Source organism: Apium graveolens, chromosome 2 (assembly GCF_009905375.1).
Source record: "Apium graveolens cultivar Ventura chromosome 2, ASM990537v1, whole genome shotgun sequence".
Classification (NCBI taxonomy): Eukaryota; Viridiplantae; Streptophyta; class Magnoliopsida; order Apiales; family Apiaceae; genus Apium; species Apium graveolens.
Genome location: NC_133648.1, coordinates 294651728 through 294723816, shown reverse-complemented (window position 1 = coordinate 294723816; position 72089 = coordinate 294651728). Strand labels below are relative to the sequence as shown.

The 72089-nt window shown below is 37.0% G+C and overlaps 1 protein-coding gene and 1 non-coding gene across 2 annotated transcripts; both read right to left on the bottom strand.

The window, feature by feature from the left end:
* Positions 1 to 50855: 50855 nt before the first annotated feature.
* Positions 50856 to 50962, bottom strand: LOC141710296 (small nucleolar RNA R71). The gene has a single exon (XR_012570823.1). It is a non-coding gene; the product is annotated as a small nucleolar RNA R71 (small nucleolar RNA).
* Positions 50963 to 55865: 4903 nt separating this feature from the next.
* Positions 55866 to 56294, bottom strand: LOC141702182 (uncharacterized). The gene has a single exon (XM_074505882.1). The coding sequence runs from the start codon at positions 56292 to 56294 to the stop codon at positions 55866 to 55868; it is 429 nt and encodes a 142-aa protein (XP_074361983.1).
* Positions 56295 to 72089: the final 15795 nt, after the last annotated feature.

The window sequence follows — 72089 nt, the reverse complement described above, 5'->3', positions numbered from 1 at the left end:
CCTAGCTTCATCCCATTTCTCACCAATCTTCAGTCTGACATTTCTTCTCCTTTCTTGAGCCTTAATGTCATGAAGACGTTGCTTTTGAAGAGTTTCTGTTCTTTGTATGTCTTTCCTCATGTCAATGATCTAGGAGACCTTTTTGAGTTCAGCTTCTTTTCTTTTCATCTCTAACTGCTGCTGCTGAAACTCTTTCTCAAAGATAGGATCCACTGTAGCTTCCTCTTCCCAATCTCCAAAATCACTTTCCTCTTCAGCTTCAAATAAACCATCTTTATCTTCCAAGACTGGTTCAGTGGGAATGTCAAAAATGTCAAAGTCATCATGTTCTCCACTGTAATAGACATCATCAGCCTTTCCTTTGTCCCCAGCAGAGGTATCTTTTTCTTTCCCCTTTCCACTACTCCCTTTCTTCTCCCCCTTAGTTGAGGGATCCTCTACTGACTTTCCCTTAGATCCTCCATGACCTCCATCACCTCCCGAGCCTGAGCCTCCACCAGACGGCCCTTCAAAGTAAGTCCTTTGTTCTTCATTGGGACAGTGAGAATTTTTGATCATGTAGTACAGGTGCTTCATCCCTTCATTCAGATGTTCCATACCTGTCTCTATCTTCAGAAATCTAGAGGAATCCAGTGAATGATTCATTTCAACCAAATCTTCAATAGAAGTCATCCTTGTATGTAGAGAGCAGAAGTCAGAAATGTCATCAGCTGATAAAGTTGGAGTTTCCTGAATGGAATTGAGCTTTGGTGTGACAGTGTTCTTGAGATCTGAGATATCATTCCGTATGAGTGCCAGCTGATTGTTGACAGAGGTGGAAGAAGAAGACCGTTCAACCACTTGTGCTTTGAATGCTTGAGCTTCAGCTTGGCTTTTAGCAAGTTCTTCTTTTAGAGTAGCAATTTGAGCTAACAGGTTTACAGTATCAGTGTCAGTGTGTGCTCTCACCTGAATTTCACTCGTGTTTGGTTCACTCACCTCACGTGCTTGTGTTTCTCTCAATATAATTGCACGTGAGGAGTCTTCCTGTTGCTGTTCTTCTATACCTTCAGTTAAAATCACCCTAGCCTCTTCAAGAGAGGTCAGTGGTGGTGCAATGGGAATTCGCGAGTCCCGATCCTCAGTCAAACCTATCATTCCATGTGAAATAGATGTCTGAATTGCTTCAGGGATAGATTGACCGAGTTGCCCTCCACTTTCTCCAGATAAATCTGCGAGTGGAGAATCCCGTGAGGGAGCCAGAGGTGTTTGATCTGGGAGGGAAGAAAATGACTCTATTAAGGGTGGCTGAGAGTCAGATTTTCCCTCAGAAGCATGTGACTGCTCTTCTGCCGTAACTATGGCAGGCACTGTAACAACTCTATGTGCACTCCTCGCTCTGTGTCCTGAGTATCATCTGTGGGTATGTATGGTTCCATTGTGAGTAATGGAATTGTGCTTGACTCAGTACAAGATGCCATGGCCCTATGGCGAATTTCAATAGATTCATCCTGTTGAGAGAATGTCTCTAGTAACTGTTCATCGGCCATTTCAAAGTCCATGTCCTGTTGGGAGGACAAGGATGGGCTTTCAGATGCCTCAGTATAAGTTCTTCTTTTCTTTGGAGGAGGCAGAGCTGAGGGTTCACTCACATTTAACAATGCACTACTTCCTATTAACCTTCTGGGTAACATTTTAGACAGTGGGGGAGAGGTTGAGATAGAATATGACTCTGTGTTTGGCTCTATGACCTGGGATTGAAGCTGTGGTTCTACAACTTCATGGTCAGCCCTATCAACCACTGGGGGTCTTTCAACAGAAGTAGGAATGGAGTGAGAGTGAGGAATTACTACCTGTAAAGGAAGAGCATCTGATGTTGGAGGAGCCTGGGTGGCTTGAACCACCGGAGGTTGAGGTTGCTGTTCATGACCGGGAAGATTGAAAATAGGTAAAGGAATATAAGTGGCCATGAAAGCAGATACAAGTACTGGAACTTGCATGAATTTAAAGGTTGTGTCTTGGCAGGTGTAAATCTTTTTGCTTACTGGAGGGGGTTCGGTTACTGCAGAGTTAGCAAAAAGGGCTTTGTGTTCAGGTGTGAGAAGATGATCTGCTATAAGCATGAGAAAACGAGCATAGTAACATGATACCCTACGATTTGTAGAATGATCACGTAAAGCAGTAGTGAGACGTCTCAAGAGAATGGGAAAAAGTAGTTTGCCAAAATTGATCCTTTGATTGAAAACAACCGCAAGACCAATATACTGCAGAGTGGAAGTGATGTTGTGAAAGTTGGATTTAGTGCAGTTGGCAAACACTTTAGAAAGTGTATCGAAGAAAATATCCCATTCAGACACCAAATTGGATTTTGAAAGTTTGGTTAAATTGATCACCCCCTGATAGTGAATAGCATGGAAAAAGTTTGTGATATCATTTTCAGAGGGTAAATTACAGAAATTGTCCAATGGAAAATTTAACGCTTGATTGACTACTGTTTCATCAACCACATACTGTGTGTTTGCCACGATGAATGAAAAAGATTTTGAATCATCGGCCACAGTAGAAGTTGTGCAAATCAGTCTAAGCAGATCGACATTTAAAATCACATTTGATTTAATAGCAGAGCTAATAATCGAATGGTCATTTAAAAATCTAATCCAAGGCTTAAATTTTTCCACATCACATTTTTCCGGATTAAAATAACCAACCTGATTATGCGCGACAATTTGGAAATTGAGAGCCATTTAAAATAATAATAAGACACACACTTTCAGAATTTTAAGAATAATATTAAGAAAATTCAAATTAATTAAATTAATTTAATAATTCGAATTAAATTAATTATAATCGAAAAATTTAGACAGGAATGTATCTCGTTAAAATTCCTAACTCACAAACACAGATTTGAAAAACCAAAAGACACAAAACAGAAATTGAAATTAAAATTAAAAATACCCAAATTCAACAAACACAAAAACAAACAGATTGTTTTGGGAGGAAAAAAAGTTTGAGAGAAATAACTGAAATAAAAAAAATGGGCAGCACTTCACTCCTGTATGTATACAAGTGTATGTATATATCAGAAGAGTGTGCTGAGTAAAAACTCGAGCAAGAAAAATAACAATGGCAGTTGAATTTGATCGAATATAGAGAGAGAGAGAAATAAGAAGAAGACTGTTGAAATTTTGAAAGAAAATGAACTGATGAAGATTAAAATAGCCACTAAAATGATTAAGTAGTATAACTGGTATGACAATCCGGGATTGTCATACCAGCTTAAAATAAAAGAAAAAATATATATATAATGTTTATAACTGGCAAGACAATTGATAGTCATACCGATTATCTTGCCAGTATAAAACTATACTGAAAAACACTAAAATAACAATTATATACTGAAATGACTTTCAGCAAGACAATTTCAATTGTCTTGCCGATTGTCATTCTGGAAATAAAACGTTTACAAACAGAATTAATAAGTATATATGTAAGTACTAAAATGATTTTCAGCAAGACAATTTTAATTGTCTTGCCGATTGTCATTTCAGTAGAAAGACAATCAAATTTGTACAAAAAATAAGGAAAACTGAAATAAAGTCTTATATAAATAGTAGAAATTCAGAAAATATTTACAAAAACAAAGACAATATTTCAGAATTAATTATTTTTATTTCAAAAATAGATTTCTGTTGAATTTTAGCAAATAAAATTCATAGAAAAATATTTTTTAGAGAAAATAAAATATTCTTAGATATTTGAAGTTAACAAGTCGAGTAAATAAAACAGATAAGATAATAAAAATTCCATAGAAATAAGCAAGTAATATGATAGAATGATAAAACAAATTTGCAAATGAATTTTTCATTTATGAAAAATTCATTTGTAAATTCATTCAAGAACAGATCTCAGATATTAACTAAATTAATCACTAAAACTATTCAACATGCCCAATTTACCAACTAATCTGGTAAATGTGGATTCATCAAGTGGTTTATTGAAAATATCTGCTATTTGTTCTTCTGTTGGAACAAAAAATAGTTCAACAGTACCACTCATGACGTGCTCTCTAATAAAATGATACCTGATGTCAATGTGCTTTGTCCTCGAGTGCTGCACAGGGTTGTTGGTGATGGCTATTGCACTTGTATTGTCACATAAAATAGGAATTTTATTTAATACAGAGCCATAGTCTCGCAGCTGGTTCCTAATCCACAAGATCTGAGCACAGCAGCTTCCAGCAGCAATATATTCAGCCTCGGCCGTTGAGTTGGAAACTGTTTGTTGTTTCTTGCTGAACCATGAGACTAGCCTGCTTCCTAGGAATTGACAACTCCCTGAGGTACTTTTCCTATCAACAACACTTCCTGCGTAATCTGAATCTGTATATCCAACAAGGTTAAAACCAGATTCTTTAGGGTACCAAATACCTAGATTTGGTGTTCCCTTAAGATATCTTAAGATTCGTTTAACAGCAACGAGATGAATATCTCTAGGATACGCTTGGAATCTTGCACATAAGCATGTAGCATACATAATGTCTGGTCTACTTGCAGTAAGATAGAGTAATGAGCCAATCATACCTCTGTAGCTTGTGACATCTACCTTAATGGAGTTTTCACTTGGTCCAAGCTTGACAGCTGTAGTTGATGGAGTCCTTGCTGATGCAGAATCCTCTAGATTGTACTTTTTGAGGAGTTCCTTGAGATACTTGGATTGACAAATAAATATTCCATCTAACCTTTGATTTACTTATAATCCAAGAAAGAACTTCAGCTCTCCCATCATGCTCATTTCAAACTTGCTATGCATTAACTTAGCAAATCTCTTACAGAGATTATCATTAGTAGACCCAAATATTATATCATCCACATAGACTTGGACTAATATAGTATCATTCTTATGTTTTTTAGAAAAGAGAGTTTTGTCTATGACACCTCTAATAAAGCTGTTTTCAATAAGAAATTCAGAGAGAGTGTCATACCATTTTCTTGGAGACTATTTGAGCCCATAGATAGCCTTGAAAAGAAAGAAGACAAAATCCAAATGATCTGGATCTTCAAAACCAGGAGGTTGCTCTACATATACCTCTTCATCCAACTTTCCATTCAGAAAGGCGCTCTTGACATCCATTTGATAAACTTTAAAGTTTGAGAATGCTGCGAATGCCAGAAATATCATGATGGCCTCAAGTCTAGCCACTGGAGCATAGGTTTCATCATAATCAATGCCTTCAGCTTGAGAATACCCTTTTGCTACCAGTCTTGCCTTGTTTCTTGTAACTACACCATCTTCATCTAGTTTATTTCTGAATACCCACCTAGTACCAACAGCTTTCTTGTGTGTAGGTCTAGGTACAAGTTTCCAGACTTGTTGACTTTCAAACTGATTGAGTTCATCTTGCATTGCAATCACCCAATCTGGATCAGTTAGTGCTTCTTCAATCTTCTTAGGTTCCATCTCAGAAAGAAATCCTGAGAACAGACACTCATTTTGAGTAGCACGTCTAGTTCTGACTCCAACATCTGGATCACCAATAATCAACTCAAAAGGATGAGCTTTATTCCAGACAGTCTGTCTTGGAAGATTTGATCTTGATGATTCGCCTTGAAACTCATTTGGATGTTGTGTCCTACTAGATGATCCTTCAGCATCTCCCCCTGAGTTGTTGCCATGTTTACTTGAAGATTCTCCATCAGTAGCAGTGGTATTTCCATTGTTGCCAAAGTTTCCATCACTATTACCTTGAGTATCATCAAGATTAACAGGTTCTTCACCAGCAACAACCTCAGGTTCTTGACCATGTTCTGATTCTGAATCTGACATATCATCAAACTTCAGTTTCTCATAAGGATCTTCAGTTTGGATACTAGGGAGTTTAGTGTCATCAAATGTAACATTGACACTTTCAGTTACTTTGTGTTGATCAATGATATACACTCTGTATGATCTTCTTCCATATCCAACAAAAATACCCTCATATGCCTTTGCCTCGAATTTACCACGACGCTTATCTCCATCCTTGAGCACGAAGCATCTGGCACCAAATACATGAAAGTATTTGATAGAAGGTTTCTGTTCATTCAAAATCTCATAAGGAGTTTTCATGAAGTCTTTGTTGATTAGAGTTCGATTCTGAGTATAACATGCAGTATTGACAGCTTCAGCCCAAAAGTACATTGGAAGACCTGATTCACTTAACATCGTTCTTGCAGCTTCAATCAATGTACGATTCTTCCTTTCTACCACTCCATTTTGCTGAGGGGTTCTAGGAGCTGAAAATTGTCTGGTAATCCCTTTGTCTGTACAGAATCCATTGAGAAGTGAATTCTTGAATTCTGTTCCATTATCTGACCTTATTGCTCTAACAGGGACGTTAGAATCTAACTCAATCATTTTGATATGATCAATCACAACTTGTGGTGTTTCATCCTTAGAGTGAAGAAATAAAACCCACGTATACTTGGAATAGTCATCAACTATCACAAGACAGTAACACTTCTTTGACATCGAAAGGACATTAACTGGTCCAAATAAATCCATGTGCAATAATTGCAGAACACCAGTTATGGAAGATGTGTCAGTGCCTCTGTGACTTGCTTTCTTTGACTTTCCTTTCTGGCAAGCCTCACATAGTCCTTCTGGAGAGAATTCCAGCTGAGGCAGACCTCTTACCAATTCTCTTTTTACAAGAGAATTCATTGTTTTGAAATTTAGATGAGAAAGTCTCTTGTGCCATAGCCAACTCTCATCTGACGATGCCTTTGCATAGAAGCAATTGACTTCAGGATTGCTTCCAGAGTTCATGTCAGCTACGAACAGATTTCCTTTCCGGATTCCCATTAAGGAGGGTTTTTCACTTTTCTTGTGCAGAATCTGACACTTCAGCTTGTCGAATAAAACATTGTAGCCGTTGTCACAGAACTGACTAATGCTAAGCAGATTGTGTTCAAGTCCTTGCACAACATACACATTTTCAATGATAACATTTCCAGCTAGCAAACAACCATATCCCTCCGTTAAACCTTTGCTGTTATCTCCAAAGGTAACCACTGGGCCAGCTTTCTCAACCACATTTGATAGCAGGGCTCTATCTCCGATCATATGTCTTGACGATCCGCTGTCAAGAATCCACACTACCGGTTGTACCTGTTTAATGCCCTGGAATACAAATGGATTAGACCTTCTTCGGAACCCAAGCCTGGCTGGGTCCGGTATACTTGTAAAATTGGCCTTTATCAGGAAAAACAACATTCTTAATTTTAATATTCTCAACGTTCACAATGACTGAACATTTGACCTTGTGAACAGCCTTGACAAATTTCTGTTTAGGCTTAGGCACAAATGTCTCCTTTCTAGCTTTAGGAGGACTAGCAGTCTTAGACCTATCATTCTTTCTATTATTCACATGCTGACGAGGAGTAGTCTTATCATTAGAAACATGCTTACCATTAAAATAAGCAAACTTCAGATTAAAAGCACAAGACATACAATCAGGAACACCACATGCTTTATGAGAAGGATTAACAATAGGCAACTTATGCATGGTAGACATGGCATTTGTGGTAATAACCCCAAAATTTTAAACTTTTTGTAACCCTTGTGAATAGTGTTTTAGCTGAATGAAGAAACTTTTCATGCCACACTATGTAGGGGTTCTGTTATGGATATTCTGGGATATTATTAGTACTCTATGAAGTATATAAGTGTATGTAAAGATCGTCAGAATCCAATTCCGAACACTTTGGTTTTTCCCGGAAATCCACAAGATACGGAGAGAATTGAGTATAAGGTAACAGGATAAAAAGGATTTAAATTAAAGGATTATAATAGAGGATCATAAAAAGGAATATAATGTATTGAGAAAGTTTAAGGGAACCTAAGTAATAAGATCCCGGGTATGATCCTTCAAACGATAAACGAGAACGGAAGTTAAGCAAACCGTATAACAGATCAGCGGTCATTAGGCAAACGATTAGGAAGTTAATCAAAGGGATTAGGGGGAATGATGTCATCCAACCAATAGAAAGAGGACAAGGAAGGGAGGATGACATCATGAGGATGACATAAGCATGACATGGGAAGGAAGGAGGTGTGGTAGCTTTGTAACCACACAATTTCAAGGGTAAGAAAGTAATTGACTAAATCAAATACAAAACAAGTCAACCAAGCCAAGTAAAAATCATTCTCATCAAAAATCAAAAGTAACCAAGGCATGAGTTCTTCATTTGCTCTCGGCTTTTAGCATTTTTAAAGGCATAGAATTTCAAAACTCAAGATCCAAGCCTCCTAAATTGGTAAGATAATTCCCTAATCATCTTCATGCTTAGTTAGGACTATATCATGAGTTTAAGCCATTAATTCTTTCTCAATCTTCTTCATTTAATCAAAGAAGAAGACAATGAATAGTGTTTTCAAGTTTTTAACTTGAACTTTTTCTTGTTTTTCTTGAAGATCCAAGCATTCTTAAGACTTCTCAAAGCTTCTTAAGGCTTCCTAGCTCCACCCACCACTTCAAGGAAGGTATACCATCTCCAAACCCTAGATTCCTATATATTATAAGATGATTTTGATTAGTGGGTTGATATTGTAGTTTGTTGTTATGATTTAGAGTTTGGGATTTGGAATGGTAGTGAAATGGAATGGTAATTGTTGTGGTTTTGATTTAAAGGAACTTAAGTATGATTAAAGTTAAGTTTAAGCATAAGTATGAATGATTAAATTGAATTGGTTGGGGTTGTTATGATGTGATAAGGATGGATGTTTGTTGTGTGTTGGATTTGAGGTGGGTTTGTGGTTGGTTTTGTATGGTTTAAAATTGGGAAATCGCGTAAACATAGCCGTCGTAACGTCCGATTTTCTTTGGACTGTTTTTGTTCATAGAATTAGGACCCGAGAACCCCCTGCTAGATTATGACCACTGCCATGTTTAGATAGCTCATGTTACGAGCTTCGTTTTGATATGTAGTTCGTTCGATTCCGATGCACGGTTTAGGAGAAACGACCGTTTCAAGTAACGGCGTTTCGCGAACGAAACTTTTTCCCTCGCCTTACTTTGAAACATAGGTTAAAGACCAAAAAGGGTTAATTAATGTATGAAACATTTATGGTAAGTGTGTTAGGCAGTTGGTAAGACACTCACGAAGGAATCTCTTTAAAACTCGTAAAGGTTAAATTATTAAAAATGGTGGAGCCGAGGGTACCCGAGTGACTTAAGCGAATCGGTGAGCGCAAAACAAGCGTTAGAGTCTAAGTTAGTTAAAGTATAGATTTACAAGTGATTTTGGTTTAATTCCAACTTACTTGTTGTTTATAGGTTACCAGACTCGTCCCGAGCCATTCTCACCCCCAAGTCGCTCAGGCAAGTATTCTATCCGTTATACTGTTGTTGTGATGTATACATTTGTATATGCATGATCTTGCGATAAATGCATATTGGTTATTTAGTAAATTCTTGCGATATATTGTAGCATGTGATATGGTATATATGCATGCCTGTTTCATATTCTTGAAATATATATCTGTTGGTTCAGTTGATAATACCTATGCTAGAGGATAGCGGTAACTTGCATATACCCTTAGTATAGGGACCCAAAGGTGAAAATATTTTCTAAAACCGGGAGTCGAGGATCCCGAGTAGATTTTGTATATATGGATATAAATATATATATATATACTTATATATATATATATGGTCATAGTTTTCAAAACTATTAATCGAATAAGGTTTATTCGATAACTTTAACTTTATTTTATTATTGAATATTATTTCGAATATTATTCGAAGGCGTATGACTCCTTTATATTAAATGAATATAATTTTGAATATTCATTCGAGGACTTATGACTCCTTTTATTTTATTAATGAATATTATTTTGAATATTCATTCGGGGACTTATGACCCTTTTATTTATTTATCTGAATATTATTTGAATATTCATTCGAGGGCTTATGACTCTTTTATATTATTTATTGAATATTATTTGAATATTCATTCGAGGGCTTATGACTCAGCTTATATTATTTAATGAATATTATTTGAATATTCATTTGAGGATCTATGACTCCGATTATTTGCTGAGGTATATTCTTTATTTTATTAAAGAATAAGGTGTCAATAATCAAACTTATTTTCGATTATTCAAATAAAGATAGTACTTTCATATAAGTATATCTTTGGTTATTTAATATTCATTTCAAGTATAAGTTTCAAAACTTCTACTTCAATTATTTTTATAAAGATTATTCCTTATGGAAATATTATTTAAATAATAATATTTAGATATTTTCTAATATATTGGGACTGATTTATTTTGTTAAATCAGCATCACTCCAAACATTCTTAAAAATGTTTTGCGAGTCTTCAAAATGATTTTTAAAAGTTAGAGCGGATCCCAAAACTCATTTTTATATTTAAGATCCTCCTTTCGAAGGGGATTTAAATACTCGCTCAAAACCTGAGGGATCCGGCTCTGTGGTGTGTTTTATATTCGCAACAAGGTTGCTGTTTTGTTAAATGAATCGATTACTTACCCAACACTCGGGAAGTAAAATTCTTGGAACAAGTTAATCCATTAACAGGCATCGCCTGGGAAATATCGGTTAGTTCTCCTTTCCAACTAGATACGACTTCTTGGTGGAGCCGTATCAACAAGTTTCTACTTGGGGAAAGGGGGAACGAGCTTTACGTTTCAGAGTCATGGATTTCATCTGAACTAGGAGTGGCGTAAGTGGTCGAGTAGCGCCGGCCCAGCCTTATTATATTGGCCCAAATGGCCTGGAAGTTCCGCTAAGGCGGTCCATTCCTTAGGATTTCAGTGTTCGGTTGACAAGTAAATCCGACAGGTTCTCCTCTACATGTAGAAAATGGTGGGGTTGTACTACTACGACTGATCATCGTAAGTGGTCTTCCTGGCGCGGTAAACTCCCGTAATGAGTTCATCATCCATTTGGATAATTCTGCAACACTACCCGTAGCATTTCGATCGAAAGGCTACTAATGGGTGGTTGCCGAAGCATTGACAGGGTCAAACATTTTTATTGGTGTATCCATTGAATGAAGTATCTCGTAACTTCATCTCTTTTCAAAATATTTCAAAGATCAAATATTTTCAAGTTTTATTTGTGGTCTCATCTATGGGATGACCTCGTGAATCTTATAATACTTTGAACGGTGATAGTTCAAGTAGCTTTATAAATGATATAAGTGTGGGGAAGTATTGGTAACTTCATTCCTTGTTTTTACTTATATCTAGTAAGTAATTATCTTACACACGATAAAGATTCTAGTAAGTATCCATTTAGATACTTGTATTATTGTTATCACTACATATTATCTTGCGAGCTGTAAGGCTCACTCTTGCTTTATTTCTTCATCACACAACAACAGTTAGGAGAGATGGCCAGACTCCAGCAGACCCAGCGCAAGCGCGTGGGAAGCGTCCCGCGTCTTCCCGATGATGTTGTAGCTGCTATAGCTGCAGAGGTAGATCCATTGTAGTTCAGACCATCTACTTTTGAGAATCAAAATATGTATAATTATAACTTGTGGCAGATAATGGCAATTAACTGTAAATTATCAAGTAATCATTTTGGGTTGTAATAATTTTAAATTATGGATTCAAAGACTTGTACTTATTTCAATTTCATCTCTGAGACTATAACGGGTTGTGGTGTGTGTTAGTGTGGGGTCACAGCATGAGGTTATTTTTTATTAATTAAGTGAAGTGATATTGTGGAAAGAAAGACCGTGACAACCCGGATCCCCGACCCCGGATCTGGGGGTGTTACAGAAATGGTATCAGAGCTAAGCGTTATAAACCTCAGAGATGATGCGACGATATAATAATAAACTCACAAAGATAATAAGAACTCTTGCCAAGTTCATGGTCGGACTACTTAAAGTAGTGCTGACAGTTAAAACCCTTACGGGAACCCTTATAAGTATCATGATAGTAACTTAGCTCGTTTAATGTGTAGGCGCCTGAGATAGAGGACCCTGAGATGTTCGAGCGTGAGCATGATGAGGCATTGCTAGATGTTGAGGATCAGGAGGAGCCTGAGATGGAGGAGGATGAGAAGGACCCCTCAGAGGAGCCTGAGATGGAGGTCATTGCTGTTTCAGATGAGGAGGACCCCTCAGAGGAGTCAGAGACAGAGGTTATTGCTATTCCAGATGAGGAGGACCCGGATGAGGTCCCAGTAGCTGAGGAGCGTGTTGGACCTATGGTAGTGTATGCTGGTATCCCTTTACCCACACTTCCGGTGGTCAGAGCCCCTACCCCTCCACCACTATCTTGGATTCCTGATGATGACAGCTCAGAGACCCATACTTCCGAGCCTAGGCAGACCGAGGAGGCACCCTCAGCGGCTCCGGATTCACCACCTCTTGACCCTGCCCACAGGCAGTCTTCGTTAGCTCATGGATATGTTCAGGATGTATTGAGGACCCGAGTGGCTGTTGCCGAGGGCCGACTAGATGAGGCCAGGAGGGAGTTGGATGCAGAGAGGGCGGGTAGGCGTACCCGAGCTTATGAGACCAGGGCTTCTATACCCCGATCCTTGAGGAGGGAGCTTACGGGGATAGAGCTCACATCCCGAGCGAGGCTCAGATCGCTCCAGGGGGACAGGCATGGTAGGATCTCCAGGCGGCAGGCCGACTATATCTTCCGTCGTGCGATGGAAAGGGTTTGGGAGCTGACCCGCTCCGGTGTGTGATTCAGGATTGACGATGGAATAGTCTAGTTGTCTAGTTAGCCGAGGCCTTAGTAAGAGCCAATTTTCCGGGATAGTTGACTTGTATATAGCATCCCTTTTTCTGACTAGACAGATAGACTCTTGTGTATCACTTTTGGGACAGATGACTGTAGTACTGTTATACTTTTGACCAGATTAAACTATGTATTCTCGCATTATGTATATATTTGTTTCCTTTCGGTTCAGTTCCATAGTGACGGGATCACTGTTTTTATCATTATTATTACTGCACTTCGTATTAGAACTTTCTTAAAATAATAGAATTGCGATATACGTTCTCCCCATTATAAGAGCTGTGCAAGGCACAATGTTGTATATGATTGTGACCTAACGTTGAATTTTCCCAATGATTGTTTTTATTATTATCAGAATCATGCCGCCAAGAAAGATTGGAACTAGGGCGAACCCTGGATCTGAGGACCAGGGAAGCCATAATCAGGACAATAGAAACCAAGAACACAGTGAAGAGGAAGATGAGGATTATGTGGAACAGGATGACTCCCTGTATGAAGAGGAAGAGGAAACATATGATGTTGAGGGATTTGAGATAGAGGCTGAAGAAGGAGAAACCGAGGTTGAGCAACCAGTACCAAACTCAGGCATGGATCCCATGAGCCAGTTCATGCAACTCCTAAGACAGAATTTGGAACGTCAACCCAACCCACCCCCTCAAGGAAGTAACAATGCTGTGGCAAACTCTTTCAGGGCTTTTAAGTCCCTTAAGCCCCCTAAGTTCCACGGATCAGCCGACCCAGTTGAGGCAAGGGCATGGTTAAAGGAGATGGAGAAATCTTTTGAGATTTTGAGTATCGATGAGGCACAGAAAACTGTATTTGCTACCTACCTTCTGAAATGAGAAGCTAACTACTGGTGGGAGGCCAAGAAAAACATGGAGACAGATGCTATTATAACCTGGGAGAGATTTAGTCAGTTGTTTCTGGGAAAGTATTTCCCGAGGTTTATGGAAAACCAGATGGAGCTCAAGTTCTTGGAGCTAAAGCAGAATAACTTGTCTGTAGCAGAGTACGAAGCGAAATTTACTGAGTTATCAAGGTTTGTGCCGGAGTTTGTGAGCACCGAGGAAAAGAAAGCTAGGAGGTTTCAGCAGGGACTGAAATCATGGATTCAGAATAGGGTGGCAATCCTTGAGCTTACGGACTATGCCACTCTGGTGCAAAAGGCAACGATTGTAGAAGTCGGAAGTGAACAGATGCAGAAGGAAAGAGAGAAGAAAGGAATAAAGAGGAAAAGTATGAGCATGGGTGGAGGTTCCGCAGGAAGGAGCTTCCCAACTAGATTTAATCGAGGAGCAGTGTCCCTGCCAGGAAGGAACACTGGGTTTAAGCGACCAATGAGTGTGAGTGTGAGCCAGGGCGGCCAGAAGTCAAGAATGTCCTATTCCAACCAGTCTCGACCCCCATTGCCAGCCTGTAACATATGTGGAAGGAATCACACTGGGGAGTGTAAAGGAAAGCCAGTAACCTGCTTTAAGTGTGGGCAAGTGGGCCACTATTCTCACAAATGCCCTTCGTCAGCCCCTGCCGTCATTCCAACCACCACTTGTCATCAGTGCGGACGCCCAGGTCATTGGAAGAGAGAATGCCCCATGAACAAACCAGCAGCTTCGGGAGCAAGCAGGGCTGCTTCTAATAAGCCACCTACTGCGAGGACTTTCAACATGACAGTCCAGGATGCTATGAAAGATTCAGATGTGATAGCAGGTACCCTTTCTCTAAATTCAGTCAGTGCAAATGTTTTATTTGATTCGGGAGCAACTAAATCTTTTATATCAAGGGACTTTGCGCGTAAGTTAAGACTTAAGGCTAAACCCTTGATAGAACCCTTACAAGTAGAAATAGCCAATCATGAAATTATTCCTGTTAACCAGATTCACCCCGCCTGTGAGATAGGCATAGGGGAGCAATCTTTCAGTGTTGATCTGATTCCTTTTAAATTAGGGGAGTTTGATGTGATTTTGGGAATGGACTGGCTATCTAGCAACGATGCTCAGATAGACTGTAAAGGGAAGAAAGTTAAGTTAAATGTCCCAGGGAAGAAAGAAGTTATATTTATAGGAAAGAGGCAGACGCAGAAATTTTTGACTATGGCCCAGGCCAAAAGGATGCTACGAAAAGGAAGTGAGGCTTACCTAGCCTATGTGGTGGACACGCAGAAGGAGGTGCCCAACTTACAAGATATTCCAGTAGTCAACGAATTTGAAGATGTATTCCCACAAGACCTTCCGGGATTACCACCCGATAGAGTGATTGAATTTGCTATTGAGTTGGCCCCAGGGACGGCGCCAGTTTCAAAAGCACCTTACCGGTTAGCCCCGTTAGAAATGAAGGAATTAGCTATCCAATTGCAGGAACTCTTGGATAAGGGTATGATAAGACCCAGTGTGTCTCCGTGGGGAGCACCAGTTTTATTTGTTAAGAAGAAAGATGGGAGCATGAGGTTGTGCATCGACTATAGAGAGTTGAACAAGCTAACCATAAAGAACAGGTACCCATTACCTAGAATAGACGATCTGTTCGACCAGCTAAAGGATGCTGTTTATTTTTCCAAGATCGACCTGAGAACTGGATATCACCAACTAAAGATTAAACCCGAAGATATTTCCAAGACAGCGTTCCGTACCAGGTATGGGCATTATGAGTTCTTGGTAATGTCCTTTGGATTAACCAACGCCCCAGCGGCTTTCATGGATTTAATGAATAGAGTATTTAAGAAGTACTTGGACAAGTGTGTGATAGTTTTTATCGATGATATTTTGATCTACTCAAGGACTGAGGCAGAACATGCAGAGCATTTGAGGATAGCTCTAGGAATACTCAGAGAGGAGCAGTTATATGCCAAATTCTCGAAGTGTGAATTCTGGCGGAATGAAGTACAGTTTTTAGGACATGTGATCAATAAAGAAGGAGTATTGGTCGACCCCTCCAAGATAGAGGCGGTCTCAAATTGGGAAAGGCCAACCACACCCACAGAGGTAAGGAGTTTCATAGGATTGGCCGGCTACTATCGTAGATTCGTACAGGACTTTGCGAAGATCGCAGCCCCTTTGACACGACTTACTCGTAAGACAGAGAAGTTTGAATGGACGGAGGAATGCGAGAACAGTTTTCAGGAATTAAAGAAAAGGTTGATAACGGCTCCGGTATTGGCATTGCTGGACGGAAAAGGAGATTTTGTGATATATAGTGACGCATCGCACAAAGGATTAGGATGTGTGCTTATGCAGCACGGTAAAGTTATTGCGTATGCGTCGAGACAACTGAAGGAATACGAGGTTAGATATCCTACTCATGACCTTGAGCTCGCGGCAATAGTATTTGCTTTAAAAATTTGGAGGCACTACTTGTATGGAGAGAAGTGCGAGATTTTCACAGACCATAAGAGCCTCAAGTACATATTTACGCAGAAAGAGCTCAACATGCGCCAGAGGAGATGGTTAGAACTAATCAAGGACTATGATTGTGAGATTCTCTATCATCCAGGGAAAGCCAATGTGGTGGCTGATGCCCTTAGTAGAAAGGAAAGACTCAGAATGATAACGACTTCGGAAGAGTTGATAAGGGATTTTGAGAAAATGGAAATAGAAGTAAAGGTAACCGGAACCGGAACTGAAAAGCTTTTTGAGATCTCAATGCAGCCAGAGTTATTGGAAAAGATCAGATTGTGCCAGGAGAAAATAATGAATGAAGGCAGAGAGTCAATGACTGGAGAGGAGATCCATACTGAGAAAGATGATAAAGGGATAATGAGGTACTCCTACCGAATTTGGGTTCCGAATGTTCAAGAACTTAAAGATGAGATTTTGGATGAAAGCCATAATTCAAGGTATTCCATTCACCCAGGAAGTACCAAGATGTATAGGGATTTGAAGGAATATTACTGGTGGCCCAACATGAAGAGGGACGTAGCAGAATGGGTAAGCAAGTGTTTGACTTGCCAAAGAGTAAAGGCGGAGCACCAGAGACCCAGTGGACTTTTACGACCCCTGGAGATTCCCGAATGGAAATGGGAACAGATAGCGATGGATTTTGTTGTAGGCTTGCCAAGGACGAAAGCCAATCACGACGCCATTTGGGTAATTATAGACCGACTGACAAAGTCAGCTCATTTCATTCCTATCAATGAGAGATACACAGTCGATAGACTGGTGGACATTTACCTTAAGGAAATAGTGACGCGACATGGAGTCCCAGCGTCCATTGTCTCAGACCGAGACCCCAGGTTCAACTCCAGATTTTGGAGGAGCTTTCAGGAATGTGCGGGGACCAAGTTAAATATGAGTACCGCATACCATCCCCAAACGGATGGACAGAGTGAAAGGACCATCCAGACACTAGAGGATATGTTGAGAGTCTGTGCAATAGACTTTAAAGGAAGTTGGGATGATCACTTGCCGTTGATCGAGTTTTCTTATAATAATAGCTTTCATGCTAGCATCGGAATGCCGCCTTATGAGGCTCTGTACGGAAGAAGGTGTCGATCTCCCTTATACTGGGATGAAGTAGGAGAGCGGAAGATGCTCGGACCCGAAGTGGTCCAAAGGACCAAAGATATAGTGGATCTTATCAGAGGGCGACTTGTAGCAGCCCAAGACAGACAAAAGAAATACGCAGACCTAGCACGAAAGGACAAGGAATATGAAGTAGGGGACTTAGTACTGTTGAAAGTATCCCCTTGGAAGGGATTAATGAGGTTCGGAAAGAAAGGAAAACTAAGCCCAAGATACATTGGACCTTTTGAGATATTAAGACGGATTGGAAAGTTAGCTTACGAGCTAGCCCTACCCCCTAATTTGCAACAAGTTCATAATGTGTTCCATGTGTCAATGCTAAGGAGGTATCATCGGGATGCCAGACACATAGTGGAGTACGAGCAGGTGGATATGCAGCCAGATCTAACTTACGTGGAGAAGCCAGTAAGGATTATGGATAAGAAGGAGCAGGTGCTTCGGAACAAAGTGATCAAGCTAGTCAGAGTACTATGGCAGAATCATAATGTGGAAGAATCAACTTGGGAACTAGAGAGCACAATGCTAGAAAAGTACCCCCATTTATTTTCTGTTTGATTCCGGGACGGAATCCTTTTAAGGAGGGGAGACTGTAATAACCCCAAAATTTTCAACTTTTTGTAACCCTTGTGAATAGTGTTTTAGCTGAATGAAGAAACTTTTCATGCCACACTATGTAGGGGTTCTGTTATGGATATTCTGGGATATTATTAGTACTCTATGAAGTATATAAGTGTATGTAAAGATCGTCAGAATCCAATTCCGAATACTTTGGTTTTTCCCGGAAATCCACAAGATACGGAGAGAATTGAGTATAAGGTAACAGGATAAAAAGGATTTAAATTAAAGGATTATAATAGAGGATCATAAAAAGGAATATAATGTATTGAGAAAGTTTAAGGGAACCTAAGTAATAAGATCCCGGGTATGATCCTTCAAACGATAAACGAGAACGGAAGTTAAGCAAACCGTATAACAGATCAGCGGTCATTAGGCAAACGATTAGGAAGTTAATCAAAGGGATTAGGGGGAATGATGTCATCCAACCAATAGAAAGAGGACAAGGAAGGGAGGATGACATCATGAGGATGACATAAGCATGACATGGGAAGGAAGGAGGTGTGGTAGCTTTGTAACCACACAATTTCAAGGGTAAGAAAGTAATTGACTAAATCAAATACAAAACAAGTCAACCAAGCCAAGTAAAAATCATTCTCATCAAAAATCAAAAGTAACCAAGGCATGAGTTCTTCATTTGCTCTCGGCTTTTAGCATTTTTAAAGGCATAGAATTTCAAAACTCAAGATCCAAGCCTCCTAAATTGGTAAGATAATTCCCTAATCATCTTCATGCTTAGTTAGGACTATATCATGAGTTTAAGCCATTAATTCTTTCTCAATCTTCTTCATTTAATCAAAGAAGAAGACAATGAATAGTGTTTTCAAGTTTTTAACTTGAACTTTTTCTTGTTTTTCTTGAAGATCCAAGCATTCTTAAGACTTCTCAAAGCTTCTTAAGGCTTCCTAGCTCCACCCACCACTTCAAGGAAGGTATACCATCTCCAAACCCTAGATTCCTATATATTATAAGATGATTTTGATTAGTGGGTTGATATTGTAGTTTGTTGTTATGATTTAGAGTTTGGGATTTGGAATGGTAGTGAAATGGAATGGTAATTGTTGTGGTTTTGATTTAAAGGAACTTAAGTATGATTAAAGTTAAGTTTAAGCATAAGTATGAATGATTAAATTGAATTGGTTGGGGTTGTTATGATGTGATAAGGATGGATGTTTGTTGTGTGTTGGATTTGAGGTGGGTTTGTGGTTGGTTTTGTATGGTTTAAAATTGGGAAATCGCGTAAACATAGCCGTCGTAACGTCCGATTTTCTTTGGACTGTTTTTGTTCATAGAATTAGGACCCGAGAACCCCCTGCTAGATTATGACCACTGCCATGTTTAGATAGCTCATGTTACGAGCTTCGTTTTGATATGTAGTTCGTTCGATTCCGATGCACGGTTTAGGAGAAACGACCGTTTCAAGTAACGGCGTTTCGCGAACGAAACTTTTTCCCTCGCCTTACTTTGAAACATAGGTTAAAGACCAAAAAGGGTTAATTAATGTATGAAACATTTATGGTAAGTGTGTTAGGCAGTTGGTAAGACACTCACGAAGGAATCGCTTTAAAACTCGTAAAGGTTAAATTATTAAAAATGGTAAGTGTGTTTGTATATGCATGATCTTGCGATAAATGCATATTGGTTATTTAGTAAATTCTTGCGATATATTGTAGCATGTGATATGGTATATATGCATGCCTGTTTCATATTCTTGAAATATATATCTGTTGGTTCAGTTGATAATACCTATGCTAGAGGATAGCGGTAACTTGCATATACCCTTAGTATAGGGACCCAAAGGTGAAAATATTTTCTAAAACCGGGAGTCGAGGATCCCGAGTAGATTTTGTATATATGGATATAAATATATATATATATACACTTATATATATATATATGGTCATAGTTTTCAAAACTATTAATCGAATAAGGTTTATTCGATAACTTTAACTTTATTTTATTATTGAATATTATTTCGAATATTATTCGAAGGCGTATGACTCCTTTATATTAAATGAATATTATTTTGAATATTCATTCGAGGACTTATGACTCCTTTTATTTTATTAATGAATATTATTTTGAATATTCATTCGGGGACTTATGACCCTTTTATTTATTTATCTGAATATTATTTGAATATTCATTCGAGGGCTTATGACTCTTTTATATTATTTATTGAATATTATTTGAATATTCATTCGAGGGCTTATGACTCAGCTTATATTATTTAATGAATATTATTTGAATATTCATTTGAGGATCTATGACTCCGATTATTTGCTGAGGTATATTCTTTATTTTATTAAAGAATAAGGTGTCAATAATCAAACTTATTTTCGATTATTCAAATAAAGATAGTACTTTCATATAAGTATATCTTTGGTTATTTAATATTCATTTCAAGTATAAGTTTCAAAACTTCTACTTCAATTATTTTTATAAAGATTATTCCTTATGGAAATATTATTTAAATAATAATATTCAGATATTTTCTAATATATTGGGACTGATTTATTTTGTTAAATCAGCATCACTCCAAACATTCTTAAAAATGTTTTGCGAGTCTTCAAAATGATTTTTAAAAGTTAGAGCGGATCCCAAAACTCATTTTTATATTTAAGATCCTCCTTTCGAAGGGGATTTAAATACTCGCTCAAAACCTGAGGGATCCGGCTCTGTGGTGTGTTTTATATTCGCAACAAGGTTGCTGTTTTGTTAAATGAATCGATTACTTACCCAACACTCGGGAAGTAAAATTCTTGGAATAAGTTAATCCATTAACAGGCATCGCCTGGGAAATATCGGTGAGTTCTCCTTTCCAACTAGATACGACTTCTTGGTGGAGCCGTATCAACAAGTTTCTACTTGGGGAAAGGGGGAACGAGCTTTACGTTTCAGAGTCATGGATTTCATCTGAACTAGGAGTGGCGTAAGTGGTCGAGTAGCGCCGGCCCAGCCTTATTATATTGGCCCAAATGGCCTGGAAGTTCCGCTAAGGCGGTCCATTCCTTAGGAGTTCAGTGTTCGGTTGACAAGTAAATCCGACAGGTTCTCCTCTACATGTAGAAAATGGTGGGGTTGTACTACTACGACTGATCATCGTAAGTGGTCTTCCTGGCGCGGTAAACTCCCGTAATGAGTTCATCATCCATTTGGATAATTCTGCAACACTACCCGTAGCATTTCGATCGAAAGGCTACTAATGGGTGGTTGCCGAAGCATTGACAGGGTCAAACATTTTTATTGGTGTATCCATTGAATGAAGTATCTCGTAACTTCATCTCTTTTCAAAATATTTCAAAGATCAAATATTTTCAAGTTTTATTTGTGGTCTCATCTATGGGATGACCTCGTGAATCTTATAATACTTTGAACGGTGATAGTTCAAGTAGCTTTATAAATGATATAAGTGTGGGGAAGTATTGGTAACTTTATTCCTTGTTTTTACTTATATCTAGTAAGTAATTATCTTACACACGATAAAGATTCTAGTAAGTATCCATTTAGATACTTGTATTATTGTTATCACTACATATTATCTTGCGAGCTGTAAGGCTCACTCTTGCTTTATTTCTTCATCACACAACAACAGTTAGGAGAGATGGCCAGACTCCAGCAGACCCAGCGCAAGCGCGTGGGAAGCGTCCCGCGTCTTCCCGATGATGTTGTAGCTGCTATAGCTGCAGAGGTAGATCCATTGTAGTTCAGACCATCTACTTTTGAGAATCAAAATATGTATAATTATAACTTGTGGCAGATAATGGCAATTAACTGTAAATTATCAAGTAATCATTTTGGGTTGTAATAATTTTAAATTGTGGATTCAAAGACTTGTACTTATTTCAATTTCATCTCTGAGACTATAACGGGTTGTGGTGTGTGTTAGTGTGGGGTCACAGCATGAGGTTATTTTTTATTAATTAAGTGAAGTGATATTGTGGAAAGAAAGACCGTGACAACCCGGATCCCCGACCCCGGATCTGGGGGTGTTACATTTGTGTTATCCAACTCATGTGTGTCTGAGTTAGTCTCAGTTGCTTTCACAACCTTGACTGGAACTTTTGACACACTTGACTTGGAGACAGCTTTCTCATTAGCATTATCTTCAGCACGGATTTCTTCTTGAATAATAAAAGAGGTCTCATCAAATGGTTCAGCAATTGATTCTTTATAGAGGGGTTCATCAACACCCTTAAGCACATGTGGTACTTCCCTGCCTTTAGCACAGACACGAGGAGGGGAGTTTATGCCTAATTTTCCAATAGCAGCATTGTAATCATAACCTATACCAGATGTTTGATTAACAGCTTGCTTATTGTAAAACTCTTTGGACTTCGAACAAGAATTAAAGTAAGCTTTAACCTTAGCCTCAAGACCGGTGATCTTGTCTTTGAGAATAGTTTCAAGTTGTCTATAACAGTCAACTCTATTCTCTAGAAAATATACTTGTTCTTTTAATTTATCTTGATTAATGTGCACAAGTCTTAATTCATTGACCTCTTTCTCAAGGTCTTTGATTTGTTGATTTAACAATTCATTATCACGACGAGCACAATCTAAGGAACCTCCTAGATGATAAACTAATTCAGCATCAGTAAATTTTACCTCTTTTCTTGACAATGAGGTGTTTGCATCACTAGCCATGAGAGCAAGATTCCCAACTTCTTCATCTTCACTGTCAGTATCATCCCAGCTTCTTCCCTTTGCCAGGTAAGCCCTTTCAGATTTACTCTTTTGATTAGAATCGTAAGAGTTCTTCCTTGCTTGTTTTGGCTTCCTGCATTCTGTGGCAAAGTGTCCCAACTCATTGCAGTTGAAGCATCGAATGGTGCTTCGATCAACCATCCCTGTTTTATACCCACCACTGCTGGTGTTAGAGGATGAAGATACACCTTTCTGGAATATGTTGTAGTTGGACTTGTACTTGAACTTGGGATTCCTTTTGAATCTGACATTTGAGAATCTCTTGACAATTAGGGCCATTGACTCATCCTCCAATTGCTCCAGTTCTTCCAAGGAATAATAATCATCTCCTGATTGATTTGTAGTAGGAGGATCAAATTCTGCTACTATCACATTATCTTCAACCTTGGAAGACTGTACCATTCTTTCTGACTGTTGAGATTGTTGTTGATATTGTGGTTGTTGTTGTTGTTCATCAGCTACTAGAGCAGTAGACGTGCTGACCACTCTTCCTTTCCCGTAAACTTCCTTCTGCTGAATCTGCTCCAACTCATAAGTCTTTAACACACCATAGAGCCTTTCCAAAGAAATCTCACTCAGATCTCTAGCTTCTCTTATGGCAGTGATTCTATGTTCGAGATGAGTTGGCAGTGTTAAAAGGAACTTTTTGTTGACCTCCCTAATGGAATAGTATTTACCATTAATGTTCAGGTTGTTGATCAATGCATTGTACCTCTCAAACACTTCAGTGATTCCTTCCCCTGGATTGGATTTAAAGTATTCATACTCAGAGGTTAGGATTTCTAGCTTGTTCTCCCTAACTTCCTCTGTGCCTTCATTAATAATCTCAATAGTTTCCCAGATATGTTTGGAATCTTTACAATTCATCACATGTCTATTCATCAAGGGATTAAGGGAATCTACTAATATTAATTGAAGGCTAGCATCCAGGGAGGCTTCTTCTATTTCAGCAGGAGAGAAATCCTCAGGATCTTTCACATAAGTTCTCGCTTTGGTGATCACCACATCATTTTCTATTACCTCTGGTTCAATAACCATAGGAATTTTTGGACCCTTCTTTAACACTTGCAAATATTTGGGATTAGCCACTTGTAAAAACAGTAGCATCTTCTTCTTCCACATAACATAATTTTCTTTATCGAAAAGTGGAATTTTAACGGTTCCAACTTTTTGTGTAGTCATTATGAATTTTTTGAGTGAATAAAAAATTCAATAAGTGAAAGAAACACAAAAGTCTAGGATCTAGATTTGTACGTTAATCAGAAGGCTCTGATACCAATTGTTAGGTCCCAATTTGTTTGTAGAAGGGGGGGGTTGAATGCAAATAATATCGTTTAATCGAATAAAATGCGGAATAAAAATGTGAAACAAAATTCAAGTTAGATAAAACTTTTATTAAACTTGAAAGGTGTTACAACTACGGTATCGGTTACAAGGAATTAATCTCAAATCAATTATTACAAATCTAGAATAAATTCGACATGAACTTTTTCTATTTTTGCAATTAAAAGATCAAATGCTAAATGCGATTTGAGATTAAGTTCTAGGGATTTTAATCCGCTAGATTGATACACAAGAACAAGATAAAGATTTCTAGTTGATTGGATTTAACTTTACAATCTAGAAATTTAATCTTGAAGAAAGCAGATGAAAAATGAAAATGTTGTGCCTTTGTTTTCTGCTTCTTTTTCTCTTGACTTGTGTGTTCTGTATGTTTTTTTTTATCTTTTGAATGTCTTCTGCTGCTTTTATTTAATCCAACAGTCGAGTAGAGTGTATTGGCATGACAATCTCTTTGAGCTGGCAAGACAATCAGAATGAACTAGCAAGACTTTCGGTATGACTATCAATTGTCATACCGATTGTCATAGTAGTTCAAAATCAGATTGTCTTACTGAATTAAAAATAGATTTTAATGTAATAAAAAATCTGTTAAGACAATCCTTTTGAGTTAGCATGACTTTCGGTATGACTATTGATTGTGATACCGATTGTCATACTAATACAATCAGTTGTCTTTATGAATTAATAACAGATTTTAAATTAATTAAAAACCTGAAAAACCTTAATATTAATTCTGAATTAATTAATCAATTAATTCAATTAATAAAATAAATTAATCTTTGCAGATAGAATTTATTCTCTTAATTAAATTATATGACTTAATTAATTAATAGAGAATTAATACTAATCTTGAGCAGCATCCATTCTTCTACATATCTTCTGAAAATCACTAAAATATATGAATCAATTCCACCACTTCAACGTTGACACTCGATGTACTGTCTGGTTCATGAGTGACTAACTTCCGTGACGTTTCTTCATGTCTTGACTTTGATTTTCTTCAGACTAAATCCTTGTAATTAATTGATACCCTGACGAGATCTCTGTCACTTGATTAAATCCACAATCTTGATTTGTATCACTGAGGCTTGATCAATTTCTTGAGCTTCTTCCAGTGAATTAAGTCTTCAAGTCTGTAGATGAATAATGTTTCTTAACCCTTTGACAGATGTTACTCTGTGAGATCTCTCTGACGATAGATCCACTATTTACTTATTACATTCTTATTTGAGTTGAGTTAAATCCTCGAATAAACAAATAGGCTATGACATATGCCTTTCACCTAAATTTGACTCGGTTTAATAGTTTGCACTTTGTAGTTGGTGGCTGATATAGCTAGCCCAGTTGTGCGGTATATCAGATTAGTTCGTGTTCCACTTAAGTAGTGGTGAGAAGTTAATCAGTTGCTATTGTATTGAGAAGCTATACTCCGATGTTTAGTATCTTTATATTCCAGTTTTCTTGCACTGTTGTTGATTCTACCACTGTTATTGTTGTTATTGCTGCTAGTGTTGTTAATGTAGATATCTTTTATAAATGGACCCTGATAATAAAGACACGGGTATTTTTATTAGGAATCATTTTCCTGATATAGGTGCACCGTTTAAACGGTGATATTTCAGTCATACATTCTTGTTATGTTTTGAATAAATCCACTTCTATATTTCAGGAAAATGCCACCCAAGAAAGCTACCCAGTCTGAAGAAAATAGAATTAGTTATACTGAGGGCCCAGTTATAAAATAAATCCTAAATTTGTTACGCCGACAGCAACAACAATAACAACAGTTAATCCAACAGATTCAGCAGCAGCAACTTCTGTTGCAACAACAACATCAAGGAGTGAACTATACTGATAATTTTAAATCCTCCCAGAAATTAACCGCCGGGGAAAAAGGAAGTAAGAAACGAAAATTTGGTGTCATGTAAGAAAAACAAAATTAAAGGGGATCTAGTCTGAACTTTCAGAAAAAGTTTGGATGGAATAAGGATAAAGGACTTAGAAAATAAAGTTTTTCTCAGAGCAGACCTAGTAACACCTCATCCATTATTAACCAAGTCAAGTCGATCAGGTCACCAATAATGGTGTGTAAACAATGTGGTAAAAGGCATAGCGAAGTGTGCAAAAAGGATGTTCAATGTTTCAAATGTGGTCATAAGGGTCATTATGCATCGGAATGCAAGCCAGAAAATCCATGAGTTACTTGTTACAACGGTGGAAAGGTTGGGCATATTGTGAGGAGCTGTGGAATAGCTACTCAAGGTACTACATCCCAATCACCAGCGTCTAGCATAGCCAGGGCCAAAACCTTTAAAATGACCAAGAGATCCAACGCTTAGGACTCGGACGTAGTCGCATGTACGCTTTCTCTCAACTCCATACCTGTTGAAGTTTTATTTGATTCAGGAGTGTCTAAGTCCTTTATATCAAAGGAATATATGAATAGAATGAATTTAATTTTGGAAGACTTAGTTGAGCCCTTGACCATAGAGTGGCCAATAAGGATAGAGTTTCAGTGAGTCAATTTTGTCCTAAATACCAACTGGAAATTCACGGGCATTCTTTTCGGCTGACCTAATTCCCTTCGAGTTAGGAGAGTTCAATGTGATTCGAGGAATGGATTGGTTGTTCCACCATAAGAAAAATATTGACTGTAAGAAAAAGAAGATTGTGATGTTTACAGAGAATAATATCAGGGTAAATTATCAAGGACAGAAGCCTGAAAAGAAATTTCTCTCGATACTAAAAGCAAAGAGACTGTTGAGACAAGGATGCGAGGCTTACTTAGCCCATATTGTAGACACCAAGAAAGAGGCAATTAATCTGGAAGAGATTCCAGTAGTAAGGGAATTTCTGGATGTCTTCCAAGATGAGTTGTCAGGATTGCCACCAGACCGTGAGATTGAGTTTTCTATTGACCTAGTTCCTGGAGCAAAACCAGTGTCAAAGGCTTCATATTGTATGGCTCCAGGGGAAAGAAGTAATTAGCTAAGTAATTTCAGGAATTATTGGTCAAAAGAGTGTTTAGACCAGATGGGTCTCTGGGGGGCACCAGTGTTGATTAAAGAGGAGGAGAATGGAAAATCAGATTATGTATAGATATCGGGAGTTAAATAAGTTGACCATCAAGAATAAGTATCCTCTACCTAGGACTGATGATTTATTTGACCAGCTTAAAGGAGCGTGTTACCTCTTGAATATTGATTTAAGATTGGGCTATCATCAGTTGAAGATTAAGCCTAAAGACATACTAATGACTGCATTCAGAACAAGATATGGACATTATGAGTTTTTAGCGATGCTACTGGATTAACAAACCCACCAGTCGCCTTATAGGTTTAATGAACAAAGTGCGTAAGGAGTACTTGGATAAGTTGTAATTGTATTTATTGATATAACATCCTCATACAACTCAAGGACTAAGGAAGACCAGGACGAACACCTGGAGATTTCCCTACGAAGGTTGGAAGAGTAGCAATTGTATGCTAAGTTTTCATATTATGAATTCTGGTTGGAATTGATTAAGGATTACGATTGTTCTATCAATTACCACCCAGGCAAGGTCAATATAGTGACAGATGCCTTGAGTAGAAAAGAAAGATTGAATATCATTAAGATTGCTGAGGAGTTAGCAAAGGAATTGGAAAAGTTAGAAATTGAAGTTCGAGTGCCAGAAGGTAGTAAGGAGCAATTGTATGAGATCACTTTTCTACCAAAATTGATGAAAAGAATTAGAAAGTGTCAAGAAGAGGTCATGAATCAAGGATTGGATAGTTTGACTGAAGAAAAAATTTATACTCAAAAGGGATAGTAAAGGTATGTTTAGGTTTTCCTCGAGGATATGGATTCCCAATGTGACTGAGCTGAAGAATGAGATTTTGCGAGAAGCCCATAATTCTAGGTTTTCCGTTCACCCTGGGAGTACTAAGATGTAACATGATGTGAAGTAGAACTTTTGGTGGCCAGGAATAAAAAAGGAAATAGCTAACTGGGTTAGTAAATGCCGCACTAGACAAACAGTAAAAACAGAATATCAAAGACCAAGTGGATTGTTACAACCCTTAAAGATTCCATAGTGGAAATGGGAAGAAATTGCAATAGATTTTGTAGTAGGACTACCAAGAACAAAATTGAATTATGATGCTATTTGGGTAATTGTTGACAGGTTGACGAAGTCTGCATATTTCCTCCCAATTAACGAAAGATACCCTTTGGATAATCTAGTAAAGTTGTACTTGGATGAATTTGTGACCAAACATTGAGTTCCTGTTTCGATTGTGTCGGATCGAGACCCAAGGTTTAACTCAAGGTTTTCGGAAAAATTCCAGGAATGATTGGGAACTAAGTGAAGATGAATACTACCTATCATCCTCAGACTGATGGTCAAAATGGAAGCACAATTTAGAATATAACAAATATGTTGAGAGTATGTGCTTTAGATTTGGAAGGGAACCAGGATGATCATTTATCATTGATGAAGTTTCTTATAATAATAGTTATCATGCCAGTACAGCAATGTCACTCTACAAGGCCCTGTATGGAAGTAAGTGTAGATTCCTACTTTACTGAGATGAAGTGGGAGAAAAGAAGTGCCAGGTCCTGAGTAGGTTCAAGAAACTAAAGACGCAGCGATGTTGATTCGAAAAAGATTGGAAGCAGCTCAGGATAAATAGAGAAAGAACGCGGATTTACATCGAAGGGGCATGGATATAGAAATAGGAACGTTGGTATTGTTAGAAGTTTCACCTTGAAAATGATTGGTTATATTTGGATAGAAGGGCAAGCTCAGTCCTAAATATATCGAACCGTTCGAGGTATTGAGAAAGATAGGAAAGTTGCCTATGAGTTGGCGTTTCCACCGCAGTTGCAGCATATTCATAATGTGTTCCACATATCTATGTTGAAGCGATATATCCCTGATTCGAACTAAGTCATTGAGCATGAACCAATCGAGCTTCAGCCAGATTTGTCCTACGTCGAGCGACCAGTCCAGATCCTAAATCGTAAAGAGCGAGTCCTTAAAAATAAGTCTATTCCTATAGTTAAAGTACTTTGGAGAAATCCTCGAGTGGAACAGTCCATTTAGGAGTTAGAATCAAATATGTTTGACAAATATCCTCACTTGTTTAATTAGTTAAGATTCTGAAGACAGAATCTTTTTAAGGGGAACGATAAAATGACTCGTATTTTTGTATTATTATAAATGTAATTATTGAATTATTAAATAAATAAAATATGTTATGGTTCCGGAAGCAGTGTGTTGTATTTAATATTAGCTGGGTATGCCTCTGTGGTGTTCGAGGATTGATTATATTATTAAATGCTGAGTTGTGTTATTTTGTTTTCATTTTTAAAAGTGATTTTGTTGAAGATTTATTTTCATAAATATTTGAATGGTCTCTAAAATTATTTTCATTATTTTATAATATTAATAATTATTTTTGGGAATTTATAAAATTTAGAAATCAATATTTTATCAATTATTTAGCCCAAAATGATTTTATGATTGCAATTAAGTGTAAATTCAATATTAAATTCTAGAATGCTTCAAAAATTATGAAACTCATATTTTATTACGTTTGAAATATTTTGAGAATTTTGAAATTATTTCGGAAATTTTTTGGATTAAATTCACCCGCACGTTTGTTAGTTTTTAATTATTCCGAGAATTTTGAAATTTATTTGGTAATTTTTCGAGATAAGTTTACCCGTAAGTTGTTCATCAAATTAAGAAACACGGATCAAAGATCGGGCTGACAGTCATTAGGGGGACACATGTTTGATTTTCAGGATGAATATGGATGCATGGCAATTGCTAGTTTGGGAGAAATATCTCGAATAAAAAAAAGAAAGAAAAACACAACACAGATAAATACAATTATACTTATCCCGTCCCTCATTCAATATCTCCCATCTCTCTGTTATTTCCTCTTGGTTTCTCTTGCAATCGATCAATCCCTCTCTCCTCCTCCCTGTCCTTCCCTTCTCCATTGCTTCCTTGTAATTCTCCCATATTTCCCATCGTTTATGTTCCCTGTTGTTCTCGCCTCCGCCACCGCCTCATTCCGATTACTATTCCGGTAGCTATAGGTTTTGCTTTTCTTGTTGATATATATATACATGCTTAGCTGTGTGTATGTGTGTCAGTCGAGTGAGTGGTGCCGCTATTGCTATATGTTGTGCTATTTTCCGACAACCTATTACTGCTGTGTTGTTTTCCGGTTGCCTGTTTCATTTGGTGGTACACGCGTGTGCGTGTGCTCCTTTGCAATTGATTGTCCTTTTCTTCTTTTTTTTCTGAAATTTATGATGAAATTAATTAGTATTTGGTGCAGATTAATTATTTTAATATCGGTGAAATTTGTATGGAAACCCAAAATTTATCGGGCACCGACGAATTTTACCTCCGTCGACGATGAGCCTCGGCGAGTCGACGGTGGACTGTGATGAATATTTATGAGTCCTAAATTTATAAAAATATTAAATTAGTTCATAAAACTATTTTCAAAATGAAAGTAGTTAATCATTTTAAAAGTTGTATTGGCGTTCGGGTTATGAAATTGGTTTATATTGTGATTGTTGGTTGGGATTATGACGTCGATTATGTTTCGACGGGTAGGCCGATAAACAGAGGAGACGCTGTCCAATTTTTGGAAAATAAAATTCGAAAATACGGGGGCATATCCTGTGATTATCGGGATTACTAGTCGAACGTATATAAATATATAATTATAAATATTTTATGAAACGTACTTGCGTGTCGTGATAGAACATTTTATAAAATAGTTGGCAACCCTATTTTACGAAACGATGGGTATATGTGTTTTTCGAAAAAGATAATCGAACCGAGTTTTGAATACGTGAAACCTAGTTGTTATGTGTATTATAATAATACGTATACTTTCGAGTCGGGATTTAATATCGTTCAGGTAGAATTGATAGCGAGGATATGTCAAGCATAACTGGTTGTCTCACATAGGGTATTTCGATTTTGTAGGTTCTAGTCGGAAGACCCGAGAGTTGACGTCGGACTAAAGATAGCCTAGTGATCAGTCGACAAGCTCAACAGGGTTCCTATCGAAGGACCTGAGTATTGAAGTCGGATCCATGATAGTCTAATAGTTAGGCGATAAAGCCCGAGCATCCAAGTCAATCCAAGGTTAATCGGTAATAGTTGTAAAGCTCTGCAAGGCAAGTAGCCCTGACCATACTTTTATGGTTCAGTATATATGAATAAACTGTTGCTTTATTTTCGAACAGGAACATAAAAGTTTTTAGTTACGTATCCCCTATAGTTATAATTATTTGTTGAAATTTGTTTTGGGGAAAAGTAACTTCGAAAAGGTACCTATCTTGAAAGAAAAATGAATTTATGAACTAGAATTATGTGTGTTGTTGAATGAACTGTATTAAACTGAGATAGGTACAAATGATTTGAAAACTGGATAAAAATGATCAGATATTGGATAGATAGAGGCCAGAGTGGCCTATTGTGGTTGCGTAAGCGGCTAACTCGGTTGCGCATACTACTTAACCGATTAGTCCAGCAGGTCAGAGACCTAGCTAGTCTCTGAGTTCCGGAATAGGTTTATGGGATGGCAGATAGAGTCGTGTGGTGTTGATAGCCTGATCAGCTGTCTTCACATGTCCAAATACAAGTCTGATTTGATTTTTTGATTCCCGTAACGAAACAAGTGGTTTATACGGTTGAGTTATAAATGAAAATAGCATGCTAAAATTGGACTCTGGTATTTACACCCAGCACACGACTGATGTTATTATTTTACAGAGCATGCTAGTTATTGATATCCAGTTTATACATGTTTTACTTATTTTTATAACAAGTTATGAATTTTATTCCTATAACCGTTTTATAAATTGTTTACTTTTTATTCATATAGTGGTACTGCTGAGCAATTGATTGCTCACCCTTTCAGAATGTTTTGTATATATGTATTGCAGATGTCTAGGAGACTCTTCCACCGTAGACAAGGTAGAGTTCCAGTTCCTTCCGTACTAGACTCCTCTTAGGTAGTTGTGTCAGACCAGATGTGGTCTGTTGAGTTGCTGTATTAAGTTAATTGTGCCAGACTTGTTAAATAGGTTTGGTTGTAATATTTATGTAACCTAAGTCATATTTGAACCCGTTTTTATAAATTGTTTACTTGTTATTCATATAGTGGTACTGCTGAGCAATTGATTGCTCACCCTTTCAGAATGTTTTATATATATGTATTGCAGATGCCTAGGAGACTCTTCCATCGTAGTCAGGATAGAGCTCTAGTTCCTTCCGTACCAGGCTCCTCTGAGGTAGTTGTGTCAGTCCAGATGTGGTTTGTTCAGTTGCTAGGTTAAGTTAATTGTGCCAGACTTGTTAAATAGGTTTGGTTGTGAAAGGCATATGTCATAGCCTACTCGTTTATTCGAGTATTTAACTCAACTCAAATAAGAATGTAATAAGTAAATAGTGGATTAATCATCAGAGAGATCTCACAAAGTAACATCTGTCAAAGAATAAAGAAACATTGTTCATCTGCAGACTTGAAGATTCACTGGAAGAAGTTCAAGAATTTGATCATGCCTCAGTGATATAAATCAAGATCGTGGATTTAATCAAATGACAGAGATCTCGTCAAGGTATCATTTATTACAAGGATTCAATCATAACAACAAAGTCAAGACATGAAGAAACGTCACGAAAGTTAGTCACTCATGAACCAGACAGTACATCGAGTGTCAGCATTGAAGTGGCGGAATTGATTCATAAGTCTCAGTGACTTTCAGAAGATTGTCAGAAGAATGGATGCTGCTCAGGGTTAGTATTAATTCTCTATTAATTAATTAAGTCATATAATTTAATTATGAAAATAAATTATATCTGCAAAGATTAATTTATTTGATTAATTAAATTAATTGATTAATTAATTCTGAATTAATATTAAGGTTTTTCAGAATTTTAATTGATTAAAATCTGTTTTAATTCTAAAAAGACAACTGATTGTACTAGTATGACAATCGGTATGACAATTGATTGTCATACCAAAAGTCATGCTAATTCACTTGATTGTCTTGATAGAATTATTATTTAGATTAAAATCACTTATTAATTCAGTAAGACAATTTCATTTGAACTAATATGACAATCGGTATGACAATCAATAGTCATACCGAAAGTCTTGCTAGTTCATTTTAATTGTCTTGCTAGCTCTAAAAGATTGTCACACCGAAAGTATTATTGGACAAATGATTGTCATACCAGTTCATTTTGATCTCGGCTGTGTTGATTAAATAGAAGTAGAAGCATCCAATTTACTTAAATATACAGAGAGCAATCAAACAGAAGCCAAGAACAAAAAGAGAACAAGCAGCCAAATATTTCATCTTATCTGCTAATTCAAGATTACAATTTCTAGCTTGTAAAGTTAAATCCAATCAACTAGAAATCACTCTCTTGTTCTTGTGTATCAATCTAGCGGATTAAAATCCCTAGAACTTAATCTCAAATCGCTTTTAGCATTTGATCTTTTAATTACAAAAATAGAAAAAGTTCATGTCGAATTAATTCTAGATTTGTAATAATTGATTTGAGATTAATCCCTTGTAACCGATACCGTAGTTGTAACACCTTTCAAGTTTAATAAAAGTTTTATTTAACTTGAATTTTGTTTCACAATTTTATTCCGTATTTTATTCGACTAAACGGTATTGTTTGCATTCAACCCCCCCTTCTACAAACAAATTGGGACCTAACAATTGGTATCAGAGCCTTCTGATTAACGTACAAATCTAGATCCTAGACTTTTGTGTTTCTTTCACTTCTTGAATTTTTTATTCACTCAAAAAAATTCATAATGACTACACAAAAAGTTGGAACCGTTAAAATTCCACTTTTCGATAAAGAGAATTATGTTATGTGGAAGAAGAAGATGCTACTGTTTTTACAGGTTGCTAATCCCAAATATTTGCAAGTGTTGAAGAAGGGTCCAAAAATTCCTATGGTTATGGAACCAGAGGTAATAGAAAATGATGTGGTGATCACCAAAGCGAGAACTTATGTGAAGGATCCTGAGGATTTCTCTCCTGCTGAAATAGAAGAAGCTTCCCTGGATGCTAGCCTTCAATTAATCTTAGTAGATTCCCTTAATCCCCTGATGAATAGACATGTGATGAATTGTAAAGATTCCAAACATATCTGGGAAACTATTGAGATTATTAATGAAGGCACAGAGGAAGTTAGGGAGAACAAACTAGAAATCCTAACCTCTGAATATGAATATTTCAAATCAAATCCAGGAGAAGGAATCACTGAAGTGTTTGAGAGGTACAATGCATTGATCAACAACCTGAACATTAATGGTAAATACTATTCCATCAGGGAGGTCAACAAAAAGTTCCTTTTAACACTGCCAACTCATCTCGAACATAGAATCACTGCCATAAGAGAAGCAAGAGATCTGAGTGAGATTTCTTTGGAAAGGCTCTATGGTGTGTTGAAGACTTATGAGTTGGAGCAGATTCAGCAGAAGGAAGTTTACGGGAAAGGAAGAGTGGTCAGCACGTCTACTGCTCTAATAGCTGATGAACAACAACAACAACCACAATATCAACAACAATCTCAACAGTCAGAAAGAATGGTACAGTCTTCCAAGGTTGAAGATAATGTGATAGTAGCAGAATTTGATTCTCCTACTACAAATCAATCAGGAGATGATTATTATTCCTTGGAAGAACTGGAGCAATTGGAGGATGAGTCAATGGCCCTGATTGTCAAGAGATTCTCAAATGTCAGATTCAAAAGGAATCCCAAGTTCAAGTACAAGTCCAACTACAACAGATTCCAGAAAGGTGGATCTTCATCCTCTAACACCAGCAGTGGTGGGTATAAAACAGGGATGGTTGATCGAAGCACCATTCGATGCTTCAACTGTAATGAGTTGGGACACTTTGCCACAGAATGCAGGAAGCCAAAACAAGCTAGGAAGAACTCTTATGATTCTAATCAGAAGAGTAAATCTGAAAGGGCGTACCTGGCAAAGGGAAGAAGCTGGGATGATACTGACAGTGAAGATGAAAAAGTTGGGAATCTTGCTCTCATGGCTAGTAATGCAAGCACCTCATCATCAAGAAAAGAGGTAAAACTTTCTGATGCTGAAATGGTTTATCATCTAAGAGGTAACTTAGATTGTGCTCGTCGTGATAATGAATTGTTAAATCAACAAATCAAAGACCTTGAGAAAGAGGTCAATGAATTAAGACTTGTGCACATTAATCAAGATAAACTAAAAGAACAAGTATCTTTTCTAGAGAATAGAGTTGACTGTTATAGACAACTCGAAACTATTCTCAAAGACAAGATCACCGGTCTTGAGGCTAAGGTTAAAGCTTACTTTAATTCTTGTTCGAAGTCCAAAGAGTTTTACAATAAGCAAGCTGTTAATCAAACACATGGAATAGGTTATGATTACAATGCTGCTATTGGAAAATTAGGCATAAACTCCCCTCCTCATGTATGTGCTAAAGGCAGGGAAGTACCACATGTGCTTAAGGGTGTTGATGAACCCCTCTATAAAGAATCAATTGCTGAACCATTTGATGAGACCTCTTTTATTATTCAAGAAGAAATCCGTGCTGAAGATAATGCTAATGGGAAAGCTGTCTCCAAGTCAAGTGTGTCAAAGGTTCCAGTCAAGGTTGTGAAAGCAACTGAGACTAACTCAGACACACATGAGTTGGATAACACAAATGCCATGTCTACCATGCATAAGTTGCCTATTGTTAATCCTTCTCATAAAGCATGTGGTGTTCCTGATTGTATGTCTTGTGCTTTTAATCTGTTGTTTGCTTATTTTAATGGTAAGCATGTTTCTAATGATAAGACTACTCCTCGTCAGCATGTGAATAATAGAAAGCATGATAGGTCTAAGACTGCTACTCCTCCTAAAGCTAGAAAGGAGACATTTGTGCCTAAGCCTAAACAGAAATTTGATAAGGCTGTTTTAAAGGTCAAATGTTCAGTCATTGAGAATGTTGAGAATAGTGAAATTAAGAATGTTGTTTTGCCTGATAAAGGCCAATTTTACAAGTATGCCGGACCCAGCCAAGCTTGGGTTCCGAAGAAGTTCTAATCCATTTGTATTGCAGGGCATTAAACAGGTACAACCGGTAGTGTGGATTCTTGACAGCGGATCGTCAAGACATATGACCGGAGATAGAGCCCTGCTATCAAATGTGGTTGAGAAAGCTGGCCCAGTGGTTACCTTTGGAGATAACAGCAAAGGTTTAACGGAGGGATATGGCTGTTTGCAAGCTGGAAATGTTATCATTGAAAATGTATATGTTGTGCAAGGACTTGAACACAATCTGCTTAGCATTAGTCAGTTCTGTGACAACGGCTACAATGTTTTATTCGACAAGCTGAAGTGTCAGATTCTGCACAAGAAAAGTGAAAAACCCTCCTTAATGGGAATCCGGAAAGGAAATCTGTTCGTAGCTGACATGAACTCTGGAAGCAATCTTGAAGTCAATTGTTTCTATGCAAAGGCATCGTCAGATGAGAGTTGGCTATGGCACAAGAGACTTTCCCATCTCAATTTCAAAACAATGAATTCTCTTGTCAAAAGAGAATTGGTAAGAGGTCTGCCTCAGCTGGAATTCTCTCCAGAAGGACTATGTGAGGCTTGCCAGAAAGGAAAGTCAAAGAAAGCAAGTCACAAAGGCACTGACACATCTTCCATAACTGGTGTTCTGTAATTATTGCACATGGATTTATTTGGTCCAGTTAATATCCTTTCTATGTCAAAGAAGTGTTACTGTCTTGTGATAGTTGATGACTATTCCAAGTATACGTGGGTTTTATTTCTTCACTCTAAGGATGAAACACCACAAGTTGTGATTGATCATATCAAGATGATTGAGTTAGATTCTAACGTCCCTGTTAGAGCAATAAGGTCAGATAATGGGACAGAATTCAAGAATACACTTCTCAATGGATTCTGTACAGACAAAGGGATTACCAGACAATTTTCAGCTCCTAGAACCCCTCAGCAAAATGGAGTGGTAGAAAGGAAGAATCGTACATTGATTGAAGCTGCAAGAACGATGTTAAATGAATCAGGTCTTCCAATGTACTTTTGGGCTGAAGCTGTCAATACTGCATGTTATACTCAGAATCGAACTCTAATCAACAAAGACTTCATGAAAACTCCTTATGAGATTTTGAATGAACAGAAACCTTCTATCAAATACTTTCATGTATTTGGTGCCAGATGCTTCGTGCTCAAGGATGGAGATGATCGTCGTGGTAAGTTCGAGGCAAAGGCATATGAGGGTATTTTTGTTGGATATGGAAGAAGATCGTATAGAGTGTATATCATTGATCAACACAAAGTAACTGAAAGTGTCAATGTTACATTTGATGACACTAAACTCCCTAGTATCCAAACTGAAGATCCTTCTGAGAAACTGAAGTTTGATGATACGTCAGATTCAGAATCAGAACATGGTCAAGAACCTGAGGTTGTTGCTGGTGAAGAACCTGTTAATCCTGATGATACTCAAGGTAATAGTGATGGAAACTTTGGCAACAATGGAGATACCACTGCTACTAACGGAGAATCTTCAAGTCAACATGGCAACAACTCAGGGGGAGATGCTGAAGGATCATCTAGTAGGACACAACATCACAATGAATTTCAAGGCGAATCATCAAGATCACATCTTCCAAGACAGACAGTCTGGAATAAAGCTCACCCTTTTGAGTTGATTATTGGTGATCCAGATGTTGGAGTCAGAACTAGACGTGCTACTCAAAATGAGTGTCTGTTCTCAGGATTTCTTTCTGAGATGGAACCTAAGAAAATTGAAGAAGCACTGACTGATCCAGATTGGGTGATTGCTATGCAAGATGAACTCAATCAGTTTGAAAGTCAACAAGTCTGGAAACTGGTACCTAGGCCTGTACACAAGAAAGCTGTTGGTACTAGGTGGGTATTCAGGAATAAACTAGATGAAGATGGTGTGGTTACAAGAAACAAGGCAAGACTGGTAGCTAAAGGGTATTCTCAAGCTGAAGGCATTGATTATGATGAAACCTATGCTCCAGTGGCTAGACTTGAGGCCATCAGAATATTTCTGGCATTCGCAGCATTTTCAAACTTTAAAGTTTATCAAATGGATGTCAAGAGCGCCTTTCTGAATGGAAAGCTGGATGAAGAGGTATATGTAGAGCAACCTCCTGGTTTTGAAGATCCAGATCATTTGGATTTTGTCTTCTTTCTTTTCAAGGCTATCTATGGGCTAAAACAGTCTCCAAGAAAATGGTATGACACTCTCTCTGAATTTCTTATTGAAAATAGCTTTATTAGAGGTGTCATAGACAAAACTCTCTTTTCTAAAAAACATAAGAATGATACTATATTAGTCCAAGTCTATGTGGATGATATAATATTTGGGTCTACTAATGATAATCTCTGTAAGAGATTTGCTAAGTTAATGCACAGCAAGTTTGAAATGAGCATGATGGGAGAGCTGAAGTTCTTTCTTGGATTACAAGTAAATCAAAGGTTAGATGGAACATTTATTTGTCAATCCAAGTATCTCAAGGAACTCCTCAAAAAGTACAATCTAGAGGATTCTGCATCAGCAAGGACTCCATCAACTACAGCTGTCAAGCTTGGACCATGTGAAAACTCCATTAAGGTAGATGTCACAAGCTACAGAGGTATGATTGGCTCGTTACTCTATCTTACTGCAAGTAGACCAGATATTATGTATGCTACATGTTTATGTGCAAGGTTCCAAGCGGATCCTAGAGATATTCATCTCGTTGCTGTTAAACGAATCTTAAGATATCTTAAGGGAACACCAAATCTAGGTATTTGGTACCCTAAAGAATCTGGTTTTAACCTTGTCGGATATACAGATTCAGATTATGCAGGAAGTGTTGTTGATAGGAAAAGCACCTCAGGAAGTTGTCAATTCCTAGGAAGCAGGCTAGTCTCATGGTACAACAAGAAACAGCAAACAGTTTCCAACTCAACGGCCGAGGCTGAATATATTGCTGCTGGAAGCTGTTGTGCTCAGATCTTGTGGATTAGGAACCAACTACGAGACTATGGCTCTGTATTGAACAAGATTCCTATTTTATGTGACAACACAAGTGCAATAGCCATCACCAACAACCCTGTGCAGCACTCGAGGACAAAGCACATTGACATCAGGTATCATTTTATTAGAGAGCACGTCATGAATGGTATTGTTGAACTATTTTTTGTTCCAACAGAAGAACAAATAGCAGATATTTTCACTAAACCACTTGACGAATCCACATTTACCAGATTAGTTGGTAAATTGGGCATGTTGAATAGTTTTAGTGATTAATTTAGTTAATATCTGGGATCTGTTCTTGAATGAATTTACAAATGAATTTTTCATAAATGAAAAATTCATTTGCAAATTTATTTTATCATTTTATCATATTTCTTGCTTATTTCTATGTAATATATATTATCTTATCTATTTTTATTTTCCCTACTTGTTAATTTAAAATACCTCAGAATATTTTATTTCCTCTAAAAATATTTTTCTATGAATTTTATTTGATAAAATTCAATAGAAATCTATTTTTGGAATAAAAATAATAAATTCTGATATATTGTCTTTGTTTCTGTAAAAATTATAAGTTTTTATTTCAGTTTTACTATTTTGTAATATAGTTTCAGTACATATATAGTAGTCTGTTCCTTTTATTTTATTTTCTACTGCAATGACAATCGGCAAGACAATTGAATTGTCATGCTGAAAGTCATTTTAGTATATGTTTGTATATATTTGAATATGTCGGTATAGTTTATACTGGCAAGACAATCGATATGACTATCGATTGTCTTGCCAGTTATAACCATATATATAATTAGTTTCATTTTATTATTATACTGGTATGACAATCGGTATGACTATCAGATTGTCATACCAGTTATAATTTTAATACTTATTCTATTGTTTTTCTTTCTTTTTGCCTGGTATGACAATCGGTATGACAATCCCGGATTGTCATACCAGCTGTTATATAAAAGCGTGTGTGTGTATTGTTTTAAACCATTTCAACAGTTAATCACTTCTAAAAATTCGAACAGTTTGTTTTTCTCTCTTCACTTTCTCTCTTCTCTCTCTTCGAACCAAATCAATAGAACTGCTCTTTCCTTGCTCGAGTTTTTACTCAGCAAACTGATTCATCACTTTGTGATATATACATACAAGTATATATATACAGAGGTGTTGTTGAAATTTTATTAAAAAAAAAATTAATAAAAATCAGTTTGCCCCTTCAAATTCAATTTGTGTTTGTTGATTTTGAACTTTTTATTTTTATTTTCAATTTCTGATTTGTGTCTTTTGGTTTGTAAAAAAACTGTGTTTGTGAGTTAGGAATTTTAACGAGATACATTTCTGTCTAAATTTTTCGATTATAATTAATTTAATTCAAATTATTAAATTAATTTAATTAATTTGAATTTTCTTAATATTATTCTTAAAATTCTGAAAAGCGTGTGTCTTATTATTATTTTAAATAGCTCTCAATTTCCAAATTGTCGCGCATAATCAGGTTGGTTATTTTAATCCGGAAAAATGTGATGTTGAAAAATTTAAGCCATGGATTAGATTTTTAAATGACCATTCGATTGTTAGCTCTGCTATTAAATCAAATGTGATTTTAAACGTCGATCTACTTAGACTGATTTGCACAACTTCTACTGTGGCCGATGAGTCAAAATCTTTTTCATTCACCGTCGCAAACACACAGTATGTAGTTGATGAAACAGTCGTCAATCGTGCGTTAAATTTTCCACTAGACAATTTCTGTAATTTACCCTCTGAAAATGATATCACAAATTTTTTCAATGCTATTCACTATCAGGGGGTGATCAATTTAACCAAACTTTCTAAATCAAATTTGGTGTCTGAATGGGATATTTTCTTCGATACACTTTCCAAAGTGTTTGCCAACTGCACAAATTCCAATTTTCATAACATCACTTCCACTCTGCAGTATATTGGTCTTGCGGTTGTTTTCAATCAAAGGATCAATTTTGGCAAACTACTTTTTCCCATTCTCTTGAGACGTCTAACTTCTGCTTTACGTGATCATTCTACAAATCGTAGGGTATCATGTTACTATGCTCGTTTTCTCATGCTTATAGCAGATCATCTACTCACCCCTGAACACAAAGCCCTTTTTGCTAACTCTGCTGTAACTGAACCCCCTCCAGTTAGCAAAAAGATTTACACTCGCCAAGACACAACCTTCAAATTCATGCAAGTTCCAGCACTTGTATCTGCTTTCATGGCCAATTATATTCCCTTACCTATTTTCAATCTTCCCGGCCATGAACAGCAACCTCAACCTCCAGTGGTTCAAGCCACCCAGGCTCTTCCATTACAGGTAGTAATTCCTCACTCTCACTCTCTTCCTACTTCTGTTGACAGACCCCCAGTGGTTGATAGGGCTGACCATGAAGTTGTAGAACCACAGCTTCAATCCCAGGTCATAGAGCCAAACACAGAGTCTCATTCTATCTCAACCTCTCCCCCACTGTCTAAAATGTTACCCAGGAGATTACTAGGAAGTAGTACACTGTTAAATATGAGTGAACCCTCAGCTCTGCCTCCTCCTAAGAAAAGAAGAACATATTCTGAGGCATCTGAAAGCCCATCCTTGTCCTCTCAACAGGACATGGACTTTGAAATGGCCAATGAACAGTTACTAGAGGCATTCTCTCAACAGGATGCATCTATTGAAATTCGCCATAGGGCCATGGCATCTTGTACTGAGTCAAGCACAATTCCATTACTCATAATGGAACCATACACTTCCCCAGATCATACTCAGGACACACAGCGAGGAGTGCACGTAGAGTCGGTTACAGTGCCTGCCATAGTTACGGCAGAAGAGCAGTCACATGCTTCAGAGGGAAAATCTGACTCTCCGCCATCTTTAATAGAGTCATTTTCTCCCCTCCCAGATCCAACACCTCTGGCTCCCTTATGGGATTCTCCACTCGCAAATTTATCTGGAGAAAGTGGAGGGCAACTCGGTCAATCTATCCCTGAAGCAATTCAGACATCTATTCCAAAAGATTTGATAGGTTTGACTGAGGATCGGGACTCGCGAATTCCCATTGCACCACCACTGACCTCTCTTGAAGAGGCTAGGGTGATTTTTAATGCAGGTACACAAGAACAGCAACTGGAAGACTCCTCACGAGCAATTATATTGAGAGAAACACATGCACGTGAGATGAGTGAACCAAACACGAGTGAAATTCAGGTGAGAGCACACACAGACACTGATACTGTAAACCTGTTAGCTCAGATTGCTGCCCTAAAAGAAGAACTTGCTAAAAGCCAAGCTGAAGCTCAAGCATTCAAAGCACAAGTGGTTGAACGGTCTTCTTCTTCCACCTCTGTCAACAATCAGCTTGCAATCATAAGGAATGACATCTCAGATCTAAAGACCACTATAATACCAAAGCTCAATTCTATTCAGGACACTCCAAATTTATCAGCTGATGACATATCCAACTTCTGCTCTCTACATACAAGAATGACTTCTCTTGAAGACCTCGTTGAGATGAATCATTCACTGGACTCCTCAAGATTTCTAAAGATAGAGACGGGCATGGAACATCTCAATGAAGGGATGAAGCACCTATATTACATGATCAAGAATTCTCATTGTCCTAATGAAGAACAAAGAGCTTATTTTGAAGGACCGTCTGGTGGAGGATCAGGCTCTGGAGGTGATGGAGGTTCCAAAGGAAAGTCAGTAGAGGATCCCTCAACTAAGGGGGAGAAGAAAGGGAGTAGTGCCAAAGGGAAGGAAAAAGATACCTCTGCTGGAAACAAAGGAAAGGCTGATGATGTCTACTACAGTGGAGAACATGATGACTTTGACATTTTTGACATTCCCACTGAACCAGTTCAGGAAGATAAAGATGGGTTATTTGAAGCTGAAGAGGAAAGTGATTTTGAAGATTGGGAAGAGGAAGATACAGTGGATCCTAGGTTTGAGAAAGAATTTCAGAAAGAGCAGTCAGAGATGCTAAGAAAAGAAGCTGAACTCAAGAAGGTCTCTCAGATCATTGACAGGAGGAAAGACATACAAAGAACAGAAACTCTTCAAAAGCAACGTCTTCATGACATTAAGTCTCAAGAAAGGAGAAGAGATGTCAGACTAAAGATTGGTGAAAAATGGGATGAAGCTAGGAGAGTACTTGATATACCTCAGCTGAGCACTAACAATGATAGGCAGTTCTTACATCTTCTTGACAAGCTGGAAATCTCAAATCCTAACAATGACATGTACATGAATGCTATCAAGACTGAAGTCTCAAGGATCACAGCTGCTTTTGATAGATCCCTAAATGAGATGAGCATTTTTGTATATTGTCAGAGTGAAGGATCTTTCAAGGTGTCACTTCATCTATTTGAGAATCGTTCTTTGTCAGAGATTTGGGTTCTTTTAAACAAAGTCAAAAGAAGCTCAGAATTGAATGAAGTTCTTCGAGAAAGGCTTAAAGAGTTTGCCAGCAGGGCTAGTCCTCAAGTGGCCAACAATCCTCATCAGGTGAGATTCTTTAAGTCTAATTGTCTTCAAATCTGTCAGCTAGATGTACAATCTCTTAAAGACTACTCAGCTAAGCATCTGGTCTGGATGGAACATCATTTGAGAACTGCTGGATATTCATCCATGTTGAAGACTCAAGCTGCTGACTTGATTCAAGCTTATTGTGAAAAGAATGTTAAAAGGTACAATCAACTCAAGAATAAGCTGAAGTCAGTTGGAGTTCAACCAGTCAGACCTGCAAGCTTCACTTCAGAAAAGGATCGTGTCTTTGACAAGGAATTGCTTCAAGATTTAGAAGAAGGTGAAGTCAGAAGAGAAGACAACTGAAGTCAATTAGCTCAAAACTCAATGTAATATGATTAGAGCGTTATGAATCAAGATAGTCTAATGTAGTTATATGTTCAGGCTAGAGGAACATCTATCTTGTATTCACTTGTAAATTTCATTTGGAATCTGGAAAATGTTAAATATAATCCAGAACTTTTCTGCTATTTACTTTACCTTACTGTTTATATCTTTTTCTTATTTGTTAGTTGAGTTATCCTCTAGGTATTTGTTGTTATTGTCTAACAAGCAAATAGGGGGAGATTGAAAGGCATATGTCATAGCCTACTCGTTTATTCGAGTATTTAACTCAACTCAAATAAGAATGTAATAAGTAAATAGTGGATCAATCATCAGAGAGATCTCACAAAGTAACATCTGTCAAAGAATAAAGAAACATTGTTCATCTGCAGACTTGAAGATTCACTGGAAGAAGTTCAAGAATTTGATCATGCCTCAGTGATATAAATCAAGATCGTGGATTTAATCAAATGACAGAAATCTCGTCAAGGTATCATTTATTACAAGGATTCAATCAGAACAACAAAGTCAAGACATGAAGAAACGTCACGAAAGTTAGTCACTCATGAACCAGACAGTACATCGAGTGTCAGCATTGAAGTGACGGAATTGATTCATAAGTCTCAGTGACTTTCAGAAGATTGTCAGAAGAATGGATGCTGCTCAGGGTTAGTATTAATTCTCTATTAATTAATTAAGTCATATAATTTAATTATGAAAATAAATTATATCTGCAAAGATTAATTTATTTGATTAATTAAATTAATTGATTAATTAATTCTGAATTAATATTAAGGTTTTTCAGAATTTTAATTGATTAAAATCTGTTTTAATTCTAAAAAGACAACTGATTGTACTAGTATGACAATCGGTATGACAATTGATTGTCATACCGAAAGTCATGATAATTCAGTTGATTGTCTTGATAGAATTATTATTTAGATTAAAATCACTTATTAATTCAGTAAGACAATTTCATTTGAACTAATATGACAATCGGTATGACAATCAATAGTCATACCGAAAGTCTTGCTAGTTCATTTTAATTGTCTTGCTAGCTCTAAAAGATTGTCACACCAAAAGTATTATTGGACAAATGATTGTCATACCAGTTCATTTTGATCTCGGCTGTGTTGATTAAATAGAAGTAGAAGCATCCAATTTACTTAAATATACAGAGAGCAATCAAACAGAAGCCAAGAACAAAAAGAGAACAAGCAGCCAAATATTTCATCTTATCTGCTAATTCAAGATTACAATTTCTAGCTTGTAAAGTTAAATCCAATCAACTAGAAATCACTCTCTTGTTCTTGTGTATCAATCTAGCGGATTAAAATCCCTAGAACTTAATCTCAAATCGCTTTTAGCATTTGATCTTTTAATTACAAAAATAGAAAAAGTTCATGTCGAATTTATTCTAGATTTGTAATAATTGATTTGAGATTAATCCCTTGTAACCGATACCGTAGTTGTAACACCTTTCAAGTTTAATAAAAGTTTTATTTAACTTGAATTTTGTTTCACAATTTTATTCCGCATTTTATTCGACTAAACGGTATTGTTTGCATTCAACCCCCCCTTCTACAAACAAATTGGGACCTAACAGGTTGTAATAGTTATATAACCTAAGTCATACTTGAACCTGAAAAAGATCTTATTAAGGGGTGTTTATATTAAATAAGAATGAGTTGGTTGTATTATATTTTTGATTTGTTATTATTCATGACGTCAACTCCTGACCCCGGGGTTGAGGCCGACACATGCACTTTCTTCCGTATAAGGCTTCATAGGGTGGCATTCCAATGTTGGCATGATAGCTATTGTTGTAAGAAAATTGCACTAACGGTAAATGTTCATCCCAACTACCTTCAAAATATAATACACATACTCGTAGCATATCTTTAATTGTTTGGATCTTTCTTTCGCTTTTCCCGTCCGTCTGTGGATGATATAAGGTGCTCATATTCAATTTAGTGCCCAAGAATTCCTGAAATTATCTTCAAAATCTTGAATTAAAATGTGGATCTCGATCGGATACAATTGATACAGGAACTCCATGCCGCATCACAAGTTCCTTAAGATATAAGTGAACTCACTTGTCAAATGAGAATCTTTCGTTGATGGGGAGAAAATGTGCTGAATTCGTTAGTCTGTCAATAATGACCCAAATTGCATCATAGTTTGCCCTAGTTCTTGGAAGTTCTACTACGAAATTCATCGCAAGATGTTCCTATTTCCATTCCGGAATTTCTAGTGGTTGTAGTAATCCGTTCAGACGCTGATGCTTTGCCTTGACTTGTTAACACGTATAACATTTGCTTACCCATTCCGCTATTTCCTTTTTCATGTTTAGCCACCAAAAATTTTCTTTCAGATCACTATACATCTTTGTGCTTCCTGGATGAATGGAGTATCTTGAGCCATGAGCGTATCATAAGATTTTTTCTTTCAGTTCTGCTACATTAGGTACCCAGATTCTTGAGGAAAATCATAAAATTCCCTTGTCATCCTTCTGGCTTGTAATTTCCTCTCCTGTTAAACTGTCGCTTTTCTGACTCATTATCTCCTCTTGATATCTTCGAATCTTTTCTAACAGCTTTGGTTGAAACGTCATTGTATAATTCATTTCTGTGGACTCTTCAGGAATACGAACCTCAATCTCTAATTTCTCAAATTCTCTGACAAACTCTTATGAAGAAGTTAACATATTCAGTCTTTCTTTTTGGCTGAGCACATCTACTATAACATTTACCTTTCCCGGATGATAATTGATTGACACATCATAGTCTTTGATTAATTATATCCATCATCGTTATCTCATGTTGAGCTCCTTCTGTGTGAAGATATACTTCAAACTTTTGTGATCAGTATAAATTTCACACTTCTCACCATCGAGATAATGTCTCCAAAGCTTTAGTGCGAACACGATTGCAGCTAGTTCCAAGTCATGCGTCAGATATTTCTGCTCGTGAGGTTTCAAATGTCTGAAATCGTATGCAATCACGTTACCATGCTGCATCAATACACACCCAAGTCCTCGGTAGGAAGCGTCGCTGTAAATAACAAAATTCCCATGATCATATGGCAATACCAATACATATGCGGTTACCAGTCGATTCTTCAACCCTTGAAAAATTTCTTAACATTTCTCGTTCCATACGGACTTTTCATTCTTTTGAAGTCAACTTGGTTAATGGCGTAGCTATTTTGACAAAATGTTTGACGAATCTTCGATAATAACTAGCCAATCCATTGAAATTTCTGACTTTTATAGGTGTCTTTGGTCTTTCCCAGTTCAAAACAGCTTCAATCTTTGTTGGATCAACTTTGATTCCTTCAATACTGATGACATGGCCCAGAAATTGTACTTCTCTTAACCAGAACTCGCATTTCAAAAATTTCATGTAAAGATGTTTTCTTCTTAAGATTTCCAAACTAATTCTTAGATGCTCTGTATGTTCTTCCTCAGTCTTTAAGTAGATCAGGATGTCATCAATAAATACAATTATGTACTTATCCAAGTATTTCTTGAAAACTCTGTTCATCAGATCCATGAATGCTGTTGGTGTATTGGTCAAACCGAATGCCATTACGAGGAACTCATAATGTCCATATTTGGTACGAAAAGAAGTTTTAGGAATATCCTCGGCCTTGATCTTCAATTGATGGTAACCTGACCTCAAATCAATCTTAGAAAACCATGCTGCTCCTTTCAGTTGATCAAACAGATCATCAATCCTTGGTAAAGTATACTTGTTCTTGATGGTTAACTTGTTCAGCTAGCGATAGTCGATACATAGTCCCATACTACCATCATTTTTCTTGACAAATAGTGTCGGTGCACCACATGGGGATACACTAGGTCTTATAATTCCTCCATCCAAAATATCTTGTAATTAGGTCGTCAGCTCTTTCATTTCAATAGGTGCCATTTGATACGGAGCTTTTGAAACTGGTTCCGTACCCAGCGCTAAATCATGAGTAAACTCGATTTCTCGTTCTGGAGGTAAGCCTGGAAGTTCATCTGGAAATACATTTGGAAACTCACATACAAAGGGAATGTCTTCGATTCTCAGAATTTCCTTGCTAACATCCAGTATATAGGCTAGATAAGATTTACATCCTTCACGTAGCAATCGTTTAGTCTGCATCATCATAGGGAATCTTTTCTTCTATTTCTCTCATCTAAATATTACCGTTGTATTATCCGCAGTTTGCAAATTCACTTTCTTATTCGCGCAATCAATTTGGGCATTATGACCGGCTAACCAATCCATTCCTAATATGACATCAAATTCTCCTAACTTGAAAGGTATCAAGTCAGCAGAAAAGTGTTGTCCTCATATTACGATATCACATTCTGGACACACCCGATCTACGGGCACTTGTCGTCATTCGCTAACTTTATAATTAACGTCTCGCCCGACCATTAAATTTCACAACATAAATTACTGATAAATTCTTCAGAAATAAATAATCTTGTTACTCCAGAATCAATCAATACTTTTACATCTACGGAGTTCACAGAAAGCATACCTGCAACCACACTCGGATTCCGCACAGCTTCCTTCATTGTCATATTGAAAGTTTTTGCCCTAGACTGATTATTTTGGGGTGGAGGAGGTAGTGCCATAACTCTCGAAATACCTGCTGTCATAGCTGCTCCTCTATAATATCTTGCAATATGTCCTTTCCTTCCGCATTGAAATTAGGTAATCTCTGTCTTCCCTACTGGGGAGTCACCGGAATAGTGTCCCTTCTGCTTGCATTTGAAGCACGTAACATTCGGCTTATTGTAAACTCCTGCATATTTCCGTCCACATGTCTTGCAGTCTGGAAATGGTGGTCTTGTGATCCTTTGTTGGTTCGAAACTTGGAAACGGTTACCTGTCCTTTAATTTCCTTCGTCTGGCCTTCTTAAATTTATATTTGTCCGGGCTTGAAATCCCGTAAGCCTATTGAAACGGTTCTGGAAATTCCTAATAAGTGGATTTTATATCCACTTGGAACGCTTTATTACAAGCTTAAATTGGTGTTTTAGACTCAAGTTGTTGATATTTTGATGTATTTTTGTGTTATTGCATTTCAGGTATCAGTAAAATGAAGAAAAGAGCTTATAAAGGAAATATGATGAAAAGTGATCAGATTTGGAAGCCAAGGCCATTGTCAAGTTGTAGAGAATCTCGTTAACTTCGTGTGGACAGTTGAATCGCCTAATTCTAATGAGTAGAACTCAAGTTATGGGCAAAATAAGATTCATCAGAATTTTCCAGAAAGGCTGCAGGCGCCCGCCTGCTGGTGCTAGTCGGCCGTGTGCTGATGCGCGGCTAACTTTGCTGATTTCACTGAAAAAGCCTTTTTTTAGTGGAATTTGACGATTTTAAGGGTCCAGGTCCAATATAGGCTTATATATACTTAAAAAAAAGGGTTTTCATCATCCGGGAAGATTGAGAGATCAAGGAGAAGACCTAGAAGTACAAAACAACTTCGAAAAAGATCTTATTTTCTACTTGTGATTCTTTGAAAATAGTTGTAACTTTGGATGCTCATTTTCGTTCTTGTTGAACCTAGATCTCGTTTATTCGTACTTTAATTATTATTCAGTTTATTAAGACCTTGTTTATACCATGCTTTCATTAGAACCCATGGTGACGATGAGTTCAATTATGGGCTAATCGTTATCATGGGATTCTAGCGGATTTAATTATGGATTTCAATAATTAATTTGTTTCGATATCTTGGTGTGTGGTGATTGATTGATATCCTAGTATTGGTTATGCTTATTCGTCTTATGTGCGTAGCTAACATATAAGATAGTGTGTTAATCTCTATTGAAGCGACAGTGAATATAGAGGTTTAGAACTTATCATGCTAGCATAGGTTCAAGTATTTGTTATGCATGATTCGTAGGTAACTTTAACCATCTTACTTGCCCTGTGTAATCATCATGAATAACTTGCGCTTAAACCGTTATGTTGTCAAATTCTATAGACATATAGGGTCTCAATATAATTGGTGCATATTCAGCTTTTATCTTTTTTGTGGATGTCTGGTAGAATGGTATTCGTACAACGAAAGTTGGCGTTTACTAGTTTCGTGTTATCTAATTAGTGTAATCACCATTACATGCTAAGGTTAAGAATAATAAGGCTATTGAATGAAGTATTTAATGAAGTTAGAGTCCCATGTTTGTCATATATAGTAATTCAACCTCAATTCTCTTAGTTAATGTTATTTAGTATAATCTCATACTTTAATAAAACCCAATTTGTTATTTGTCTTAGCATTGAGCGATAACCATACATTGTTGCATAGGTGCATAAGTTGAACTTAACCTAAACCAGTCTCTGTGGGAACGAATCTGATTTATATCTTATACTACTTGCGAACGCGTATACTTGCGTGAATATTAACGCATATTTTTGCCCTAACAAGTTTTTGGCGCCGCTGCCGGGGACTCAATGTTAATTTTTAGTTTATGTGCTTGTCATCAGTGGTCGTTAAAGTTCACTGACTCGGATTCTTTTACTTTCACGGTTTATTTGTTTGTGTTTCTGGTACTCATTACAATGGGAGATCCAGCAGCACGAACGAAAGCCTTGATGGATTTTTCTCAACCCAAGATCAATGACATTCAATCTAGCATTGTCAGGCTAGCTATCACAGCTAATACCTTTGAGATCAAACCTGGCATAATTCAATGGGTGCAGAATTCAATCCAGTTTGGGGGTTCTCCAACTGAAGATACCAATATGCACATTAGGGATTTCATTGAGATCTACGACACCTTCAAGTTCAACGGTGTTTCTGAAGATATTGTAAAGCTGAGACTGTTCCCATTCCCTCTGAGGGACAAGGCTAAGAGATGGTTACACTCTCTACCAGCTGGTTCGATTACTACTTGGGAACATCTTGCTCAGAAGTTTCTTACTAAATTCTTCCCTATAGCGAAGACAGCTGCACTCAGGAATGCTATTACTCAATTTGCGCAGCAAACGGGAGAATCGATATGTGAAGCTTGGGAGCGCTACAAGGAGATGCTTAGGAAGTGTCCTCATCATGGAATTCCTGATTGGATGATCATCAATTGTTCTTACAATGGGTCGGGAGCACAGTCCAGACCCATGCTCGATGCAGCATCAGGCGGAGCATTATGGGCAAAGAGCTATGAGGAAGCTTATGATCTAATTGAACTGATGGTTGCTAATGAATATCAGTATCCAACCCAGAGATGTCCATAGGGCAAGGTAGCAGGAGTTCTTGAAGTGGATATATCTATGGCTATCACTGCTCAACTAAAGGAGTTGTCTATGAAGATCGATTCTCTTGCTAACTTGGGTGTTAATCAGATAACCAGTGTTTGTGAGCTATATGCAGGTTCGCATGCGACGGAGCAATACGCTATATCTAGTGAATCAGCTCAGTTTGTGAGCAACTTTCAGAGATCGCAACAACCAGTTCCAGACACTTATCATCCTGACAACTGGAATCATCCTAACTTCAGCTGGAGCAACAATCAGAATGCGATGTAACAACCATTCCAGTAGTTTGGAAATAAGCTATTCAACCCTCCTGGTTTTCAGCAACAATTTGCACCAAGACAACAACTTCAACTTCAACAACAAACTCATGATGCAGGTTTATCTTTGAATGAAAAATCTGAATTGGTGGAGTTGAGGCTTATGTGCAAGAACCAGGCTCTTATATGCCAAAGCCAGGTTGTTTGTATCCAGAATCTGGATAACCAGATAAGAAAAATTTATAACGCCTTATTGAATCGACTACCAGGAACGCTTTCTAGTGATACAGAAGTTACAGGCAAGAGAGAAGCAGAAGAGCAGGTTAAGGCAATTACATTGAGATCTGGGAAGGTTGCAAGCCCTGAAAAATCTCAAGTTCCAGAATCTAAAGTTTTGGCTAAAGAAGAAGTGCAGAAGGAAGCGGAAGTGGAACCAAGGAAGACTATTGTGTAACATACTCCTCCTGAGGGTAATACAGGGGATAAATAAATCTATCCTCCACCTCCTTTTCCTAATAGGCTGCAGATGAAAAAGTTGGATAAGTAGTTTGAGAAGTTTTTGGAGGTGTCCAAGAAACTTCATATCAACATACCTTTCCCTGAAGCTCTTGAACAGATGCCTAGCTATGCGAGGTTTATGAAAAGTATTCTCTCTCAGAAAGTGAAGCTCGATGACTTAGAGACCGTTGCTCTAACAGAGGAATGCAGTGCTTTTCTGCAACAGAAGTTGCCTCCGAAGCTTAAAGATCCTGGAAGCTTCACTATTCCTTGCACCATCGGAAACTTGTCGTTCGACAAGTGTTTATGTGATTTAGGAGCTAGCATCAATCCGATGCCCTTATCTATCTTCAAGAAGCTTGGTCTGCCTGATCCGAAACCAACATACATGTCATTGTAACTAGCTGACCGTTCCATCGCTTATCCATGAGGTATAGTGGAGGATGTCTTGGTCAAGGTGGATAAACTCATCTTCTCTGCTGACTTTTAATTCTTGATTTCGAGGAAGATAAGAAGATTCCCATTATCTTGGGAAGACCATTCTTGGCTACAGGCCGAACTATGATCGATGTGCAAAAATGATAGCTTTCGATGAAGGTTTACGATCAAAAGGTCACTTTTAATGTGTTCAAGGAAATAAAGTTACCCACAACTAAAGACGAGTGCTTTAAAGTAGAGTGGGTCGACTCTGTAGTAAATTCAGAGCCAGAGCAATTGCAGGATTTGAATGCACTTCCGTGGAAGAGGAAGTTGGATATGTCATTCGATTCTCTTGGGTTAGCAGAGTTAAAAATTTCTCAGGAGCGTCTCGAGCCGTCTATTGAAGATGTTTCCACACTTGAGCTTCACCCACTACCTGATCACTTGAGTTATGCATTCTTAGGTGCACCCCATGATAAGGGCTTGGGTTATATTTTTGATGATGTAGAGGGTAGTCGAACGAATCCTACAGTGCCTATAGAGGGTTCTTCTCATGTGCAATAGGTAGTTGATAGGACTGGTGTTGGTGATGCACAATATAGAAGATTGACTAGACGTATGGAGGCCACGCATGTCATCCACCGATATTTTGCTGAAGATTTGACATACACTTTCGGTACTGTTGTTCGAGACACTGGTGGCGAGGTTCATTGGCCACCTGATCCTCCAGCCGACGCGGGTGACTCTCCCGGTAATTAGATATGCCTGAAATCATTATTATTACCTTCAATGAGGACATTGAAAATTTTAAGTTTGGGGGTGATAATGTAAGGATTAGTAGTGTGTGTGTCTATATAGATTCATATAGATTCATATTGCATGTTTATTTTTAGTTCATTCATATTTTTGCATGCTTGTTCATTTAGGACATATTTGTTTGCATATTTGTTTTTGTTTTTATGTGATTTCATATAATTGCATTTTCATGCATATTTAGCATGATCCCTTAAGATGAACTATGATATTTGATAAGTTGATGTTGATTTGAGTGTGGTGATGACGAATAGAGGGATGTTTGAGTCCTAATGAATTGATTTGCATGTTAGAAACAAATATTTTCACAAAGTCTTATAGGGTTTCTTTTGATCTAGATCATGATCATACTTGTTTGTTGTTGAGATTTAATCACTTGGTTATATTTAGAATTTGTGATATTCTCGTAATGACATAAAAACACTGATTTTTTTTATCTGGAGAAAAACTTGGATTTCATTGCTAGTTGTTGTAAGGCTAGGCGTCAAAATGTCTAGTAGCCGGCTCATATTTTTATGAGTAGTCTAGGGTTGAATGAGATGGAGCGAAACGCACTCATTCAAAAATTATTAAAAAAAAAGAGAAAAAAAGAAAAAAAAGAAAAAAAAAGTATCTGTTTATGCATAATTGATCAAGAGTGGGCGCTTTAATACTCGAGTTATTAAGTTCTAGGGGACTTGGTGCCTAGTGACCTAAGGCTTTTATAGTTTGGGATCCGCTAACCTAACGCTCGTTACATGGGTATTATTGCATAAGTCTTTTGGGACCTCATTCATTGCACGGTCAAATAAACATTTTTGTTATGTGTTCAATAATAGTGTGAATCCTTGTATAACTCTAGTAGAAAGGAGGTGTTGTGAGTCATAATGCGTTTATTGTCTATTTTGTTTATAAACTTTTGATTGTTTCGATGATAGATAAGTTATGGTTATTGATCTAGTATCGAGAGATATCTGTTAAGCATTCCACACACGCACGTTTCTGGTTTGTGAGTTGGTTTGTGGGATTTATTCGAACTCTGTTTTAAGTCATTGCATTCTTAGAGGAATTGGCTTATTCATTTGGTTATGGTTATTCTGAGGGGATCGATTGGATTATTATTTAGTTGTATTCATGTAGTTGCATTCATGCATTAGGTTTGTTTTGTAGTTTTGAGTTTGTTTATGCTTGAGGACAAACATCGATTCAAGTTTGGGGGTATGATAAGTAAATTTTATATCCACTTGGAACGCTTTATTACAAGCTTAAATTGGTGTTTTGGACTCAAGTTGTTGGTATTTTGATGTGTTTTTGTGTTATTGCATTTCAGGTATCAGTTAAATGAAGAAAGGAGTTTTTAAAGGAAATACGATGAAAAGTGATCAGATTTGGAAGCTAAGGCCATTGTCAAGTTGTAGAGAATCTCGTTAGCTTTGCGTAGACAATTGAATCGCCTAATTCTGACGAGTAGAACTTAAGTTACGGGCAAACTAAGATTCATCAGAATTTTCCCAAAAGGCTGCAGGCGTCCGCCTGCTGGTGTCAGGTGCCTGCGTGCTAGCAGGCGCCCGCCTGCTGGTGCTAGGCGGCCGCATGCTGATGCGCGGCTGACTTCGCTGATTTCGCTGAAAAAGCCTTTTTTGAGTGGAATTTGACGATTTTAAGGGTCCGGATCCAATATAGGCTTATATATACTTAAAAAAAGGGTTTTCATCATCCGGGAAGATTGGGAGATCAAGGAGAAGACCTAGAAGCACAAAACAACTCTGAAAAAGAAGATCTTGTTTTCTACTTGTGATTCTTTGAAAATAGTTGTAACTTTGGATGCTCATTTTCGTTCTTGTTGAACCTAGATCTCGTTTATTCGTCGTACTTTAATTATTATTCAGTTTATGAAGACCTTGTTTATACCATGTTTTCATTGGAACCCATGGTGACGATGAGTTCAATTATGAGCTAATCGTTATCATGGGATTCTAGCGGATTTACTTATGGATTTCAATAATTAATTTGTTTCGATATCTTGGTGTGTGGTGATTGATTGATATCCTAGTATCGGTTGTGCTTATTCATCTTATGTACGTAGCTAACATATAAGATAGCGTGTTAATCTCTATTGAAGCGACAGTGGATTTAGAGGTTTAGAACTTGCCATGCTAGCATAGGTTCATGTATTTGTTATGCATGATTCGTAGGTAACTTTAACCATCTTACTTGCCCTGTGTAATCATCATGAATAACTTGCGCTTAAACCGTTATATTGTCAAATTCTATAGACATATAGGGTCTCAATATAATTGGTGCATATTCAACTTCTATCTCTTTTGTGGATGTCTGGTAGAATGGTATTCGTACAACGAAAGTTGTCGTTTACTAGTTTCTTGTTATCTGATTAGTGTCATCACCATTACATGCTAAGGTTAAGAATAATAAGGCTATTGAATGAAGTATTTAATGAAGTTAGAATCCCATGTTTGTCATATATAGTAATTCAACCTCAATTCTCTTAGTTAATGTTATTTAGTATAATCTCTTAGTTTAATAAAAACCCAATTTGTTATTTGTCTTAGCATTGAGCGATAACCATACATTGTTACATAGGTGCATAAATTGAACTTAACCTAAACCAGTCTCTGTGGGAACGAATCTGATTTATATCTTATACTACTTGCAAACGCGTATTCTTGCGTGAATATTAACGCGTGTTTTTGCCCTAACAATTCCCTTGTCCATTTTCCTTTTAGGACATCTCACTTTTTCCTTCAATGATCATGGCCTTCTGAACTACGACCATGTAGGTTGTTAATTCAAATATTGCCACTCCACTACAGATCCATGGTTTCAGTCCTTGCTGGAATCTCTTGGCCCTCTTTTCCTCAGCGTCTACTTGTTCTGGAACAAACCTAGCCAACTTGGTAAACTTGGATTCATACTCGGTTACTGACATGTTTCCTTGTTTCAACTCCAAAAAATTGATTTCCATTTGATTCTTCATATAACGGGGAAAGTACTTTTCCAGAAATAGCTTGGTAAACCTATCCCAGGTCATGATATCATCACCTTTTAATGCCTTTCTTGATTCCCACCAATAGTTAGCCTTTCCCTTCATAAAATAACTAGCGAAATCAGTCTTCTGATCCACTTTCACTAGCGCAAACGCTTTTTCCATTTCTTTTAATCATGCTCTGGCCTTGGTAGGATCTGCCGTACCCTCAAATTTTGGAGGTTTTACTGATTGAAACTGTTTAAAGGTGACAATAGGCACAACCAGCGGTTGTACTTGTGGTTCAGGGCGAAGTGGTTGTTGCAACATTTGTTGTTGAAATTGTTGTTATTATTGCATCTGCTGCTGCATCATAACCATTTGTTGTTGCATCAAATGAAACATCTGATCCATATAGTGGTTATTGTTCTGTTCCTCAGCATTATCATTGGAAGTCTCAGTCCTAGTCTTTCTCTTAGGTGCCATTGTTCTGATAATAAAACAAACTATTCTTTTAATAATCCATTAAATAGTTGAAAATTGATAAAGAAACAATTTAACTGGTATTGGAACAAAAAAATTTAAACAAATCAAACTCTTTTCTCTTTTTTTAATAGCTTTGTTCCACATATTATCATTTTTAAACAACTCGTTTGTCTTTTCAAAGATCAAACATAATTTAAAACATATGGAAAAGATTGTAAAACAGTAAAGTAAATTTAAATGTTGTAAAGACTGAAATTTAAATTTAAATAAATAAATAAATTAAAAGAGGTTGAAAAAGTTTATTTATAAAATAACACCAGCATCAGGTTTGAATGTTTGCTACAAAAGGTCTGACGCAAACTACAGCCGATACAAGCCAAAATGGTGAGCTACACATATCTAGTCTCACTACTGTTATATCTACCTCTATGTACATATATCTCTTATCATACAAGATCTCTGCCTAACTGTCCTGCCTCAGAAGCCTGGTGAAATACGATCCACCTCCTGTCGTAGTGTCTCTAGAACAGACTGGATAAGTCGGATAGCCCTTTGGAACTCTGCATATGTATGTCTACTCTCATGAAGCAACTCCCCCAACTCGCGAGAAGCTCTATGGTATGTCTGCCGGAGTCTCTCTTGTTATTCCCAAACAATCTAACAAAGAATTACAGAAGGGGGGTTGAATGTAATTCTGGTTCTTTTTCAATTTCAAGAACTACTCTATCTCAAATATATATATATATAACAGTGTTTGATTAAGCAAAAGTGCGGAATGAAAATATCGATGTAATCAAACACAAAGTAATCACAAGTATTTAAAACTTTCTAGTGGATTGAAATTTTCCATCATAGATATATATAAGATTGAGAACTCTGTGATGCAGGAATTGCATACAGCTGCTTACAAGTAGAATTACAAGGAACAGAAAAATTCTTTATAGATACAGCTTTTTGTATTTCTCTTGTTGATTGCTTATTTACTATTAACTACTCTTGGTTTATATATTACCAAGATACAAGTGAATAAGATAAACTAATAAAATAAAATGTGTCTTTGTCTAATCACATGCTTCTTCATTTCTCTATCCAGTATATTTGATTTTCTTCAAGTAAGCATGGAAATGGAAATACTTCTTTGTTCTCTAAAACCTGTTAATAGGCTGCCACATTCTATTTGCATACAATCTACCCATGTTACCGTCAAGTCACTATCAACTGCTTTTTGAATTTGATCATCCTTTGAAACTCTGTTGGATCATACGTTGGACTTTGCTGGATCATTCGTTGAGTTTCTGGTTGATCATCCGTCGAGACTCTAGTTGATCATCCGTTGAAACCTTGTGGAACATCCGTTGAGAGTATCTTTATGGCAGTTAACTCTATTTCACTTTTGCAAAATTGCTAGGTATCTAATATATACAATTGTCCAACCTATCTTGCATATCAATCTAGTAGTCAACATAACTTAGAATATCCTACAACTTCTGATTCTCTAAGGAATTATAATATGCAGGAATGTGTTACAAAACTTATTAATACATAAGCTACTCTCTCAATGGATGTTAAAGTAAATCATCAGTTGAGAGCTACAAACACACTAAATTAAACCTACTAAGGTGTTTTGATGAACTTATCATCAAGCCTATGCCATATTACTAACAATCTCCCCCAATTTATGCCTACTGGAATTGTGGGCATAAATTAAGAGAAACTTGATGATAACAAAACATATTATGAATATAGACTGATTAATAGTAGATAAAATTAATAAGTGCTGTAATTTATTGAAAATTATACAGAGGAAGGTTCATAGAAAATCTCACAAGCCATTTTCAAAGTGCTCCTTTAGACTGAGCATATTTAACTTATTTCCTTGAATGTCTAGTCTTCTTTCCTAGTTTCTCATTGTTCTCTTCAATCTGGTGTTAAAATTTCCTGTAGAATTCATATTCATCTTCATTAGTCTGATCCAGCTTCTCTTGCATCTCCATGAGAGTTTCATTTCTTGAAATCTTTAACTGATCTTCTAATATGAAGAATCTTCCGGTGTTCTTCTCATCCTTCAACTCCATCATCCAGTATGGCCTCAAATGCACTCTATTTCCATTGTAGGGAATAGTTAAGACTCTTAGGAGTGCATTTGGGTCTCTCCGGCTATTTCTTATCTTCTCAATTTTGTTCAGTATCATCCTTTTGGCAATAATATTGAACCCAAAGTTCTTCTTCATTGAGGAGAATATCTTCACTAAGACCGAATAGCCTTCATTGAGAATTCTGTGAAGAGGCCAAGTTAGCTCTTTTGCACCCTTGTACTTGAACACCAATCTCTCCGGAAGCTTCCTGTGAGCATTAATAGCTCTTACTTCATCTAGCTCATTCAAATAGAGATTGAGGTCTGAAAAATCCTTGATGTCATAGATGTAGAGTTGATCTCCCTTGTTGACAGTTGGTTTAGGTTTGGCTAAGGCTTTGGATTGAAGGCTGTCATGTTTGGCTTGTTTGACTGCTCTTTTCTTTATTTTCCTTTTTTGGTTGGGATTGGGATGTTTAGATCAGGGATTGGTAGGCTTTCCCAATCTATTGGTTCATCCTTAGGAATTATGGGTTCACCATGGAAATTTGTATCAGAATAAATCTTGAATTCAGCCTGCTCCATTGTGGGAAAGGTTGGTTGACTTGTAGTGGTAGATTGGGTTGGCATGTACTCTTCCTTTTCTTCATCAAAATCCAGCTTCCTCTTTGCTCTAAATTTTAGTCTTGGTACTTTTATCTGCTTTTGTTCCTCTTGCTTTTCTTCATTCATAAATTCGGCTATCACAACAGGCATTTCAGTTTCTATGGTTGCAGGCTTCTTAGCTTGGTTCTTGGCATCTAAGACAGCTTGCCTTTGTTGTTGTTTGAGCCTCACCTTTTCTTCTTTCTTAGCTTCTGCAAATTATGGATGTCCAGCCATCACACCGATCAATTTGCCATGCTTGTAGACTTTAGCAATTCACTTCTTCAAGACTGAGTCTCTTGGATCTTTGTGATAAGAAATAGATCTACCAAGCAGCTTCTTTTCATCAGGCTGGGAGTTGCATAGACGAGGTCCATTGGATTTTTGCTTGAATTCTTTGAGTAGTTTTTCTTTGGATGTAAAATCATATTGGTCTAAATAAGTCTTCTTGCTGAGGGTTGACCTTTTTCCAAATTCCCTAAGCGCATTTCATTGATTGAAATTGGTCTCAATTGAGTGAAGTGTTTCACTAGTTTACCAGGTTTTGCAATTGGACCAAAATTCTTCTCAATCTCCTTATCAATCTTTTTCCATTTCTCTTTCAGCTCTAGTTCAGTTGCTGCTACCTGTATCAAGCCAATGATGTCTATCATTGATGGCTTTGTGAAGGCAATTTCTAGAACAATCACCTTACTGACTTGAATGTGCACTTTCCCCCCCTCACTAACTGGAATGATTGTATTATTCTCCCCCCTTTTGTTAGCATTAAGTTGAGCAGGGGTTGAGGTTTGTGCAGCCACCAATTGTTGTAGCAAACTTGTCTGAGTATTTGCAAGTATCTTGGCCATTGATTTCTCCACATTTGTAAGTCTTGAATCTATGGCCTCAACTTTGTTCTTCAAGTCATACTCTTTCCTGAGATTTTGATTGAGACTGGTCATAGTAGTATCAGGAAGTTTAGCATCCAATTTCTTGTAGAGATCCTTCTTGACTTGAGACAAATCATGTTTCAGTATATCCATACTTTGATGATGTTGAAGAGCTTGAATTCTATGCAACTATAAAGACTCCATATGGGTTTAAAGAAGTTTATTGGTGCTGGTATTGTTGGTGTCCTGAATGGAAGCTTGAGTTTCATGAACTAGCTTGAACAAGATGGATTTGAAGTGATGAAGATTGCAGTCTTTGGAAAACATCCATTATGGAGTTTCAGTTTCCCCCCTATGTTCATGCCTACGTTTTCATGACCCTCTCCAAGAGAATCATCACCAAAAGAATCACCAGATCCAGAATTATACTCAAAATCCTCACCAGTTGTGGAAGGAAGTGAGTTGATGGCATCTTGGGCCCTTAGCATGGATGCTAATGTATGCACCAAATTCAGAATCTGCTATGCAGCCTCATTGCCCTGTCCAGCAAGAACTTGATATGTTGGATTAGGGTGAGTAAATGTCTCAGCATCATAAGTGACAGAGTCTAAAACAACTTAATATTCTTGCTGAATTAGCTGTCTCATTGACATCCATTAACTCACCAATAATGGGCTCTTCCCATTCTTTATTTGTACCTGCATTTCTCTCAATTTCTCTCTTTTGTTGCATCAAGGGCCCCCCTTGGCTACCCATATAATGACTCGTGTATTTTTATATTATTTAAATGTGTAATTATGGAATTATTAAATAAATGAATTATGTGTATAGTATTTGTTAGCTCGGTGTTGTTTATTTATTATGTATGTGTGATTTATAGTGTGCCGGGTTGTCCTCGTAATTAATTATGGAATTGTACTGAGTTGTTATTACTTTTAAAAGTGGATTTAATGCAAACTTATTTGTATAAATATGTGGATTGTCTCAAAAGTTGTTTTTATATTTTTATAATTACAATAATTATTTTTGGGATTTTATAAAGCTTAGAAATCAATATTTAATCGATTAATTAGCCCTGTATGATTTTTTGATTTTATTTGTAAAATCCGTATTTAATTCCAGGATTCTTTAAAAATTATGAAACTCATATTTATTTAAGTTTGGAATATTCTGGGAATTTTAAAATTATTTTGGAAATTTTTTGATTAATTTCACCCGCTCGTTTTTTCATTTATTCGTTAAAAGCGGGTATTCAAAAATTATTTTAAAATTTTGAAAATTACATTTTTATTTACTTCGGGATATTTTTAACATTTTAAGGCTATTTTTGTGATTTTCTGAATTTGTTTTAAGTGCAGCTCAGTTCGTTTAATCGTTAAATTCGGGGCGAGTTATGTTTTAAAAACAGCTTAAAAACTATAAAAATTTTATTTTAGTAACTTCAAATTATTTATGATATCTTAAGTCTGTCTCGAAAATTTTTGGATCAATTTCTGTGTGAAATATAATTATCGATAGATTGCGAGCCAGTATCGAGCAGGCTTCGTTTGGATGTAAAAACAAAACACGTGTCCTTTTATTGGACACATGGTTTGTGCTCAAGAAGGGAGAAATGAATAATCCCCCTTTCTTCTTATTGTGCGGGCTGGACATCAATTTCTTGGGGAAGTCTCTCTAACCTTTCTCTCTCTCTCTCTCGAAAGAACAGATATATACACTATGCATATGTATATTTACGCTCTCGGCTTCATCTTCCTTGTGATGTTTTGCCTGTGCAGTTCCTTTCTCTGGTACTTGTCTCCGTTTCTGTTTTTATTTCCGGTGACCTTTTCGTCAGTTTTCTCTCCCTTATGCATGGACAGACGCGCGTGTGTGTGCTTGGTGTTGTTCAGTGTTTTTGATTCTGTGTCCCTTATTGCCTTGCCTTGTTGCTGCTCTGCTATTTTCCGGCCGCCACTGGATTCTTTCCAGTGAGGTGGCCTGAGAGCGGGTTGCGGGTATTGTTATCGCTGCCTGGGTCGGGGTTCTGTATAATACTTAAATTCCTATTTTATTTTCAAAATTAAATTTGAATACTTTCTGTGATTCTCGAATTTCGACTCCTAGCTATACGAAATTATTTTAATCAGTGAAATTTACGATGTAAACCCGATGTATACGGGTAACCGCGGATTTTACCGCCGTCCGCGATGAATTTCGACGAGCGGACGGTGGACCGTGATGAATTATTCCGAGTCCTAATATTTTAAAAAATAAATAAATATAAAAACGCGAATAATAATAATTTAGTTTGGATCGGTGGTTGGGATTTAGGAAATTGATTTCGGTTGTGATATAGTAGAATTAATTGTTGAGTTGAGATTGCGAATGAGGATCTGTTGTTGTGAATTGTGATTGTGGACGTCGATTGTATTCAACGTGTAGTCCGATAAACAAAGGGGACGATGCCCGATTTTCGGGAGCATATCCTGTGAAATATCGGAACTACCACTCGAATGTAAATAGTTATATAGTTATAAATAAATATATTGTGAAATATAACTAACAACTTGTTTCCTAAAGTAACGAGTATATGCGTTGTCCAAAAATGAACATCGAGTCGAGATTTGAGTATTTGAACCCTGAATGCTGTATGTATTATAATAGTATATATAAGTACGAGTCGGGATTTAATATCGAATGGGTAGGTTTGTTGTTGATGATATGTCAAGCATACCTGGACGTCTAACATAGGGTATTTCGATCCTGTAGGTTCTAGTCGGAAGTTCCAAAGTGGATGTTGGGCTAAGGATAACCTAGTGGACAGTCGACGAACTCTGCAGGGTTTCAATCGAAGAACCTGAGTGTTGAAGTCGAATCCAAGGTGACCTAGTGGTTAGATGATAAAGCCTAAGCGTCCGTGTTGGTTCAGAGTCGATCATTAATAGTTGTAAAGCTCTGCAAGGCAAGTATCCCTGACCATTCTTTTATGGTTTAGTACGTATGAATAGCTATATGTTTTATACTAGTAAAGGAAGAGAAACGTTTTAAGTTACGTATCCCCTGTAGTTATAAATCATTGTTTTAAACTTGTTTTGGGGAAAAGTAACTTCGAAAGGTACCTATCTCGAATGAAATGATTGCGAACTGGATTTCATATGTGTGCTGGTAAAATGAATGGTTTTAAAATGAGATAGGTACAAGTATTTTTGGAAACTGGATAAAAAGAGTGCTTTGATCCACCTATATCATGGAATGCGTTGATACCCGTGGCAGCACGAGTGACAGGTTGATACCCGTGGCAATACGGATGACAAGTTGATACCCGTGGTAACACGGATGACAGATTGATACCCGTGGCAACACGGATGACAGGTTGATACCCGTTGCAACAAGGATGTTAGGTAGATACCCGTGGCAACACGGACGAGTTGATGATCCTAGTCATGGGACAGTTGAGTTTAAAAATGGAAATAGTATGCTAGTTATTGAGGTCCAGTTTATACGTGCTTTTACTTGTTTTATAGAAAGTTATAATTTTTGTTCTGATAATTGCTTTATCATAAGTTATTTTACTTGTTATTCATATAGTGGTACTGCTGAGCAATTGATTGCTCACCCTTGCAGAATGTTTTATATTTGTATTGCATATACCTAGGAGATTCTTCTGTGGTAGTTAGGGCCGAGTTCCAGTTCCTTCCGAGTCAGGCTCCTCTGAGGTTGTTGTGTCAGACCAAAGGCGGTCTATCGAGTTGATGTATTAAGTTAGTTGTGTCAGGATGTGTTGTGTAAGTCGGTGTTGTAATGGTTGTAACCTAAATCATACTTAAACCTGGAAAAGATCTTGGTAAAGGGGTTGTAATTATATTTTTTCATTGAATTGTTTATCTTATGGTTGCTGTTGATGAAGTCAACTCCTGACCCCGGGGTTGAGGCCGTCACAACCCACCCTCACCTTCACCATCTAACGTGGAACTCCTCTCACTCACTTTTGCCAAGCTGGAAGAAGTAGCTTGTATTTGTTTACTCTTTTCCTCTCGTTTTGCCTGAGAGCAACTCAGCCTCTCACTCTATTCACTTCCTTCCCTCAATCCTAATAGTGATTGTAAAACTTCTAGATCATCTACACTTGTAACATTTTTGGAAATTTCAAGTGGTGCGGTGGCTTTCAACGGATGAGCAACATCCATCAAAATAGTAGTTGAGAAATTCAATGGATAATTACTGTTAAGCACATCCGTCGAGATACAATCACTAGTCAACGGATGAACAATATAAGTCGCAATAGTAGAAATGAATGAGTTTGGAGTTGAAATTATTGTAAAATCTATGGTGATTGATTTCAGATTGTCCACAGATTTCTTAATATTTTCATAAAGAAATGGCAAGTGAGCCAACAAATCATCTAAAAGATGATGCCCACTTGCTTGAGATTTTGGATCCTCCAAGAGAGTAAAGATGGAGAATCAAGAAATGATATGTGAATCATGTCCACATCCAGAGAGTTAATGGGTGAATTTTGTGTGTGAGGTGCTTCTATAGTAATACATTTTGGCTGTGAGTCCACATTTATTGGAGCCACATCAATCTGAATTTGAGAAGGTGCTACAACTGAGTCTTTGACTACAGTTTGCACAATATGTGCACCCTGTATATCCCCAATGTGTTTACATTTCTTCTTTCTTGTGTAAGTTTTCTTCTTTCTTGTGTAAGTTTGAGGTTGGTCTGTGCCCCTAACCCTTTTTGGTCTGTGCTCTTGGCTGAGAGCTTTGTTCAATAGTCACATCCTTTTGGGAGGATGCAACTAGTAAAGAGCTTGATTCCTTATTAATCACTACAGTTTGTTGGGAAACTGTAGTGTGGCTAGGTTGGGTTACACACACCTCTCTCTCTCTCCCCTTATTCTTAGGGATTCTTTGATGTTCACCATGTCCCTCACCAGCCTCACTTCCCTTCACACTCCCCTTTATAGTTTTGGTATTTTTTGAAACTAGTCCCTTTTGAGAGGAACTAGAGTGGAGTCTTTGAGACTAGGATTTAGAAATTTTTGTTTTAGTGGCTTGGGTAGGCATCTGTTGGGTCAAACTCACAGATGCCATAGACACACTTGTCTGCAAAGAAGTTTGTGGTAGAGAAGTAGTAGAGACAGTGGAACTTACCTCACTTACCCGAGGCCCCTCCATGATTAGAAAGTAGATTAGAGGAACCTCACTGAGATTATTTTCCATGTTCAGATTAGCAATAACTCTCCTATCTTATACTCAACAATCTAACTTGTTTGTTGGGTTCTCAATAGGAAGATCTTTAGAAACATGGTTAGCCAACATCATAAAGAAACTAGCATAATAGATGTTTTTGTTTCTTTTCTTAATATCTCCTAATTTATAACCTAACTCATACAAGACAGACTCACTAAAATTATGATAGTTATCACTAAGTAGCATACAGAGCATGTTAACAGGTGAGTAAGTCACAGTATCAAAATTTCTTATTTTTCCAGAAAAGACTTCAATGAAAGAATCATAGAGAAAGCTCCACTCCTTTCTAAGGCCTTTACTCCTAACCTCACCAAGCTTGGCAGGGTCAAGAGAATAGCCCATAGAAATAAGAATAGAACTTAAATCTGTGTCTATGTGTGGAACTAGTGTATTATTCTCATGCAATTGAAGACAGGCTCGAATTACATCACTATTTATGCAGAAATCATTACCTTTCATATTGAAGGCAATAGTTTTGTCCTTTGAGTTGTACACTATTGTGGTTCATATCTCTTCCACAACCTCACAGTAGATTACTAGTGATGCCAACATAGCATAGCTCAATTTGCAGCCTTGAATGAAGTTCATCATCTTGTGATAGGTCTCAGAAGCAGTGATACTCTTGTTGACAAATGCTACAAAATTGTTCTTTTCATATACGAAACCAGTTTGAGACATGATCTTTACAATAGGTGCCATTGAAGTATTGAAAGCAGTTACAGAGAATGGTTTCAATTTTGGAGAGGAAGAAAGTAGAAATTGCTTGAGAAAGATAAAAATAAAAATGAAAATGAAATAGTCTTTTATACTTTCTCAGAAATAAACGGTTAAAAGTTAAAAATTAAAAATAAAGTAACCAATGAAATTTGCCCAAAATAGCCGTTTAAAATAAAATAAACTGTATAAATTCTAAAGGTTATCCATCGAAATATACTTACAGACTGTAAGTAAATTCGACGGATAAGACATATAATTAACGGCTATGATTAAAGCAATTCGACGGATGAAGATTACACAAATATCCGTTGAGATAAAAAGTACCCAGAATAATATTTGATTATTTAACAGATAATGAAATTTAACGGATATTAATTTTCGACGGATAATGAACATCCGTCGAGATGTAAATTTTGACTTAGCCAAAATTTCATCTTTAACAACAAACATCAAATTTTATTCTGGATGCATTTTAAATTGGTTAGACATCAAAACAGATTAGGAGTAATTAAGCATACCTAACTCACTTACCAATCTAGTGAAGGTGGACTCATCAAGTGGCTTGGTAAAGATGTCTGCAAGTTGCTTGTCACTTGGAACAAAATGAAGTTCCACTATACCATTCATGATATGTTCCCTAATGACATGGTACTTGATGTCAATGTACTTTTTCCTTGAATGTTGCACATGATTTTCAGTTATGGCAATGGCACTTGTGTTGTCACAGAAAATTGGAATCCTGTCTAGATGTAGACCATAGTCCAATAGTTGATTTTTCATCCATAAAATATGTGCACAATAATTTTTAGTAGCAATATATTCAGCCTCAACTGTAGAGGTAGAGACTGAATTTTGTTTCTTAATGGCACTCTCTCTTAAAAGGTTTCATGATTCCAAAACCGGACAGAACCCTGATTCAGGAGATGAATCGGGGAATCGCTTGTCGATTTTGAATTTATAATTAAAGGCTGGTGACAGCCAACGTTTATTCGCTCCACTCATTCAAATAAATAGAATTGTCTAAAATTGTTTTGAGATTTTGTCCAAAAGTTTTCTTTGTTATTAATGTTTGAAACTCAAATTATATACTTGCTAAGCATTTTTGGCTCACTCTTGCTTTGTCAATTCTTATTTCTGCCAGAAACAGATAAGGATAGAAGTGAATAGCTTTAATAGACAGCAGAAGTTAGAGAAATTTCCACTGCGAGAGGTTGAAGGTGTTAGAAGAATGTGACAATAATTAGTTCAAAGTCATTTACACTTGTATTATAGTTGAGGTGAGTTGTAGAAGGTTAGACTCTTGTTTCATACCATAACCTGTAAACGATCTGGATAAAAAGGGGTTAATTGATTATTCTTTTATTTTATGTAAAGATTGTTTTGTGACACAAAATCTTGACCCCGGATTTGGGTTGTTACAAGTTGGCATCAGAGCTGTAGGTTATTGGTCACTGAAATAAGAATAGGTGAGAGGTTGAATAAGTTAGAAGAATATGACACGAGCATTAGTTCAAAGGTATTTACACTTGTATTTTAGTTATTGTGACTTGTAAAGGGTTAGATTCTTGTTTCATAACATAACCTGTAAACGATCCGGATTCAAGGGGTTAATTGAATATTCTTGTATTTTATGTAAAGATTGTTTAGTGACACCAAATCTTTACCCTGGATTTGGGTTGTTACAAGTTTGGTGGCAGTGGTCATGGGAGTTTTTGCAGATGTGCAATCCATTAAGTCAAACTTCTTTAAAAGATCATAAATATATTTGGTTTGACTAATGAATATTCCATCACTAACTTGCATAACTTGTAAACTAAAAAAGTAAGTTAGTTCTCCCATCATGCTCATTTCATACTTTACATCAATTTGGCAAATTTTTTTGGAAAGTTTCTCATCTGTAGAGCCAAATATAATATCATCTACATAAATCTGAACAAGTATACTAGAGCCATTAACATTTCTAAAGAAGAGAGTTTTATCAACAGTACCTATCGTGAAATCATTTTCTAACAGAAATTTTGACAGAGTATCATACGAGGCTCTAGGTGCTTGCTTCAAACCATAAAGTGCTTTCAAAAGATAGTAGACATATTCTGGAAAGTTGGGGTCTTCAAAACTAGGAGGCTGTCTAACATAGACTTCCTCCTCCAAATTTCCATTCAGAATTACACTTTTAACATCCATTTGATAGACCTTGAAATTGGCATGGGTTGTATAGGCTAGAAAGATTCTGATTGCTTCAAGTCTTGCAACAGGAGCAAATGTTCCATCAAAATCTAATCATTCTTGCTGACAATAGCCCTTAACAACCAATCTATCTTTGTTCCTGACTACCATGCCATTTTCATCCATCTTGTTTCTAAATATCCATTTGGTGTCAATAGGATTTTTCCTTTAAGTTTGGGTACCAGCTTCCATACCTTATTTCTTTCAAATTGATTTTGCTCTTCCTGCATAGCTAAAACCCAATCATGATCCACAAAGCTTCATCTACCTTTTTAGTCTCTTCCTGAGAAAGGAAGCTGCTGTAAAAACATTCTTCTTGAGTTGTTTTCCTAGTTTGCACTCTTGAAGATGCATCACCAATAATTAATTCAAATGGGTGATCTCTATTCCATTTTCTTTGTTGTGGTAGATTATCTCTAGATGAAGAGGCCTAATAATTGTCTTGATGTGTGATTGAGTTTTGATTAGAAGAAACTCCCCATGAGTTTGTGGATCTTTGACTTGAAGTAGGGGTCATTTCTGAGTGTGATCTGTATTGACTTGCAACTTCTATTGATGGCTCAACGGATGTTGATCTTTGCCTCTCGACGGATGATGCAGATTATCTCTTGACGGATGATACACTTTGTCTCTCGACGGATGTTAAATTATGTGCTTCATTTGTTGTAGCATTATCCTTAGATATTATTTCTTGATCACTTTCATCATCAATATCGTCACAAATTATCTCAACATTGTTAAATTTGAGGCTATCATGGAAACCTTCATCTTGCAGTCCTTAAATCTTCTTATCATCAAACACAACATGTAAAAATTCCATAACAATGTTGGTTCTAAGATTGTAGACCCTGTATGCTTTTCCAACTGCATACCCAAAAAATACCTTCATCTGCTTTGGCATCAAACTTTTAATGCTGCTCAGTTTGATTCTTAGAATATAGGATTTGCAGTAAAAGACATGAAGAAAGTTTAATGTTGGCTTCCTATTCTTGAACAATTGATAGGGAGTCATGCATTTTGCTTGATTGACGAAGGAAATGTTTTGAGTGTAGCATGCAGTATTTACAGCTCTTGTCCAAGAATATGTAGGTAACTTTGATTCTTCCAGTATTGTCCTTTTCAGCTTCAATAAGAGATCTATTCTTTCTTTCCACCACTTCATTTTGTTGTGGAGTTCTTGCTTCTGAAAACTCATGCATAATCCCATTCTCTTCACAAAACAATCTCATCACAGAATTCTTGAACTCAGTTCTATTGTCACTCATGATTCTTCTAACTTTGAGCAGGATGTTTGTTGACTTGTCTTATGTGATTGATGATGATTTCACTAGCTTCATCTTTAGATTTGAAAAAATATGTCCAAGAGAACTTTGAGAAATTATCCACAGTTACTAGGCAATATCTTCTCTTTGAGATGGACAACACATTGACTGGTCCAAATAAATCCATGTGCAGTAATTGTAAGGGTTCTTCAATTATTGATTCAAGCTTCTTTTTGAATGATGCTTTGATTTGCTTTCCTTTCTGGCAGGCATCACACAATCCATCCTTTGAGAATTCCACTTGAGAAATGCCTCTTACCAAATCTTTCATGACTAGTTCATTCATAGTCTTAAAGTTAAGATGGGACAGCTTCTTGTGCCATATCCAACTTTCATCTTGACTTGCTTCGCTGAAAAGACTAGTGACATATTCTGCATTTGATGAGTTGAAGTCAGCTAGTTACACATTTCTTTTTCTCACTCCAGTGAGAACCACTTTGTCGCTTTTCTTGTTGGTCACAATACTGGCTTTAGAGTTGAATGTTACTGAGTTGCCCTTATCACAAAGCTGGCTGATACACAAAAAATTATGCTTGAGTCCATCCACCAGGGAAACTTCCTCAATGATGACATTTTCTTTAAAAATCAATCCATATCCCACAATATAACCCTTGCTGTCATCTCCAAAAGTGATACTTGGGTCAGCTCTCTCCTTGAACTTAGTGAGCAGGGTGAAATCACCAGTCATTTTGATTTTTATCATTCGACGGATAATCTTCATTATCCGTTGAATCCACATCCGTCAAAAGTCCTTCTATCAAATTAGGATCCAGTTTCTCTTTACTCTTTTTCCAGGCTTCCTCACAGAAAGACTCTATACCTTGAACTTGGTAACCTGAGTACGGACATCTCTAGATGATTTTCATTCCTTAATTACCTCTTGTTCTTGTTCAATTTCTTTCTTAAAATATCCTATTTCTTTAGGGATTCAGTCAGTTCATCTTTTGCAATCTTGCACTCTATCTTCAGTTTCTCAAAATCAACAAATTGAGTTTCTAACACATTGTTTCTTTCACTCAAAAACAAATTATTCTATTTAATCTTAGTGTTTTATTTAATGAGTAATTTGAATGTAACACGCAGATGATATAGTTCTGTTGACATGTCATTTATAGCATCATTACACTCAGCTTTAGATACATGTGCTAGATTAGTGGTGATTTCTTGATTACTGGATGAACTGACCTCTGTTTCATCTGATTTGGCCATAAGTTCTAGATTGACATAGCTTGTATCCTCATCCTCGTCTAATCCATCAGCAGCCCAGTCATTTTCCTGAGTTAGAAAAGCCCTTTTCTTCTGTTTGAGCAACTCAAAATATTTCTTCTTGTAATCCACATGCTCAAAATTCTTTCTATCAGAACCAGGCTTTCTGCATTCACTTGCAAAATGACCACTCAAGCTACACTTGAAGCATTTGAATTTTGACTTGTCAACCATGTTTCTGTTTGGCTTGGATGCTACAAAATTCTTCTTGAATTTGAGCTTGGCAAACCTTCTGGATAGAAAAGCCAGATGTTCATCTATGTCATCCGTATCATCTTGACTAAGATGGTCTTCATGTTCAGCTACTAGCCCTTTTCCTTTGCCTTCACAAACTCTAGGGTTTGGTATAGATTCCATAACTTCTACCTTTATCTCTTTCTCTCTCTCTCTCTCTCTCTCTCTCTCTCTCTCTCTCTCTCTCTCTCTCTCTCTCTCTCTTGTTGAGCAACCAACGCAATGGATCATCCCTTCTTCCTTCCTTTTTCCAGCTGCTCATCTTGTTCTATCTCAAGCTCATAGGTATTTAGAATTCCATACAGTCTATCCAAAGTGAATTTCTTATCTACTAAAAATGTCAGTTAATGTTTCACTGTCTACAGATTTGGAGCATTTAACAGTTTTTGAAATCTACTAAAATTGTCAGTTAATGTTTCACTGTCTTCATAATGAAAGTGCTCATACTGTTGAATCAAGAGATGCATCTTTTTTCCCTTAATTGCTCAGTTCCATCACATATAACTTGAATTGTATCCCAGACATCCTTAGCAGTTTTGCAATTGATGATGTTTTCAAACATGTCACCATCAACCCCATTAAACAAAATGTTCATGGCCTTCTTGGTATAGACTGCTCATTTCCTGTAGCAGCTCTCATAGGAACATGAAGGCCTTTCTCAATACAATCCACATATGTTTCATCTTGAGAGAGGAGATTCAGGTGCATTTTTACCTTCCAATGGTGATAGTTATCTTTTCCAGAAATGGATTTTTTACTCCAACATCTTTTATGCTCATTTTGTTAGTTGTTGTGATCTTTAAACTCTTTGTACTCAAGAGCTAGCACCGATACCAATTGTTATTCCCAAACAATCTAACAAAGAATTACAGAAGGGGGTTGAATGTAATTCTGGTTCTTTTTCA

Coding starts and splice junctions, on each gene's coding strand:
- LOC141702182 (XM_074505882.1), bottom strand. CDS start 56,294: ATGGAAAAAGCGTTTGCGCTAGTGAAAGTGGATCAGAAGACTGATTTC.